Source organism: Salvia miltiorrhiza, chromosome 7, assembly GCF_028751815.1.
Source record: "Salvia miltiorrhiza cultivar Shanhuang (shh) chromosome 7, IMPLAD_Smil_shh, whole genome shotgun sequence".
In the NCBI taxonomy this organism is placed as follows: domain Eukaryota; kingdom Viridiplantae; phylum Streptophyta; class Magnoliopsida; order Lamiales; family Lamiaceae; genus Salvia; species Salvia miltiorrhiza.
In genome coordinates, this window is record NC_080393.1 from 12,607,823 (window position 1) to 12,678,555 (window position 70,733).

Consider the following 70,733-nt stretch of genomic DNA (forward strand, 5'->3'; position numbering starts at 1 on the left):
CAACATCTTCGTCGGCTACTTCGTCATCATGTACGTCGTCGTCCCCATCTCCTACTGGGGTCTCAACGTCTACAACGCCAAGACCTTCCCCCTCTACTCCGTCGACCTCTTCACCGCCGACGGCCAAGACTACGACATCAAAGCCATTGTCAACAACAACTTCAAGCTCGACAAGGCTCAGTATGCGAAGCAGGGCCGGATTCACTTGAGCATCATGTTCGCTCTCGCCTATGGGTTTGGCTTCGCCACCATCGCAGCCACTATCTCCCACGTCGCGTTGTTCTATGGAAAGGAGATCTACGAGCGGTTCAAGGCCTCTAAGAAGGGGAAGATCGACATCCACACTAGACTGATGATGAAGAACTACCAAGACATACCTTCATGGTGGTTCTACATTCTTCTTGCGGTGACACTGGTGGTGGCGCTTATGCTCTGCATCTTCATGAAAGACGAGGTGCAGATGCCTGTTTGGGCTCTTGTGCTCTCCGCTGTCCTGGCCTTCTCCTTCACGCTTCCTATCAGCATTATCACTGCAACAACAAATCAGACGCCGGGGCTCAACATAATCACGGAGTACCTCATGGGAGTTATATATCCCGGAAGGCCAATAGCGAATGTGTGCTTCAAGGTGTACGGATACATGAGCATGAGCCAAGCGGTGGCGTTTCTCAGTGATTTCAAGCTGGGACACTACATGAAGATTCCTCCTAGATCGATGTTTCTGGTGCAGTTCATCGGGACGATGGTTGCGGGCACGGTGAACATGAGCGTGGCGTGGTGGATGCTCCACTCGATCGAAGGGATATGCCACCAAGACCCGGACTCGAGCAGCCCTTGGACGTGCCCCAACGACCACGTGTTCTTCGACGCGTCGGTGATCTGGGGTCTGGTTAGTCCCATTAGGATCTTCGGCAGCCAGGGGAACTACCCGGCTCTCAACTGGTTCTTCCTTGTGGGGCTGATGGGCCCCGTGGTTGTGTGGGGGTTCCACAGGGCCTTCCCGCAGCAGTCGTGGATCCCCCTCATCAACCTCCCCGTGCTCCTGGGAGCCACGGCGAACCTGCCGCCGGCGTCTGCTCTCAACTACAATGCTTGGATCTTTGTGGGCACCGTCTTCAACTTCTTCGTGTTTAGGTATCGGAAGAAGTGGTGGCAGAGGTACAACTACATCCTGTCGGCGGCGTTGGATGCCGGGGTGGCCTTCATGGCCGTGCTGCTCTACTTCTCCACCGGCATCGAGAATAAGAGCGTCACGTGGTGGGGCAACGAGGGCGAGCATTGCGGATTGGCGATTTGCCCCACGGCCAAGGGTGTGGTGGTTGAAAACTGCCCGGTGTTTTAGTTTTCTTGCATGCATGTTTTATGAATATAGGCATCGTTATTCAAATATAGCTGCAAATTAATTGGAGAATCGTACGTGTTTTAATTTGCAGCAAAACTCTCTATTGTGCAATTTGTTTCCATAATGTGTTGATATACTCCAAATTAAGTTGTAATGATGCATGTGTTGACTCTCGCGTACATGTGAATCTATTGAGTCGATCAATTACCGGAAGAGTTTACAAATTGTTTCAGAAATATAAATGGCTTCAACCTCAAATCTTTACATTTTGGCACTACATTGAATCTATTTCTATAATAAAAGAATTATGTGTTTTATAGCATTTAATTTGCCTATTATATTCCAATTATATATAACTTAAGAGCAATAACCTGTAGCTATGCATTACTACTATGGACAAAAAGGCCCTTCTAATTTTAGGTATACCTATAACCAGGGGAGCCAAGGACACCCCCTCAATTTTGTAACTTTTGTACCAGTAATTTGATAATTTTACATATATGTTATAGAAAATAAATAAATAAATATATATATATATATATATATATATATATAAATTTTGTATTAATTTCTAATGGGATATATATAAGCACATTTTGCTTATCTTCAATCCCTAATCTCTGGGAAATTCCAAATTTTTGTTTCGATCCCTCATTTCCCTACTCATTTCAGTGTGTTAATTGTCCGTCTAATGAGTTGCTGATATTTTTGTGTTAATTGTTCCAACTGATTTGGATCGTAATTTGGTGTTAGCAGGCACGTTTCCTCTACCCATTTCAGTGTGATTTTTTATTAGGTTTTTTTTTTTTTTTTTAAGATTATCTATTTGATATATATTGAGCAGAGGGATCGGTGGTGATTGGAATTTAGAGAATGTCATGCTAATTAAGTGATGATAATTTCTCAACCTATACAACTATAAGCTTTGAGCCTTAATTCAATTTCTTCTTATTTAGAGAATGAATATACGCTTAAATATTTCAATTGCTACAAAGGAAGGAACAAGATATTGCAAAAGCAATGAAACTTATTAAAGTAGCAAAAACACACTTGCAAGCAACATGAGATAAATGTTGTTTTTTGAGTTATAATTATTTTAATAATTATTACTCCCTTCGCCCCGAAATAATTTCATAGGAGGGAGGGACACGAGTTTTAAGATGAAAATGTGAAAAAATAAGGGTAAATGGGGTATTGAGATTTGAGAGTGATGAAAATGTCAAAAATAAAAGTAAATGAGGTATTATTAGTGATAGGGTACAGTCTAAAAGTAGAATGAGAAGTTCTTTGGGAATGGAACAAAAAAAAAAGTTAAGAAGTTATTTGGGGACGGAAGAAGTATTTATTTTTAATTTAATTATTAATTTTACTACAAAAACATTGGGCTCCTCTAAGTCAAAAGTCCGACTCCGCTACAACCTATAACATCTTTATTTTAATTATTTAAGAATATATTTGTTCATTTTTTTTTAAGAATATACATAGTTTAATAACTTCGATATATATCTTTTATATATTTGATATATAAGATAGTAAAATTAAATAAAGACGAAAAGCAATATGAATGTCGAGTAAAAAAAATGGGTCGACTGATTGCTGAAGGCCCATAAGAAAGAAATCCATCAATTGAACAGGAAACAAGGTTCGAAAAAAATTTGTATGCTCTCTTCAATGGAAAATGATGGAATATATTTATTTTTATATATTTGGGTGGATAATTTTCTTTAAGTAGCATAAATTGTATTTTTGAGCTATTTTTCTTCATTTTCATTCTAATTCATGATAATATTATCATAAATAATTGTATGATATTTTCCTATATTTTTTACTCTAGAAAAAATGATATAAGAAAAAATAATGTGATAAAATTTACAGCAAAAAGGAAATACTTTTAAGAGAATTAAAGAAGTGGCTGCCTGGCTGGACAAGAAGGAAAGAAGAGTGGATTTGAGTCATTTGGCCAAAGGCGGTGTAATAATTTATTTATTGTTTGCTATAAATACTTCCAAGTTCCAAGTCTCATCTCAAGCTTACTTTTTTCCTATGTTGCATAGGTGCGAGGGGGCGGGTGCGGGAGCGATACGATTCGGGTGCGGGGATACAAATTTTTAAAAATTATAGGGTGCGATTCGTGAAGGATACGTCTGCTAAATATATATATATATATGTTATTATATATGACCATTTAAAGAATTAAAATTTGTTAAAGGCCCAAATTTTCGTAGCCCATCAAATTTCTTTTTAAATAAAACTAAGGGTCCAAGCAATTAATTAGAAGCCCAAACCCAAGCCCAAGCCCAATTTCTTTTAACCTAATACACACACACACTAAAACACACTCACTCACACACACTCAGCCACACAATCACACGCACACTCTCCTCTCAAGGGCTGCTCTCTCTTCTCTCTAACCTCTCTCTCTCTCGTTCCCTCTGTCGCACACCCACACCGCACACTCACCCTCTCAAGGCTGCTCTCTCTTCTCTCTAACCTCTCTTCTCTCTAACCGCCACCGCCGCCGTCGTTTGAAGGCCGCACTCGCCGTCGTTTGAAGGCCGAACAACGGCAGGAGGTCGCCGCCCCTACCGCCGCCGCCCTCTGAAATCCGACGACCGCAGCGGCTAACGAAGCCAACCACCGGATTCGCGAGGTTGGCGCACCCGATTCGCGAATCCAAATTTTTTTTTTTTTTTAATTTTTGGGGGGATTCGCCAGGTGGCGAATCGCGCCCGCACCCGCCCCCCGCGCGAATCGGATACTGCACGGTGTTGATTTTAGGCGAATCCGTGCATTGTAGCTTTTTTCTAAACTAGTTATTTTATGTGAGAATTCCCACAAGTAACCAAAATGAGATAGTTTGTGACTTATATAGCCACCACACATAAAAGATGACTTTAGGGGTCAAAAGGCATTGAAAAGACAAACATACCCTTATTAATCAGAGAATAAAAATAAAAGAAAAATGAAATTGACTCTCTCTTTTCTAAATGAGTTTCTCTCTCTCTTCCAAATCAGCCAACCACCCAACAACTCTTTCTCTCTCTTCTCTAATTGACTCTCTCTCTCAAACTTGCTCATTTTCGAATTGCAGCTTCTTCTCATAAATGAAGCTATCTTCCTCAACAATGAGAATTTCACATGTTAAGGATTCACCGTACAAATCAATTAATGTGATAGTAAATGCAAATACAAGGTAGGTTGGTGCTGAAAACCCACGAAAATTCTGAAAAAATTCATTCTTCATCTCTTTGTTTTTCTCTCGACGAAAACCCACGAAAATTCTGAAAAAATTAACGATTTTTTATACAAAAAAGCTTGGGTCGGACGAAATTCTTTGGGCATTCTGATTTTATTTAGGTATGTATGTTAAATTCATAGCAAATGTATCAATTGTATGTTTTATTTTCTGATTTTGGTGAGAAAATTTCAGTACACAGTAGCTTCTGCGTAAATGACACAGTTAAGACTATATTGGAATCAAAATCGAGATTTGTTGTTGCGTAATGATAAAATTTAGTTTTTTCACGTCTAAGACCACGTTGAGTGTGAAAAATATAAAATAAATGCTTGATTTTGAAGACACAGTTGGGAGATATGAAGGTGTTCTTAGCTACATAGTTGAGCTAAATTGTGCAGTGTGTTTATGTTGACTGTGTTGTATATGTAAATGACACAGTTAAGAATATATTGATATCAAAATCATGATTTATTGTTTTGTATGATAAAATTTTGTTTTTTCACGTCTAAGACCACATTGAGTGTGAAAAATATAAAATAAACATAAACACAGTTGCATCCACAACGACACAGTTGTAAAATATCAACTATAGGTCCTACGTGGCATTATTAGATAACTTTATTTCAAATCTCTACAATTCTAGAGCCTTTAGCATAAATTTGAACATGGAAATATCTTCAGAATGGAAACCTAAAACTAAACATAGAAATTTCTTTATTTATTTTTACTTTTTTCTTTTTATTCTCATTTTTATCTTGCTTGTTTCCTAAAAAAATATTTTTATTTAATAAAAATATATTCAATATACATATCAAATTAAATATCGTGGCAAGAGCTTTAATTTGATATATAATATGTAAATAATAGAAATAAATTAAGAAATTCATACAAGCTACAAGTTTTAAAATAAATTTTTTTCTCTCATCTCTCTATTTTCTTACACAATATAATTTTTATTTTATTTAAAAATATTATATACACATGAAATATTTGATCCATGGAATTCTAAGACTTCGTGAAATAAAATCAATATAACTATTCAAAAAGTATATGATTTTTAATATTATTCAAACGTCCACGATAACTGCAAAACGAGAAAGAAAGAAAGCAATCAATGGATATTTTTCCTATAGCCCTTCAGTAGGAACCTTGTTTATCTACTATCCTCAAAATAAATCTTTCAGAAAATGAAATACTTAATTGCCAGCCAGAAAACATATGCTAATGTAATGCATGTATCAGAGCTCCAAACTTTTCATCTGTTTTTGTGATTGTATTGTAGCAAAACCTCACTTAATTCTTGTAGTAAACAACACAAGCAACTCTATCTACATAGATTTTGTTCGTCCGAGAAATTCCCACACAATGAATGCACATAGAAAAGCTTCACATATATAATTGATCATTCACTTATCATTTCAGAATCAATAGAGTAACTCAGCCATAGAAAGCCATAAATCTAACCAAAAAAACAACTTTTTTTTTAGTTCAATGTTCTAAGCATTCGTTATGAATAACCACTATGAAAAAATATTCTCCACACAATCACAACCACATCCGTTTCATTTCTTTCATCCACATATCTATAGCAACAAATAAATTGTTGATCATATTCGTGGGAGACAACACTACAGCTCAGAAACACTTCGGGTGCGGCCTCTTCAACCTCGTCTTCGGGCGGCGCAACATTCAGCCACGCCGCTCCACCTCCACCGGCTCCCTCCCCTCCGCCCCCCTCAGTCGCGTCACCCGTTACCCCAGCACCCCCTCCCACAAAATCCAGAACGACGAACAAGCTGATAAAATCATCGAACGCCCCGGCAAACGCCACGCCGTTTCTCATCACCACCATAATCCCGCACCTCACAAGATCAACGCCGCCGCTCACACTAATGCAAGAAAACCATCTTGATAACCTCAAGGATTTTGCTGAACTCCATCTTGTCCACGTTCTTTACTGAGGTCAAGCACATAACAGAGCATTCTTGACACCGATGCCCGGCGAGAACGAGATAACGAGGAAGGGTCGCGTCGCCGGCTGCTGCCGCTTCTAAAAGTCGCCGCCGTTGAGGAAAGGTCGCGCCGCCGGCTGGAGTGCTCTGCGCCACAGTGGAAGGGTCGCCGATGTCGCTGCCGCTGGAGAGGAAGGTCGCCGCCGCCGGTGGAGATTTCTAGCGGACGGTCGCCGTTTCCGCAGGCCCGCAGGGAGGGGAGGTCGCCGCTGGTAGTTATGAGGAAGAAGAAGAAGCGCATAAGAATTTGAAATGGGAGGAAGAAGAAAACTGTTCCTATTCATATTCACGTTTAATTAGGGTTTTTTTCTTTTTAATTGTGAAGGAAATTTTCAGATTTTTTAATTGTCAAGTCAAATTCAGATTTTTATTTTGTTTTATTTTATATTTTGTAAGTTAAAATTTATTTTAGTTTTCTTTTATTTTTATTTAGTAATTAGTAAGGGTTGTTTTGTCTTTTCAATGGCTTTTGACCCCTAAAGTCATGGTTTAAAAGTGGTGGCTATATAAGTCCTAAACTATATCATTTTGGTTACTTGTGTCTTTCTCCCTTATTTTATCCACAAACAAGTCTAATATCATATATTAGAGCTTTTTTGAAATAACTATTTTAAAAAAAGAAACATAATATTTAGTCACTAATTATAAAAAATATAAAATTTGATCATTTATTATATGTAAAGACTATTTTACGCTTAATTAGGACGAACCGGATTCGGATCAAATTTGGGTTTGCACATGGGTTAGGTACATATGACACTATTAGTGCCATATGTGTCAACCGAAAAAAAAAATCTAAGTATATGGTACTAATAACACTAATATGACTATTAGTACAACTCGTGCAATACTACTGATAAACACTCATTTTGCATTATTTTTAGGAGTGTTTAAGTGTTCAAAGTGCTAGAATTATGCTTGGTTGTGATATCATTTGGTTTAAGTTTCATATTCTTTTGCGATATTACTTTTGGGTATGGTTTTGGTTATTTTGCTTTAGGTTTGAGTGTTTTGAAAGCTACATATGGATGTTGAAGATCCAAATATCAAGTTACAAGTGTTCCGGATGCATAAATTGACGAAACGAGCTTGAAGAGCTCGAAAAAAGGAGGAAACGTCCGTTTCCGGCGATCAGCCGGCGACCCAGGCAGAAGAGGAAAAATTGAGCAGCATCCGGCGACCCAGCCGGCGCCCGCCGCTCAGCCCGCCGAGAAATCGGCGTGGCTGGCGATCGAGCGGCGCCCGCCGGGCGCCCGCCGCGTAAAGAGGGATTTTAGTGAAAAAGCCGGCGACCGCCGCCTGCCCGCCGCGGGGTCGCCGTCAGCCCGTTATTTTGCGTTTTATTTCGTTTTTATAGTCCTTTTCGAGCTCAAACTCTGTAGTTTTACCCTGATACTATATATAGGTCTTCCTTGTACCTATTCGGGGTTCCGAGCTTTAGTTTTTCAGTTCCCAAATTTTATTTTTCAGTTTTCTAGCTTTCTAGTTTTCAAGGCTTGGATCAAGACTGAAGATTCAAGCCGCTACAATCGTTTTTCATTCGGTTTTTATACAATTTAGTTTTTATAATTGCATTCTATTTAATTATGCTTATGTTATATTTTAGCATGTCTGGCTAGTTTCCTTTAGCTGATTCTAGGGTTTGTAAATAGTTGATTGAATTTATGTGATTTATTTGTTAATACATTTGTGCCTTCCAGTTTATGATTCATAATTCCTGGTGCTTATTTTCTTGTGAATTATTTGGCCAATAGTTTGCATGTTTAGCTATTCGGTTTGAGACCTAGCGGAGATAACTGTTTAGCGGATTCAGGAATGTATGATATGATTTTAACCTTGAGACCTAGCGGAGATATGTGGATCATAGGGAGCTATTCTTAGGAGCTATTGGGAGTTAGTAGATTTTCTTGAGACCTAACGGAGATAGATAATTTACTAATCTACGATCGTTGCTGCTCTAGCGAGAGTAATTGATTAATTAAGTGATCTCTCATCATAACTGGATTAAACTGGTACATAGGATTAATAGATTTATTATGTGGATTTAGTTAATGAATTTACTACCCTAGGATCAGTTGTCTTTATTATTTGATATTTCTTACGTGTTTAGATTTATTGCGTTTTAGTTTTAGTTAATTAAATCTCCTTCAATTTCGTTTCACTTGCATACTGTGAGAGTCTGTTTAGGAAGTAGATAGAGTGATTTCGTTTTACAGTCTCTGTGGATACGATACTCTGCTTACTATTTGCGTACTACAATTGCACCGTTTAGTTGCGGTAATTTGTTGCTATAAAAATAGTGATCAACTACATAAGAGAGTATATGATACTAATGACACTAATATGACCATAAGTACTATTCGTATGACACTAATGACACTAATATGGCCATAAGTATCATTCGTGTAGGACTGAGTCGTGTAGGACTGAGTCTAACCCGCGCGTAAACTCGAATCCGACCCAAATTTTGTCCGCCCTAATTAAGGGCAAAACAGACCTAAAACGTAAAAAATTGTCATTTTTTTTTTTGTCAATTAGTGGCCAAATATTATGTTTTCTTTTTCAAAATGATCATATGAGTATATTGTTTCATCATATATTTATACTCATTTCTCAATTTCTTGGATTTGTAGAATCATAGAGCACGTTGTTTTTATCTTAAACTTATAAATATCGGTAATAGTATAAAAGTTATATTCACTCTAACAATATCTTAGTTTTTTTTAACCAATCATACTAGACGTTAAAATCAAAATCATGAGTCTCCTTGATATTTATCAAACACCCATAGATAGCTGTTAGTATTCATTTTCTTCATAATCACATTCCTAAAAGTTATATTTATATACTACAACTTTATTTGAACGTCGAGCAAAAAGGCTGAAATTATAAGTGATTTTGTTTGTCTGAAAGTCGGGCGTACGACGTGCAAATAAAAAAAATTAGAAATATAACCTTGGAATCGATTTCAAATAATTAGCAAATTAATTCGACACTCTAAAATCTCCTTTATAATAAGATTTTATCCTATGTGACATGCTTAGAATTATTTCATTTCAAAATTCTTCAATTCTCATGCATTTACAATGATTTACCATGTATAATCTTCATCATTTATTAATTAATTAACTATTACATTCCATCTAAAAATTCATTAATAATAATAATAATAATAATAATAATAATAATAATAATAATAATAATAATAATAATAATAATAATAATAACTTTACATATAATCTAAATTAATAAATTTTATTATTTATTTTATCTCGATAAAAATTAGATTTACATGTCTGACAAGAAAAAAATTACTCCTTTCGTCTCATGCCAATAGGCTCAGTTACTTTCGGCACGGAGATTAAGAAACTCACTTTTTGGTAGGTAGATGGTGTGGTCCACCAACAATTAAGGTTTTAAATACTCCCTTATTTTTCCTTAATCATATTTGCTTCCTTATCTCATTTATACCTTTTCCATTTAACTAAAAAAAAAAATCTAATCATCTTAGCCAAATTAACCATAAATCCATATATGCTCTTGCCACACAGATGCAAAAAAACGCAACAAACATCATCAAAGCATCACAGATGCAACAACAAATCACCAACCACCAAAACATCACAGATGCAACAACAAATCGCCAACCACCAAAGCATCACAGATGCAACAACAATCCACCAACCACCAGAGCATCACAAAATACAACAAACATAATCACAACATCAGAGATTAACACACAAAAAGGAAAGTCCTCACCCGTTTGATGCTGGGAAAATAGATCCCGAACATGTGATCAACAATAGCCTGGAATCGGTACGGCGGGGGCTCTTTAATTTTCGCCTCTTCCTCTTCACCTTGCACCGACCCTTCTTCTTCAGTCACTGCCGCCTCCGCCTCAGTCACTACTCGAATCGCCTTCCTTTTCACCACTCGACGAATACAAGGAGAATAGCCACCGAGATGTAGCGTATTCTGAGATCCATCGGAAAGTTGGGAATCAGAGACGTATCCACCGCTCAGATTGTTAATTTCGACCGAATCAAGAAAAATTGACTCGGCTTCTCCACAAATTGGGAGGGAGTTTGGATTATACATCACGGCGGGTTGCAGAATGGTGTGGTTGCGGTGAGGGGGTGAAGCAACGGCGGCAGATCTAGAAGAAAACCCTCTGGAGAGAAGGCTAGTTAGGGTTTCGAGCTTGAGAGAGGAAACGACGAATGAGAGAATGAAAAGGCGGAGGAGAGAGAAAAAAATGAGGCAGATTAGATTTTAGTTTAAGGGGTATATCCCCCTTTAATTAAGTATCTTTATGTACTTAGTGGAGCCCTAATTATTTCCAAATAAAGATTGGCCTATTGGAGTGGGACAATCAAAAAAGGAAACTGAGCCTATTGGCCTGGGACGGAGGGAGTACTATAATTTATATACGATAAATGATTTTAATTGAATGTTATCCGTCCCAGAAATAATGGCCCGTTTCTTTTGGGCACGGAGATTAAGAAATATTGAATTAAGGAGATAAAGTGATAGGCTATGTATTTAAAGATGTTATTAGTAACATTAATTGTTAGCTAATCTATAACAATTGAAGATGATGGCCCACCACCATTTTCCCCTCACTCTAGCGGGCAAAAATCCGGCAACGCCAGCTGTCTGACCGACCTTCTTCTTCAATACTCCGGCAAAAAATTCGGCAACTTCAGCAGTCGGACCAACCTTCTTTTTCAATATTCCGGCAAAATTAGCAAAGCAAATCAAAATCAACAAACCCAAAAATCTCATCTTCAAATCAAAATCAGCAAAGCAAAGCAGCAAACCCAAAAATCCTATTTTGCTTAAGCAAACCCAAAAATCCAATATTCAAAGCAAAATCAGCAGAGCAAAAAAGCAAACCCAAAAATCCTATCTTCAAAGCAAAATCAGCAGAGCAAAAAAGCAAACCCAAAAATCTCATCTTCAAAGCAAAATCGCAAAGCCTAGCAACAAGCAACAGAGGCACGGTCGCTCACCTCTGTTGCCTTCCCTTCCCCTGCTCCTTCTTCCTCCCCCGCTCTCCCTTCCCTTCTCCCTATAGTCGCCACCTCTGCAAACCCTAGCGAAGCCAAGGCTGCCGTCCTCATATCCCGTAACGGCGCCTCCTTCTATCGATTTCCTGTGACCGCAACAAAGGCACGACCGCTGACCTCGTTCTCCCCTCTTCTCACCTTCACCTCTTTCACCGCCTCGACTCGACGACAACAGGGAGGTCGCCACCTGAACTTCCTGTACCCAGCCCAGCAACAACCAAGTCGCCACCGGTGAGAGGGAGAGAAAAAAGATGCAGGGCAAGATGAAGCGGTGGAGAGATGGCAGATGGAGGCGGTGGAGTGAGAAAGAAATTGGAGTAGGGAGTAGATGGGGTTTTGTTGGGCATAATTAATAACTTTAATTAAGTGTTAATTTTAGCCTAAAATGGAAACAGACCATTATTTATGGGACAATGCAAAAAGGAAAACAAACCATTATTTATGGGACGGAGGAGTATTTCTCAAAAGCGTATATATTATATGTATTTATTGTAATATACTCCCTCCGTCCCACTAGACTTGACACTTTTGAGTTGGGCACGGAGATTAAGAATAAAGGGTTAAGAGTGTAAAGTAGGTAGGGTCCACTTATTTTATGTGAGTAGAGAAAGTAGGGACCACATACTATTTTAGGAAAGTGCCAATTCTAGTGGGACAAACAAAAAAGGCAAGTGTGCCAAGTCTAGTGGAACGGAGGGAGTATTATACTGTATAAATTTATGTATATACTATATATATATATATATATATATATAGTATTTATCTTCTTAATTTTCAATAAAATCAATTTTAAATAGAGTTTGAATTGAGACAAGCACGTGTATGTAAATTATAAATGGGTTCGGTCATTGATTTACATGTTTGCATAATAAGATACAAATTCTATAACCAAATTACTTTAAAACAAAATCTTATTTTACGTCTATCAAAATAATTAAAATTTTATTTTTATTTTTTATAAAATATATCCGTACATTTTATTTGTATAGGGAAGGAAGAAAAATAATAATAATAATAACTTTATTATGATAATAACAATAAAATAATCTTATTTTATTTTTTCATATCTAAAAACTTTTTTTGTTTCAATTTCGTCCATAATAATAATAATAATAAATAGATAGATAAATTATGAAATTAATAATGCATAAGTGAAGAATTTAGATAAAGAACAATAAAGGATATGATGTTAAAATATATTAGAAATCTTTCATCATGTATCAAATTTATAATAATCTCAATCAAGTGAAGAATTCATATAAATCACCTCATTTCAAATTGATTTTTTTATAAGATTTCACCAAAATAAAAACTTATACAAGAAGAAGCTCTCGCTCTCCAAATTAAAAATTTACATTTAATTGGCGAAATGATTGAGACTAATACAATTTGAATTGCTTTGTCAATTCAATTTGACCAAATTTATTTAATTAAATACATAATCTAATTAATTTAATTTTAAAAAATAAATTACATAATCCAATTCAAGCATAAGAGTTCTTTCAACAACGAATAAAATAATTCCTTTTTGTATTCAATGAAAAAAAAATACTGCATATCATATTTGATAAAATATATTGTTCTTCCAAAGTTGTATTTTTTGCTATGTTGAAACAAGTATTCTCATCATAAATGACCAAACAAAGAAAGGGCATCAACAAACAACAAGTATTCTCATCATAAATGGCCAAACAAAGAAAGGGCATCAACAAACAGCTTATATATGTGTGCTTGCAGAAAGGCATTACATCTAAAGAAATAAGCATGTGTGCTTGCAGAAAGGCATTACATCTAAAGAAATAAGCATATGTGTGCTTGCAGAAAGGCATTACCTTCTAAAGAAATAAGCATCCTTCACTTCTTGCTCTTAGATTTAGAGGGAGTTTTCCCATATGCCGAAAGCCTCCGCTGGGATATCTTGAGTTCAGCATGTTTCTCTTTTCTCTTCCTCTTTCTGGAAATAGTTTTCTTGTCCCCAATCGATTCCATGGGTTGCGACTTTTCACTTGCAACCGCATTAACCTCCTCCTCTTTCACCTTACCCTTCTCTTTCTCCTTACCTTTCTTCTTATCTTCATCAACAGCCCGAGAAGTATTTCCCTTTCGATATTTATTTTTCTTTAGCTCGAGAGTCTTATTTCTAGGCACCTTCCATTCCTTCTCCATATATGGAGCTATCTTCTTCAAAGAAACATACTGATTCAGCTCCTTGTCATCTAGCGCAAGAATCTCTTCCGCGGTCAATCCAAATCTCTTAGCCTTAACTGGTTTGTATTTGAATCTTGTTTTCAAGTCTCCTATGGTATCCTCATAATCCAACTTATAGTACTCCTCCATGAGCTCCTCCATAACCGCCTTCTCTACTTCACTCGGCTTACGCTTCCTCTTCCTCTTACTCCCCTCCCTTCCCTCATCGCCTCCATCTTCATCCACCACATCTTCCTCACCATTGGCCAACCTATCCTTCATAATTCGTTCTCTAACCGACTTGAACCCTTCACCTGACTTATCCACCTCATCCCAGCCCTTATCAAGTCCAAGCAACTCATCCTCTTTGTCAAAATCTGGTTTCTCAAACCCCTCATCATCTTCATCGTCATCACTCCCAAACTGCGGGTCCACATCCTCAGCGCCATAATACTCCTCACCAAACGCTTCCTTCATCTTCCTATCATGAGCTTCGGGATCAAAGTCCTCCTCCAAATCATCCTTATCCAGAAATATCCCTTCGGCCTCCCCCATCCCAGCTACCTCCCTAATCTTCTCCAACTTCTCATTTATCTCTTTCTTCTTTAGGTTCTTTAACCTCTTCAGCTCCTCCTTCCTCTCCAACTCTGCCTGCGCCATCCTCTCCTCTTTCCTCTCCCTCTGCGACTTCCTCGCATTGTCTTTCTTCCTCACAGACCCTTCCACTCTCCTCGAATGCCCCATCACCCTGTCCCCAGCATTCTCCTCGAACCTAAAGTTATACTCCCTCTCATAATCCTCTTGCTTCTCCAGCTCATCCTCATCCTCAGAAACGTCTACCTCCACATTGCCCCGGCCTTTACTTTTCTCATCATCAAGCCACAGCCTTTTCCTAAAATAATCCTTCAAAAATATCGTGTCATTATCCAACTTCTCATCCTCCCCGAAATACTCATCCAACTTCTCCCCAATTGCACCATCCTCCTCCTCATCCTCCTCGTCATTGCCACTACTCTTCACTCTTAAGAAATCTCCGTCATCATCATCATCATTTTCCCTCTCCTCCAATGATTTCACTATCTGCTGCCTCAGCTCCTCCTGCTCTTGCGAATAACTCTTCAACTTATTTTTCGCGCCATCATCTGCACTTTCCTCCTCCTCGTCACTAAACTCTGGACCCGCCTCAATCAATTGTTTCGAAACGACATCTTTTAAATACATCGGCTTCTCCTTCTTCCCCTTCTTCTTACTAGCAGTATTATCCTCATCGTCAGAATCGAACAATTTTGCATCTTGCTCCTTCAAAATCGGGTCTTGATTTTTCACCTTAATCAACGCATCGAAAAATGCGGCGTCGGTCTTCTTGCTCGGTTTTATCAACTCCTCCTCCCCGGACGACGATTCCTCGGAATCCGAGTCCGACGAGTCGACTAGACCCTGCTTCTTGAGAGCTTCGTACCTGTGCAGTTCCTCTCGCTTCTTGTTGTGCTCGTAGCGTTTGGCGAATTCCTGGTTGATTTCAATTTTGGACAGGTCTTCGTCTGAAGAATCTCCGTCGCTGTCGAAAAGCTTTAAACGATCCATCGGCGGAGGACTGAGACTATTTGCAAAGACCAGTATTTTTGAAATAAAATTGGGGTTTTTCTAAAGCTAGGGTTTGGTGTATAAATCTTGGACTGTGTAATTTCTAACAATGAGGCGCAGCACAAGGCCCATGTTCTCAGCTTGAAATATAAACTGGCCCTCTTATGAAATATAAAAGGCCCATGTTCTCATCTTGATCGTTATTTATATCGACGATCATTAGCTATTTAAAATTTCCATCAAAATATCCATTTATTTTTTATTTTAGGTTTCTATTAAGAAAGAAAGATTTTCTAAAACTTTTTTAGGCATATTAGCAAATAAAAGTTTTTAGAACTTTTATTCTTTGATGTATATTATACAACTCATAATTTTTTTCAAAATACTTCATTCGTTCCAATTATATAGGTTGATTGAATTATGCACAAGGATTTAAAAAATCATTAAAAAAAATTATACAAGTAACTTTCTAATATGCGTATATTTATTATTTGACAATACATTAAAGTAGGAGTTAATCAAAGAATTAAACGGATACATATTTGTAAATAATTTAAAAATGCACTACCTTTTATGAAAATTGACCCATATTTTGGGATATCTAAAAAATAAAAATGAGTATGTTTTGTAAATAATTTAAAAATACATTACCTTTCAATGGAATAAATTGAATGAGGAAAATGACATAAGATAATATAAAAATTTAAGATTTCTTGTAAGAAGGTAAATGATTTTTTTAAAATTCAATTAAGTGAAATTATTTTGAATTGACATTTTCACATTCTTGCTTTCTTTTTACATAGAAATAGATGCTTCTTGAAAAAAATTAATTATCTTCATAAGTTCAAATTGTAATGACAAATTTTATTTTATTCTAAAAATTTTAATCCTACTCTTAGTTCGTATTTTCTATTGAAAAATTATAAAATTGATAAAAAAAATATAGTAAATCACTTGTCTTGATTGAAAGCGGCTACTTTATGATATCCTCAAAATTTTAAAGGTGAAAATTTAATCTTTTTTATGTTTGTATATGTAAGTGACAAATTACTTTTAATGAACTACTTTGATTACATATAATATTGATATTATGAGTTAATTTGCTTAAACAACTATAATTTATAATATTTGGATGTTTTTGCCCTTTATATACTATTATTATATAGATATATATTAGATTAAATTAATGAACACCATAGACTATAATATCTTATCTATTATAGTTAAAATTAGGGCTGTAAAATCGGGTACCCACGGGTACCCTACCCGCAAAATGCGGGTACTCGCGGGACAAAAACGTCCCAAACTCCCACCCTCACCCGTCCCGCCTCCCACCCTCACCCGTCCCGCCTACATAGCGCGGGTACCCGCTGCGGGTACGAAGGTACCCTCACAGTCCCGCAAGTTTCCAGATAGCATTTACAAATCAAGGCATTCAACATATTCTACCAACATTCAAGTGAAAATAACCAAGCTGCGAGCTGCAAATCAGCCCACTTTTCACAAGAAAAAAAGACGCACATTAACCAATTTGTGCAAGCCATCAAATTCAAGAAAAATCATATTATTGACCGGTAGTCTGGCACTGCACCATCTTCAAAAACTAATGCTCGCATTAAGATTCATGAAGCACTCCATTAAAAACCTCCACTGATTCCCATCTCTGAATTCAATTTCAACTTGACACTTTATTGAAATTCCAAATACCATTACAACTAATTTCAAAAGGGAAACATAATTCATCTCAATTTCATAACATAAAAGAAGAAGAAGAAGAAGAAGAAGAAGAAAGGTCGGCGACGGGAAGAGGCGACCGGCGTTGGCGTTGGCGACGCGTTGTCTGAACCGTAGAGGCGAGCGTTGACGGGAGGAGGAACGACCGAAGGCGGCGCTTCTCGCCCGAATTTCAGAGGGGGCGGCGCGGCTGAGCCCTAGAACCTTATTCAGAGTGTTGACTGTTAGTGGGTGGAGTGAAATGGAGTAATATTTCCTATTTCCTTTCCTGTATTTCCTTTTCCTAAAATTAAATTAATTCATAATTATAAAAATTATTAAATTGGAAATTTCAACTGCGGGTATGCGGGGTACCCGCGGGTACCCGATACCCGCATTTTTTGAGAAACCAATACCCGCACCCGACCCTCTATGCTGATTTTGCGGGTATCGGGTACCCGATACCCGCGCGGGTATTGGGACGGGTGAGGGTATACCCGATACCCGCAACCCGATTTTACACCCCTAGTTAAAATCAATAATATATATATATATATACACATATATTGTATGGTATATATCATTTATATAACATAATATATTATTAATTGTATATAAGTAGATCTTCTTAAGTTTATTACATGTCACGATAGAAATAACATTTAGTTAAAATATTAAAATTAATTTGTTTCTCACGCGCTATGTCATTGTAACATTAATCATTAATTGTTGATTTAAAATTATCAATACATAAATATGACATGTCATTTATACATATCATTTTTAGAAACTATATATGAAACATAATTAAAAATAAAAGTTATTAATTATGACAATATGTAGTCGTTATTATATTATATATAGATATATAGATTGTAGTGACTTGATTAATTTAAAATGTTCAAAATTTATTTTATACTTGTTGACTAAATATTCATGAAAGAAAGATAAATAAATACATATGTTAAAAGTCCATATATGATCATAAAAATCTTATCTATATTAATATTTTGATAATTTTATTTATATTTACTAAATATAATATTTTATGATCTGATAAAAATATGTTATAACACATTTAATATGGTCATATAAGATAAAGTTGGGCTATAAATTCATTTTAAAATAAAAATTAAAAATCATGAAAAATGTAATAAATTATAGGGCAAATTGCATGAAAATACCTCACTTTATACCAAAATTTGGTTTTTTGACAATCTTTTCAATTGTAGCAAAAATTTGAACTACCTTTCAATTTGTTGCAATTGACTTCCGGAGTAATTTTCCGGCCAACTTAATGCTGATGTGGATTCCCGTAAAGTTAATGTGGCATGCCTCGCCGGACGACAAATTGCATGAAAATATCCCACTTTATACCAAAATCTGGTTTTTTGACAATCTTTTTAATTGTAGCAAAAAATTGAACTACCTTCCAATTTGTTGCAATTGACTTCTAGAGTAATTTTCCGGCCAACTTAATGCTGATATGGATTCCCGTAAAGTTGATGTGGCACGCCTCGCCGGCTAATCAAACGACAACGTCTCTAATTACCTTAAACGATGTCGTTTTCCACGATTTTAGGCAAATTACAATTTCTAGTTTTATATATTTGTCGATTAGGGCTTCAAATGTCCTCATTTCTTCTCCCAAATTTTCTCATCTCAGTTGAAATTCTTGTTCCATAAATTCTCATTTGCAGCAAAAATCTTTGAACTGATGGATTCTTCTTCTCAAACGGGACGACTGAGCTCATACAATTTCCCCTTACCTCCAAAATTCTGCAGATGCGAAGAACCAGAGCCGTGACAATTTCCACTTATGGCACTATTAGTGCCATAAGTACCAAGATTTTACTTTGGTTTTATTTTGGATTTCCGTTGGCACTTATGACACTATTAGTGCCATAAGTGCCAAAATAACCATTTTACTTGGTTTTATTTTGGATTTCCGTATGGCACTAATAAGTGCCATAAGTGCCAACGGAAATCCAAAATAAAACTAAGTAAAATGGTCATTTTGGCACTTATGGCACTAATAGTGCCATAAGTGCCATACGTGCAGCACAAATACAGACACAACAACTTATGAAACAGGCGGATAGGAGAATTGGCCGGATGAAAGTTCACGTCGCAGGCGAGATAGAGAGAGAGAGGATGAAAGTTGAATCATGTGTATGTGCTGCTGCATGGGTTAATCCCTAAATCTGGATCCGGGTCAAAGGAAGCTGTTGGATCTGTTGGATTAAAGGGTAGATTAGGTAGAGCACATAAAAGATGGCCAAATATTGATATTTCAAATTTTGTGGACAAAATTTAAGTTTCAATCACCAATAGGGCCATCCGGCCCTATTGTTTCTTTATTTAATTCATATGTTTTTTTTTTCTTTAGAAAATTTATGGAACAAGAATTTCAACTGAGATGAGAAAATTCGGGAGAAGAAATGAGGACATTTGAAGCCCTAATCGACAAATATATAAAACTAGAAATTGTAATTTGCTTAAAATCGTGGAAAACGACATCGTTTAAGGTAATTAGAGACGTTGTCGTTTGATTAGCCGGCAAGGCATGCCACATCAACTTTACGGGAATCCACATCAGCATTAGGTTGGCCGAAAAATTACTCCGGAAGTCAATTGCAACAAATTAAAAGATAGTTCAAATTTTTGCTACAATTGAAAAGATTGTCAAAAAACCAGATTTTGGTATAAAGTGATGTATTTTCATGCAATTTGTCGTTTGATTAGCCGGCGAGGCGTGCCACATCAACTTTACGGGAATCCACATCAGCATTAAGTTGGCCGGAAAATTACTCCGGAAGTCAATTGCAACAAATTGAAAGGTAGTTCAAATTTTTGCTGCAATTGAAAAGATTATCAAAAAACCAAATTTTGGTATAAAGTGGGGTATTTTCATGCAATTTGCCCTAAATTATATGAGAATAAAAAATTGTAATAAAATGATATTTGTATCATTTAGAGTAGACGAAATAAATAAACAAATAAAATTTAAAAATATAATTATTCTCAAAGATAGTAAGATAATTTTTGGCGGGAAAATACAACTTACTACTTTTGGAAATGATTGTGCTTTTATAGATAGATAGATAGATTGGTGTTATTAAGTAAATTATTTCTTCAATTTAATTTGATTATAAAATATTATATTTTGTATAAATTTTTGAAAATAAAATTTGGATTCAACATAGATTTTTTATGAAAATTTATCAATTAAATTACTAAATAAATAAATTAATATAATTTCAATCTCGCATCAACTTTTTTAAGCTATACACGAGATGATTTTTAGAACTTAGTTATGGTGTTTCAAACTTTAAATGAGATAATGTTCACGAGTCAATTTTATCATTTCAAATTTCAAACGGGATGATGCTCGAAACTCAATTATGATATTTCAAACTCCACATGAAATAATGCACAAAAATTTGTCAAGAATTTTCAAGCTGCGCACAAGATGATGTTTAGAAGTTAGTTATGATCTTACAAGCTCAATATGATAATGATCTGTAAAGCTACACACGAGATAATTCTTGTAACTTAATTGTGGTCATTCAAAGTTCAAATGAAATGATACTCACAAGTTAAATTTGTTCTTTCGAACTCCAAACGAGATGATTTTTGAAACTCAATTATAATATTTGAAACTAATAATGCATAAAAGTTTGTCAAGATTTTTTCAAGTTTCATACAAATTGATGTTTACAAGTTAGTTATGATGTCAGAAGCTCCAAATCATACAATCTCACAAGTCAACTTTGATTTTTAAAGCTCCAAATAGTGATGTTAAAAAAATTGATGCATAAAAATTCATTTTTTGTATTTTAAGATCTAGACGATATGATGCTCAAAAGTCTGGTGTTCAAACATTAGATGTCGTCTTCCGAACTTTAGATGATGATATGATCCTATAAGGTTCAGACGAATGATGCTCGAATGAAATAAAATCTTTAATATCGACTTTTTCCAAAATATTATTAAATAAATAAAAATTTATATAAAAAATATTTATTATTCGAACAAAAGGTTAATATTTAATTGAGGAATATGATTCAAATTAATATAATTTTAGCTATATTATCTCAAATTAAATAAGTTTAAAAATATCTTTGATGAGGAGTAATATATGCAGAGAAGAGGAATCATCCTGAATAGAGAAATTGTTCGGATCAGAGGAACCATCTACATCAGAGGAATAGACTCAGTCAGAGGAACGAGCACAATCAGAGGAATCGTCGAAGTCAGAGGAATGCTCTACCATATAAGATAGTCAACGGTAGGAATGACCGCTTCACCCGGGAAGCACCAGAGCAGAGGAATCGTCCGTTTACAGAGGAATCGCCCGTTTACAAGCGATATTACCACTATACCCCTGACCATGTGGGGAGCATGTCCTTTAGGCTGAAATTACTATTTTACCCCTAGCATGTATTCTATAAATACCCATGCACCTGTATCTTGTAAAAGCACGCTCTCTCTCAATACTACAACAGATTTCCTTTTGTTCTCAAGCAATTAAACTCTTTCTCGATTCTCACGTTCAAACACTAGGTAAAATTCGTAATCTAGATTAGATGTTGATAAGATACTTTATCAATTTTATATATAAATAATTATTGAGTAAAATTTTGAAGTAGCCAAAATGAAGCATAAAACACAATTTATGGCCACACATTGAAAAAACATAAAATTTGGCCATTTTTATTGATTTGGACTTTTTTACCCTTAATGAGGCGGATCAGGTAGGATCAGGCACGCGGGTCGCGTGCTGGGTCGGGTTAGACACTTATGGCACTAATAGTGTCATAAGTGCCAAGATTTTACTTTGGTTTTATTTTGGATTTCCGTTGGCACTTATGACATTTAGTGTGCCATAAGTGCCAACGGAAATCCAAAATAAAACCAAGTAAAATGGTCATTTTGGCACTTATGGCATTAATAGTGTCATAAGTGTCATACGTGCAACAGAAATAACAGCAATAGAATCAAGAAATCATAAATGGATAATCTAAACCCTAAATGGATAATCTAAACCCTAAATGAAACATTTAAACCCTACGGGGAAGTGTTTAAAATGGTCATTTTGGCACTTATGGCACTAATAGTGCCATAAGTGCCAACGAAAATCCAAAATAAAACCAAGTAATAAAATGATGTGTATGACGCGCAGCCCGCGAGCGCGCAACTCACTTATAAGCTTCCAGCGGCCACGCAATCATCCCAGCGGCCGAGTAGGGCAAATTAGGCATACCACCTAATTAATGGCCATATTTTGATGTTTTAAGATTAGAGGCCAAAAATTGATTTTCAATCTTTATTATGATCATTTGGCTACATTGTTTCATAATTATTTATACAAAAATAATATTATATAATTTAAATAATAATTTAAAATAATTTTTCATCAAATTTTTACACGTTTCGCACTAGTTTTGATAATATTGAGTGATGCTAATAGCCACATTGTGTGTGGCCACCCACATTCTAATTTAATAGAGAAAAATTGAATTTATTTTTTAAAATAAAAATAGAATTTAGTTATTTTATTGTATTCTCTATATTTTAATTATTTTTTTATAATTTTTTTCAACTTTTTTATTTTTATTAAAAAATATATTACAAAAAAATAACTATAATATAGAGAATATAATAAAATAACTTAATTTTATTTTTATTTTAAAAAATAAATTAAATAAATAAATTTTTTTTATTAATTTAAAATGTGGGTGATCATAATGTAGGTGTATAGATTTATTGGATAATATTAGCACGGAGTTAGTTCCGTCAATTCCAAATTCCAACGAAGAGGTGCATTATCATTTATCATAAAATAAAACAAGTTTAAAAAAGCTGGTAGGCAGCATAAGTCAAGATTGGTTCACTTAAATCGTCAAATAAAATACTCCATAAATGCTTTGTTTTTATTTGAGAATTTAAAGTTAAAAATTTAAAATTAAAGAAAGAAGCTTTTTCTTGCTTTCCATCATACCTTCCAATGCTAAAAGTCGACACCTTTGTGATTCATTTTTACTCCACAACAGAATTTGGTTGACTCCTTTTCTTTTCTTTTCTGTTCACGGTCCACGACATCTTTCAATGTTCAAACCACACTTATTTATCGAAATTGCTTCCATAGGTTTTGTTTTGCTTCCAAGCTTTGAATCCAGCTGCCATGGCGGAGAGTAGTGGCGTTGGAACACTGCATCAACCCGCTCAAGAAGATGACCAAAATCTGCACGCCATCTTTGATCAGGTCATTATCTTTTTGTTACGTTAACATCACATGATTTAAATGTATTTTCAGCCACGAATTGTTTTCCCTTATTTTTATTTTTTTGGGATTTGTGAGGTGTTGGAATTTCTGTAGCTAATATAGATAGAAATTTGTCCCCTTTCTTTTGCTTGATTTTATGAATTTCTTGTTTGGCAACTGCTTTGTACTTCGCAATGCTCTGATAAATCGAGAAATAGTTTGAATTTTCATAGGTAAGTTATTCTGAACTGAGCTTTAAATTTTGTAAGAGATGGCTTATTATTAAATTGAGTGATTCTAGAGTTTAATGAGTAGGTTTTCATCTGTGTGAGTCAGTTTGCTTGTAATTGGGCGAGGTAGCTTTTGGTAACTTACTCTATTGAGTTAGATAGAGAGCTGATTGGAATTTGGATGGCATCTCATTTTTTTGGAAATTATGAGATGTTTTATTGTACAAATGGTTATCAACCTGACCAAGAAGAGAAGACCACGCATTTCTGATATAAGCAGTCATCAGAAACGTGTGGGAAAATAAGTATGGGTAAAACCATGTTTTGGATTGTTATATGATGAATCTAAATTGCTTGATTTTGGCTTTATGTGCATTCGGTCATTGCTATTGTGTATGAGAGAGCTGCAAAAGTTGAACCAAAACTTCTTGATCTGCACTCTAAAACGTAACTATCTCTCTCTATGGAATGTTATTGCAATTCAGTTTCTATTTTTCAGGAGTCAAGTATGCAATTAGTTTAGAGTGGGATGTAGTTTATGTACTGTGTGTATTATATATTTCAGTTTTGGAAAAACTCTATGACTTGTAGAATCTGTGCCATAATCATTCCTTTTATATTTACAGAAGCATGAACGAGGGGTTTTAAGACTTTTACTAGCATCACCACTCAATAGTGGTGGACAATTTCTGAATACATGCTTGCCAACAGTTTTTATTCCTGGTTGTAAGATTATTAACATGATGAAAAGAATTATTTTGGATATGAATGATATCAGAGATATGAAAGAGAAGAAGCCACGTTAATGCCACCCAGACGCCCAAATCTCTCATCCTTGGAAATACCTGAAAGATCTTTGGAAGCTGCATTGTCTGATTTCACAAGGATAGACATCCCCAGTCCCAGTTCTACCAGAGCAGGACTGCCTCCGAGACCCAGTTCGGCGAAACTTAAATCATCTGTTAAGAACATGCTTTCTCAGAAGAGCTTCAGGGGTAAAATCCCATCTCAGGAAACTGAAAAAACAGTTCTTATTATACCAGACGTGCCCCATTCAGACAAGCCTTCAACTTCAAGATCATTTTCCTTAAACAAACTTTTGTTTTCCCCATCAACAAAATCAGTACATTCTTTACCTGTGACACCAACGACAGTGGCTGATCCTAAGCCCTCACTGGAAAATCATGCGGATCTTCAATCCAAAACTCTTGTAAGTTTGTCTCCTAATGTATGCCTAACATACCAAAGGAAAATACTTTGATTCCTCTAACTGAACTTTGTTTCTGACATTCTGTACAGCAACCTGAAGCTACGAAATTCATGAAACGCTCTTTTTCAGTTCCAGTTAATGTTAAAACCAGAAGCTTGAGGCGAACAGAATCATCTGGAGGTTTGATACGTGTGATATCAAAGCACCATCACCCTACAACAGTGGAAAATGCCTCCCCTGATATATCTCCCGAAACAGAAGATGGTATAACATTTGCTTCTCTTCATTTTATTCCTGTAAGATTTAAAATAGTTCTTGTGATTACTGATCCTAACTTCTACACGTTAGGCATTCCAGTAGTGTGAAGAGCTTGTAACCTAAGGTAATTCAAACTTTTTAAGGGGCAACTTACATATCATTTTAAGCCCCTGTAAGAAAAGATCACGAATGAAACGAACGCTAGAAACCCTTCAGAATAGGGTGATGGTCAAGGCAGACATGTATGCCTTTTTATTTAAGTTGTATTCCCTCCGTCCCATTGATAATGGCTCACTTTCCTTTTTAGTCTGTCCCATTGATAATGGCCTATTCCATAAAAGGAAACCACCTTCTCTCACAAAAAGTTGTGGGCTCCACCACTTCATATCACTTTTACCCTTAAATCACTCTTCTTCTTAATAATCGTGCCCAAAAGTAATGAGCCATTATCAATGGGACGGAGGGAGTATTATAATTCATTATATTCATTAACCCATATTTTGACTATTTACAGCCATAGAAGATGCTGGGGAAGATATTCCCGAGGAAGAGGCTGTTTGTAGAATTTGTTTAATAGAGCTTGGAGAAGGGGGTGAAACACTGAAGATGGAGTGCAGCTGCAAAGGAGAGCTTGCGCTTGCCCACCAAGAGTGTGCTGTGAAGTGGTTTAGCATCAAAGGTAATAAGACCTGTGATGTTTGTAAGCAGGATGTCCGTAACCTCCCAGTAACGTTACTGAAATTACAAAATCATCCTAATGTTGTACGAAGACCACCTGTTGCACCACAACAAAGGGAACCGACTCGTTACAGGTAAGCTAATCCATAATGTTTTACCAAGGATTGGTTAACCTTAATGTTTCATAACTAATTATGTGCTCTGGTATACTGTGAATTCAAGTCCGGCTCATTTTAGAGTATTATTTACATGTGTTATCTCAATTTGTTTTGCATTACATACACTGAGTTCACCAATCAGTTCGGACTTTGAGTCTATACGTTACTCTGGTCTAATTATTAATTCAACTGATGCTGTAGTCATATTGTCTGTCTTGATAGTTTAAGTTCATAATATTTGGATGTGTTTACGTAGTTTGTAAGTTGTTTCTTTCTAAGAGCCTTTTGGTATATAAATTGATATGCTATGGAGGAAGTTCAAGATATTTTCCTACTAAAACCGTAGAATAGAAAATTTAAGTTATTTAATGTAGCAACAAAACTCTCCTGAATTATTTTCTAGAAGTCTTTGTTCTTTATTATGTGGAACTTTTGGTTTGTGGTCAAGCTAAAGGCTAGGAATTAAAAAGTTTCCATGTTATTACTAATTAGTTTTGTAAATGGAGGATAAGAAATTGGCACTAGCTTCTAACATAACAATCCCATCCATTTTCCTACTTCATATGTTTCATTGTAATCCCCTTCATTGCCTCAGAAAATATTGTTGGCATTGCAGTAATTCATTTTATTTTATTATGGTAGATAAGTCCCCAGAATTGTTGGCATTACAGCAGCAATTGTACAATAGTATGGCAAAATCCCAAGAATTGGTGCAAGTGAAAAGATAAAACAATGGCTTCTTGATAGGAATAAGATTAATTCCTTTGGTATTTACCAAAAGAAGGGAAAGAAGATTTATCTAGTTAGTTGAATGATTAATTTATTTGCAGGATGCCAGGATCCATTAACTTATTTTAGGGATATCTTATTGCTGTTGTTTTATTATGAACAGAGTAGATGTAGTAGAGATCATTTAAAAGTTAGTGGATAATTTTGCTATATTATGGGAGACCAATTTGTGTGATGGGATGACTGATATCTCTAATACTTCATTCTAATTTATCCTCAAACAATAGGCAACCTCTGACTGCTCATGATCTATCAATTTGGTCTGATCTTCTGCTCTTTTCAATTGATTCATCATTCATGCTACTAACATGAATAGAGGTATGGTTAGATGCAGTAGAGAAGGGAATCAAATTTTCATAGGTGGAGTTTGCCTAACTGCAGCCTTGATTTTAAAATTTTGATAAGGTTGAGTAGATGTTAACTACCCTAATCTGGGAGAACAATTCATCAACCAGTGGCGGTTGACACAGATTCTTCACCTATTGTGAGCCACTTGTACACAATGGCCTCTAGTGGTGACATTCGGCTCTCCACTAAAACAGTAGTTTGCACTATACGAATGATTCCATGAAAGTAGATAACTAGAGATTACTTGGGTTGATGGAGGGCGTTGCTCTTCAGTGGGTACATTGGGTTGTGTGACATTATCCACGTATGTTGTGAAGTAGTTAGCTTAAGAATTGGTGTACCAGTACTAGTAGTACAGGTGCAACCCATGGTGAACGCCTTTGACTTGAGTGCTGGGTCATAACCAAGCAAGTTGGCAAGTTTGACGAGTACATGAATGCCTTTGTGGCCCGTCAGTTGCACGTTTATAGTCTCTCTAATTCCTTCTGCTTGGGGATATTTCTCAACAGCTTGTGAAAAGACATTCATGTGCAATATATTGTTGTTGGAGAGCATGAAGATGAACTGGATCTCGTAGATTACAACCTTGAGGACAAGGCTGTGGCCATCTAGTTGATTAGAAGCAATTGTTTACCAGAGAACAATCACGATCTGAAATATATCCTAACATGTTATATAACTGAAAGCAATTACAAGCTGTCCATCTTTGGGTTTTTTTTCAAATCCACACATTCATCAGTTCAGGGGTTATTAGTAGATTTATTTGATACCAAACTATCTGAAAAATAATTATTCATATGTAAATGCTTCTTCTCAGTTTTTTGTCCCCTATTTTGTCATCATGTGGTTGATAGTAGCGACTTACTAAAGCATGACTTCTTCTTTGAAGTAGGTAACTCTTCGGTTCAATAATTTTGGCTTCTCGATTCCAATTGGAAGCAGTTGTAAAACTTTTAATTTGATGTTAGATTTATAAATCTCTAAGCATTGCTTGATCTGTAATTACTTCAATTCTCAACAGGGTCTGGCAGGATGTGCCTGTTCTCGTCATGGTCAGCATGCTTGCATATTTCTGCTTTCTGGAGCAGCTTCTGGTAGTACTCTTTTGTATTTTATATTTACATCCCTCCTGTATCTCGTGGGAAATGTCAACTGATGCAAAACATTTGTTTTCTTGTTCAAGTACATTATGGTGTAGATCAGACTCATCGAAAGTTATGAGATGTTCATATAGTTCTCTACAAGTTCAAACTTAAGGAACTAGTTATAGACTTATTATAAATAAAGTAAAATCCCTCATAATTGCACAACTCTATTGCTATTAGATGATATGTTATTTTTTTGTATTCTTATTTATATAACTATACTAGTTAAAAGATTTGGAAGTTGAATACTAGGCAATAGCAGGGGAGCTTTCATTAGGGTGGAGGTATATTTCTTATTTAATCATGTGAAGTAGCTAGTGATGTGGCTGGGACTTCTATTTCAGGTTATTGACATATGGAGATAGTTTTTGTTGTGTTATACGTAAGTAGATTAAACTACCTTACATAGTTGATCCTCCTTTCAGATTTCATCACTTGCTATTTTTAACATCTCCATAACAGGTAGCTGACATGGGACCTCGAGCACTCGCCATTTCTTTGCCTTTCTCTTGTGTTTTAGGTCTCCTATCATCCATGATAGCATCTACAATGGGTAAATCCACAAGCTTCTGTCTATTCACTTGTATTGTCACAAATTAATGAATTATGGAGCTTTGGTTTAATTATCAAGCTACCAGATCCACCTCCAAATTTCTTCGAATTCATTGCTTGGCTTAAGAAATGAAAAAATATTGAAAGAGTGCAGTTTTAACTGCACAGATAAATAATCTGGGATCATGACATTTTCTTTTTTCTTCCTGAAATGACTATCTTTTAATTACAGCCACTGAAGTGTAGTTCAATAAAGTAGCAGATGATCTTTCATTACCTCTTGTTATTAATCTACATGAGCATCTCCTGCTCTGTTCAGTTTTTGCATATCTGTGCAACTGATTTGATAAGAAAAATGTCAAGTCCATGCAAGTTTCTGTTAATTAGACTGTTTTTTTGTTTTATAGAATGCTTTCATGTGATGATTTGCAGTGAGCAAGAGTTACATATGGGCTTATGCTTCTTTCCAGTTTGCAATAGTGATCCTATTTGCTCATATTTTTTATGCCGTGGTAAGAGATGCTTCCTCTACTGTCTTCGAATTCATCTTGTTCTTCTAATTTGTAAAATTTAGACTATAACTGCATCTTGCTTGCTTAAAATCACATGCAGCTCAATGTCAATCCTATTCTTTCCGTGTTGCTTTCCTCTTTCACTGGGTTTGGGATTGCGATCAGTACCAATTCACTTCTCGTGGAATACTTAAGATGGAGAGAAAGCCGTCATCCCCAGTCCTTACCACAACAAATAAGCAGTGGTGTACAGTCCCATCGACATGAACAAAGACACCACCAAAACAGGCAGCATCATCATCATTATCGGGCCCAACATAGTGATCCAAGTAATCAAGCACTGCAAACTCCAGTGACACTCACAACACCCGCGGGGTCATCAGAAAACACATGAGAAGCAGGGAATGCAGCTGAACATTTTAGGCAAAGATTGAAAGCTTGAAGAAGGCATTTTGAACTGAGATGTATCTATTTTACACGAAACTGAAGGGTTCAGATGCTCGGCTGGGCAGCTATTGTAAATTAGCAATGTTCTTCATGGATCTTAGTTGGAAGAGCTATTATATATATAGTCTGCAATCAGGATATTGTAATTTTGTTAACCAGCCAAATATAAAATTCAATGAGGTTGGAAGTTAAGTAGATATGTCATTATTTTGCAAGGCTATTTTGTTTCATGCATGTACTAGCCGATCAAGATCCGATTTTGCGGGTTTCTAGCATTGAAATTACATTGATTCCGATGTTGAATTATTTCATGTGCTTGGGATTTTCCAAGAGTAATGCGGTGGAGATGTCCGTCGCTTTTGGTGTGTTACTATATATTGCTGGCTTTTCTTTAATTAAGGATATGTCGTTGGCACTAAACACACTATAAATCCATCATATACAAAAATATGAAAACTGAGTTCCTATTGGAAAGGTATGGATCTCATACTCTGCCTTATGTTTGTCGATAAGGAATTATTCAAAATTTGGATGGTGGTTTTTATTCAAGAACAAGCTGTGAGTTGCCATCGACGAATTTTAGTGAGACGTTTCCCTTCCAATCAATAGATCGAGATTCCAGTCGCCTAATGTGCATGAGTATGGGTGTGCATAACTCTAAATAATTGTCTTATAAATTTAAGTGATGGATGTGTATATATAGCTCTAAGGGTGTGTTTGCTTTGAGGTATAAAAAAGGAATACGTTACGTTTATCACCTTAGAGCATCTCCAACGCATGGTGTCTTAGAGGGTGGCTTAGATGGTAGTCCCCACCTAAGACACACTCATCTCCAATGCATTGGTGCTTAGAGGGTGTCTTAGATCTCCATTTCCACAAAATTCATATTTCTACACTTTTATTTTTAAATTCCAAATTTCATTAAAAATAAAATTAAACATTACAATAATTAAAATAAAATTAAAAACATAATTAAAATAAGATAATAAAATAAAAAATAACAATAATTTTCTAATTTAAATAAGCCCTCGACGCTTGAGCACTTCTTGAACCAGGTGGTTGTGCAAGGACAATTGTGCCTCCGTCATACCTGTCGTATCCTTGTTTAAGAGCTTCATATCCATCTCCTCCCGTTTCATCTTGGCTTGCATTTTTTTGACCTCGGCGATTTCCCCCGTTTTGTTGAACGTTGGCGTTGGCGTTCGCCGCCGGCGTGGGAAGATTTCCCGTAGCCAAGACATTGGAGGCTTGCGAAAATGGAGCAAATCCCATCATTGGAAGCCTCGAACCGCCTTATTGCTCGAGGTATTCATCGAATTCACGATCCATTACAAGCAAAATGTAGAAGAGAGAATTGTTGTTGGGATTAAAAAAAATTTAAAGAGAGAATTGTAGTTGAGAAAGTGGTGAATTTGATATTGTGGAAGAATGATATTTATAGAAGGGAAAAAAGGAAAAAAAAAACAAAAACAAAAAATAGCCGTTTACAGCAACGGTCGAATTAAAAAAAAAAAAAAAATTGCAACGGCTATTTTAAATTTAAAAAATGAATTTTGATTTTTTTTTTAAATGGGGACACGCCAACCATTTCCTCCCTTCGTCCCGTGTCTTAGCTAAGACACTGCCTCGCATCAGGGCGGGTCTCCAACGCTGGCAGCCTCCCAGCGACCCGGATCGACACTCCACTCGCACCGGCGAGTGGAGATACTCTTATACTTTGTTTGCTTTGATGTATAAAAAAATTCGGACATGTTGTATAATTTTTCAGGCAACTCCTTATCGCTTCGGAAAGGGATAATCTATATCTATATAATATATAAAAGATGAGTTTTTTTCCCTCTCTTCTTCCACCAATTTTTTCACTATTTTTTTCTTTTTATTTTTATATTTTAATTCTTTTGTAAATATTGTCAAATTTGATTCATGAAAAAATATTATATATACATCGTAAATTTAATTTAGTATAAAAAAGGGATATTTGCCGTAAAATACACGAACTTTCAACAAATTCTGGTTTTTCTCATAACCTTTAAAATTTGAAAAAAAATACACAACCTTTCGATTTTTTCTGATTTTTCCCCTGGGCATAAAACACTCTCAAATAGAAATTGATTTTTGGACTTTTGACTTAGATTTTTTGATACCTAAACGTGTATGTCGGCTTTATTATGACACCTTTATTATCCCCCACGCTTATGTATCAAAAAATATAAGTCAAAAGTCCTAAAATCAACTTCTATTTGAGAGTGTTTTATGCCCGTGGGAAAAATCAGAAAAAATCGAAAGGTTGTGTATTTTTTTTTTCAAATTTTAAAGATTATGGGAAAAATCAGAATTTGTTGAAAGTTCGTGTATTTTACGGCAAATATCCCTATAAAAATATCAAAAATCAATAATTTATTAATATTTTATTTTCTCTTTTTTCATTAAAACTTTACAACTTCTTATTTATATTTGTATATGAAAATATTTATTTATTTATTTATTTATTATGATGCGTAATACTCTATAATAATAATGCGTAATGCTAATTTTCATTATCAAATAATTTTTAAACCTTTTTAATAGAAATAATTATCATTACGCTTTATACAAAGTTGAAAATTTATATTTTAATTTTGTTTAATATTTATATTTATTTATTTACTTAAATATATACTCCCTCCGTCCCAATAAAAGTGGCCACTTTTATTTGGGCACGGAGATTAAGAAACTTATTGTTATGAGTTAATTAAGTGTGGTCCACCAAATTTAATGAGATAATTACTTTCCTCCATTGACTTCTTCTCCACAAACCACCAAATTTATTGGGACGGAGGAAGTAATTTAATTTCAATGTTCGTCGTGCATCGCACGAATGGTCATACTAGTTTTATACCTAAGAGAAAGTTGTATAATTTTATACCACGTGATAAGGAGTGGATAAATATATTATCCTTAGGGCCTGTTTGATATGAGTTTATAGGTAGGATAAATTAAATTAATACAGGTTAGTGTGATGTTTGATATCATGTTCTATTAATGTGGTCAACTCCTACTTAATCCCACTTCTCCATGCTATTTTGTGGGAATAACCCATACTAATAATCCGGCCCCTCCCCCTCGGATAACTTTAATACTGCGAAGTTGGATAAAAATTATGTTACCCTTCCTCACGCATATCGATGCAAATGCCCAAGTAATGGTGGACAGACATGATATTTTTAAAATTATATGAGGATAGTTTTGGTATTAGATAATATAATCCAATATAATCCTATGGATATCAAACACAATATAGGATTAAGTAGCCATGATATCAAACACCCATGAAATAATATAAATCCACACTAATTTCTCAAGATAATTTTAATCCTAATCAATCCTAAACTGCAAATCAAACGGCCCCTTAATAAGATATAAAAAATTTGATTCCCATTTAAAGTGATAAATTTATACCTCATTATATTATCTCTCCGTTTAGATGAATAAAAAGCAAATACACCCAAAGTGTGTTGTGGGTGTGGGTGAGTATAACTCTAAAAAGAGTATAAAAAAATCACGGCGGGTGCGTGTGTATAACTCTTAACAAACAGCGTCTAAAAAAGTCACAAAATATTCGATAAGCCGATATAAGTTTGGCCCTAGAAAGCATCTGCCAATAGGATTGCCATTACACTGATTTGCCGACAGACAAAAAAAGGGCTGAAAACATCATCAATGTGCACTGCACTTCACTCCCCACGCACTCACCTATTATTATTATTATTATTATTATTATTATTATTATTATTATTATTATTATGGAAAATCCATAATCCAAGTTGATTCTACAAGTAGGCATTTATCCTAGTATAATAGCAGACTTCACAAATAGAAAATCCACATGCCTGTTTTACCCTAACCACAAATGATTTTTCTTTAAAAAGGAAATGTCAAAAACTACAATTTAGCTTCTTCAACACTAAATATTTGCAAGATAAAAGCATAAATAAACTAGAAACATTTCCAGGAGAGATACAACAACAATATCAAAACTTTTAGGCAAAGAGGGAGCAGCTGAGACACCATGGTGTGTAAATTAGTGAATTAGGAACTCTCGATATATGTGCTGATCATTGAGAAGCATACCGGCTGCATTATGAAAGCCCTTGCGCATATGTAGTTGTCAACTTGAAATCATCGTACAATACTTCTAGAATTTGGTTTTGTCAAAGCTTCGACCACCCTGTACATCCATCGATCTAGCATTCCTGCAACATCAGCTCTAAACTTACAGATTCCAATGGAAAGTAAATTGTATCCTAATTTGCTACCATAACAGCCAGGGCTGTAGGAAGGAAAAATCTTTGGTGGGGGCTGAATTTTCTAACTTTCGAGTTCAAGATTTCGATAAGCAAATTTTCCTGCAATTCAATTTGGGGGTGCGAGCTTTTCCACAACAACCCGCACAAATTTGCAGATGATTTGACGATCTTATAAGAATGAAAAAGTAAAAAATAATTGGTGGGGCTTAAGCCCCCCTCACCCTTATTTGGCCCCACCCCTGAAAACGGTTATTTCAAAGGTAATTTCCAATTCTAAAATTACAGCAGGTCACCAAAATAACATCTAGACAAATTTCAACTCAAATACTATGACAGCTATCTGATAATTGATAAATACTACTCATCCCTCCATCCCATTTGACTTGGCCAGTATTCTTTTTCGGGCTGTCCCACTTGACTTGGCATGTTTTCTTTTTGAGTAATCACTTTACATTACATTAAATATGGGCCCACACACATTTACACTACAATCTCACTCTCCTAAATAATCGCGCCGAAAAGAAATAGGCCAAGTCGGCTGGGATGGAGTCAACATTTTATTCAGATAAATATCTTATTTAACCCAGGAAATGAGTTTACTTCAAAATCAGAAGTCTTTTTTAAGACTACAGCAAGTAATTAACATTGATTCCAAGAGTACTAGCATGAAATAGAGATGCAGTCTCAAAAAAATTAAAGTAATGCCACAATTTACATACAACCACATAACCACCAAATTAAGTTACTAGACATACATGTACATGCACTGCTAAAGAAAACAACCAGGGGAAACAAGTGGAACCGACCTGTTAAGGCAAATGTACCACCCAGTACTGCACAAAGACGTGTAATGAAGTGGAGAAAACTACGTCGTTCTTCCCTAATGGTCACCGTAATTGGTGACAAGTCATATAGGAAGTAAACGGCTGCACCAAACAATGCAACATTAACCTCGCCACAGTTTGGACAGAAAGAACGAAGGATTCAGAAGTGTAGAAAACATTCTTCACATTGAGGACAACTTACCAGGCCATGCCCTATCATGCTCATTAATTGGAGAAAAGTACTCGGTGACAGAGAATTGATTTGTGGGTAAGACTTCCTTTGAAATATACTTGTATTCAGTCGGGACAATCTACATCATCAGAAAAGAAATAATTTCAGGACTGTTAAGTGTTAAGTAATTTCAAGTTGATGAAACATATGGCGTATATCCCCCCACAACATAACATACGCCCACAGGGCCAAAAAAGGAGATGATAAGCCTAAATCAGTTCAAGCCAAGCAAAATAGTATCAGAAAACTATTATGTCTAAATTCAGTCTACATCAGTCTGTAGCTAGCAGATGTGTCTTCCAGGAATCAGACCATTGAAGATCATCGCATCACTAACATTGACGAAAGGAGAAGACCTTCCCAATGCATGTCACTATGTCCAAAGGAGGTTCACACCAATACATTATTTTCTCAGTAAAAGCATCAGATGGATGAATTGCATCATAATATCATATACGGAGAGGAGATGCCCCCTGAAACTCTAATTCAGACACTCCATTTGCAAACAGAGAGTCAAAGCTGATTATATGTTTAGGTTAAAGGGGGAAGTAGGTGGCCCGTGGCCTACGTACCTAACAAGGATTCTCAGAACAACATTACCAAGCTATGCTAAGTTGCTAACAGTAGTTTATTGTCATATAGAAGTTATCTCTTGATGCCAAATTAAGTTGCCACGTCATTTTAGGATTCTGCCGCATATTAACCCATCTAAAAACCATTTTACCATTGAATATAGACAAGTTCTCATAGCTGTATACAGTAGGACAAGATTTATGCATATGATATAAATGCACTCAGGTCTTTTCTGCATTTTGTACTGATGCTTGTTTATATTTTTAATTCATTATTTTGTTTCTTGTCAAAATAAAAAATACATTATAGTTTCATTAAAATTGAAAGAAAACGAACCTTTATGTAATACTTGAATGTTCCGCTTGCTCCACGCAAAATTCTGGACGTGCCATCAAGTGGATTCTCTATACCAGGATATTTGGGCCCAAAGGACAAGTCATGAATTATATGACTCACATTGACATGAGAAGAACCTTCAAAAATCTGCAGGAAAGAAAATGATGCCATATAATTTATATGTATTGCAGAAAGTTCAGAAATGAAGTTCCACAGTTATCAAACTAACAAACATGAAGGACAATGATTCCCAAAAAATTTAGCAGTCCAAGGAAAAATCCTATAAATAAAAGCTAAACGTTGTGATTGGTTAATGCCATAACTGCTTTACTAAGCCTAGCATAGACCTTGATAAGCTGGACACCAAGATAAGCAATTGCAACATTGGAGCCATTTTGGGGCGGATCTGCTAAATCGCTAATAATCGGTGAACCATAAATAATGATTTAGTTAGTGTGCATTTAGTAGATTATGGAAACTATAAAAATAACAAACAATATAGACTTAAAGATATCCACCATGAATTATTTGGCTGCTGAAGCCCGAGTTCAGATCTAGACAAACCAAACAAAAGACAGCTGAGCACATGATTAGATTAGACATTCCATGTGTTGTGTACAATGATATTAGATGGAGAAGATTAAGAAAATGTACAGTAACAACAAATGAACTGAAGTACCTAAATATTTGCACCATTCTTTCACATCTGTTTATTCTTTTGGCAATATTTTCAAACAACAGCATGCTTGATTTTATCACTTTTTGTTTTTGGTAAATAAGATAAAATTATCGAACTCAAATTCTATCAATGTCCAATTGAAACACTCTTGTGGTCAATCTCGATACATTATTTAGGTGTCGTCAAGAGTCTTTATCAAGTGAAGATGGTGTCAGAAAATCTACCACTTTAACTTAGTGCAGCAAGACCCGTTATTTGTGATATTAAAGAAAAATGGATTTTCATGGATTAAAACCGGCAAAACAAAATACATTTAAATGGTTCAATTTCAAGAAGAAGGTGATAATGTTCGGAATTTCAGACTTAACATGTGAAATCAAAGCTGGAATCAGAATGCCAACACAATAATGATACTGTAAAATTCACAGATTTATTGCAGGGAGTTTCATCAAACAATGCAAATATTAATATGCTAAATTTGATACAGATGATAAAATTTATAAACACGGAATTCAATCCCGGTTGGTAGGAAGGATCAATATAATTCTCTGAAAATCACTACTATTTATCTGGCATCAAAAGGGAGGGGAAAATGAAAAAAATAATAAAATAAAAAGGGGGAGAGAGAGAGACAGAGAATTGTTTCAGATAATAACCTTAAATTCAATCATAATATTTTTGTAAGGAACTCTAACTGCCGCAGACATTTAAGCTTATATATCCCATAACAACCTTAGAGGACATCACTACCATATTTGTTCGTATAAGAAAACCAATCAAATAAATACTTTGAGAAGTAACACTTCAGGCACCTGACTGGGTCTTTATTATGAAACTAAAAATGTCATCACATGGAGAAGATAAATAAATAAATATATAAAAGGAAATGCAGGAGCTGACCATCTGTGCAACAAAAATGTTCAATCCATGGACTGAGATATGGAAGTTCCCAGCAACTCGTTGCACATCTAGAACACCGTACACCTGCAACAAACCAGGAACTAAGGACAAAAGTGGCAAACAACGAGCAGGAGCCATAAATTAGAAACCTACCCACCCCCCCTTCTTCATTACTATATTCATTGGTGTAATTAATAACAAATTAGGTTCTCGCCCATGGCTGTTTACTCATGCACACATGGTGGATTTTGCTGAAGGAAACATAATAAAGATCGCATAAAGTTTAAATATGACAAAAGCATACCCGGCAACCTTCCGCATTAGCCAATGCATGCTTCACCTTCTTAATCATATCTTCAGCTTCTTCATCAAGATTGTGGAGTTTGACTTTATGGTCAGACTCCTCATGGTGATCCTTGTGGTCATCTGATCACGATGATCATAACAAAAGATCATCAGTTTGAGCAAAAAGTTCTATAGAGTAACAAGATTCAAGTTCTACATTAAGATATTTGTACTAGCTATAAGAATCCGAATAACATCTAAAAACTAAACACAACCTGTCGCAGCACAACAATAAGGTCAGACCTATCGCTGTAGCTTTTTAAGACAATGGTTCAATGAATTTAAATAGACTGGTGACATCATAATAACTCAAGCACAAACTTAGGAGAGACAAAAGGCTGGGGGAAAAGTGACAAAACATTTTCCAAGAAACATTATAAGCAAAAGCATTTAGGAGAGAAAAGAACCAGATAATGGTTGTAAAAAATGAAATAAATTTAAGATAAACTAACCATGGCCATGAGCAACATGCCCCTTCTCAACAAGGTCGTTTAAATACTCTGTGCCAATAATCACGCCATCATGATTCAAGCGAAGCTGCAGGAACAATTAATGTCAGAAAACTGATGAATAAGTTTACCAACTTTTACAACATCCCCTTTGCTGCTGACATAACATGGCCTCATAACTTGTTAACAAGTAAATGAAATAAAAAATCGACCAACCTTCCATATATTTGTGTCAAGATCAACTTCATGCTTCCCTGACATATCGATTGCATCTACACTAAGCACTGAAAAATCCCATGAAGTGAAAGACCAGGTAGAAAATGTGAATGCACTTACAAAGAAGAGTCTTCATTAGACAAAAGTTATACTTAAGGTCAGTTGAGGATAATATATTAAAAACAGAGATCCAAAAGACTAACCATCGCATGGCAAAGATGGGAATGTCATATTTATATGGATCGGAAGTGTTTCTCCACGTTTTAAGTCTACTGACATCTGCCAGGGTCCAAAATGTCACATATAATCAATAAAGTTAACTATGTTAGGTGAAGCTATACTCAATTCAGAGAATGTAGAAACAGAACCAAAGAACACTAAACAATTTATGGGGATGTAAGCTGACCTGGTGTACGGTATATGTTGAGAGATAATAAGTCAATTCATGCACGAACAAAGTTGCCATGATTACCAGCCCAACAATAGAGACTAATGAGAAATGTGAAAAGGTCTGCAGTTAGTGGCAAACCCATCATCCCATTCTAAAGGAATTAACTCAACAATCATTACATTGTACAGTGATATTATTTTTCAACTGCATAGAGACTAGTTGCAATGTTACTTAAACACTAAACGAACAAATTTATTAATTTAAAACCATGCAATGAGTGAACCAATTTATGGCTCTCATTATAAGAGACTATAACAAATTACACATATCCATTGCTAATACATAATTCACCCTTATCAAAACTAATTAACCTAATAAGAACATAAGAAAATAATATGAGATTCCTTTCTAGAGCCAGAACCACCACTAACTATGATCTGAAATCTATTGCATGGCATATTATACCAAGCTGCAGCAAATGAAAATTCCCAGAATAAGATTGGTCCATTGCTCCAACCACTTATATTCCTTCTCCCATGTGTTACCACTCTATGTCAAAATGCAGTACAAATCCAATCAGTCAAACTTAAAAATCTTCTAACAAACCCCGATTTCAAAGCCTTAATTGACATGACTAACACAAATTCTCTTACGGTTCATACCCAGGGATGTAGATTCCACAGCAAGACAACTCTTATTGTTCAATGCTTGCATTTTACAGTAGGAAAACATGAAGCAATCTCACAAGTCGAAAGTTGATAAAAACGAATCGAAAAATAAAAACAGCAAAGCGAAATTTTAAATTTTGGGGGAGAAAAGATGGAAAATCATACCAAAGGCCCCGGATTTTGTCTTTTGCAGCAGATGGTCTTCAGCTCTCGGGAACGCATCGATGTTTCTTAGCGCCTGCTTGAAATTACCCATCTTTTTTTGTCTTTCCTCAATATCTTATCAACCCTAATATCCCTCCAGAATCAAGCAATGATTGAATCCCCTATCTACAACACAACAGAAAATTGAAAAAAAGGAAAAAGAAACGGAGGAATTCAACATAATACGATTCCGATAATCAATGAATTGTAAATGTATCGTTGAGATTCATTATGCCACTAGAAGAGAGGGGGAGGGAGTTCACCTTGAGAAATTCGAGGAAACTGAGAAATTTGCGCCTGCAATGAGCGAAAAAATATGAAACGGAGATTGACAAATATATGTTACGGGTCAAGATAGGAGGACCGACGAAAAACCTTAGTCCAAATGTCTTCAACATAATAATAACTAGTACATTGTGATGCACGGCGAGTATCGAAATTAAACTACATGCTAATTAAATATAAATATTGAACATAAATAAAATATAGGTAAATGCAAATTATTCTTTTTATGAAATATAAAATAATCCACATCAATTACTCAATAAGAACCTAAATTTTAAAATACATAAATTTTCAATTTTATATAAATTACAATGATAATGATAATTATTAACTAATTTAAATATTTTATATATAATATTAAAATAAATTCAAATTAAATAATTAACTATAAAAAAAGTGGAGTAGTATTTAGATATTGTATTTATATATTCTTTATTTATACGACTTCAAATCTTTTAGTTTTTTCAGTAAATGTACTATAAAGATTTTCATAGTGCATATTTATAGTTTTATATCCCGTGCGATGCACAATATCCAAATACGTGTATATATATATATAATCTAATTATAAATATAAAGTGCAATATCTTAATATACCTAATAGAATGTAGATAAAAGTGACCCTAATACGATGGGACAAAATCGAATATTTATCCCTATTATTATAATATTTATAAATACGATGGGTATCAATCAATTTTATATAGGGTAAATATCACTTTAAACTTCAAACTATTTTCGCACTATCAATTATATCCCGAACTATCGAAAATAAAATTTTAAACTTTGAACTATCAATTGCACCATTCGTATATATTTTTTTGTTCCAAAAATCTGACGTGGCTCGCCGAATGCTACGATGTGCTTAGAATTATTCTTTTTTTGGACCTACATTTGGTAAAATGACGTGATTATATGCCTTATTAATTAAAATTTCAAGGGAAAAAGTGCAGATAAGCCCTCCTAGGTGTAGCCCTTGTAGCGTATACCTTCCCATTCTTACTGTGCGTGCAACTAAACTCCCCAACTCAAGAAAAAGGGTGCAAATACCCCCTCGCCCTAACCTCCGTTTTCTCACCGTTAGTCAGCATTTTTTTTTCTGTGGGGCCCACCTTCTTGAATACAGCCAACTCAAGAAAAAGGGCGAATAACAGCTGCGGCGCCGAAACTCAAAACAATCTCCCTATTGCCCTCCATCAACACCACAATCACTCCCAAAACCACCCCTACCCTACTCCTGATGCCCCCCTCCCCCTTACCCCACCCTAGGATCCACCCTTCGTTTATCCCATTATTTTCTCTTCGATCAGTCTTCGAATTCATCAATTTCACAACTTTTCACACTCAAACAATTCTCTTATTCGTTTATTGTGTTTTTTTTTTTGCTATGCTTAATTTGTAAACGAGAGTAATTGCGAGGAATGGATGAGAGGAAATCGAAGAGACCGAACGGTTTCAACAGCCGGAGCTGCTGAGTCAGCAGCAGCATCGGAAGTAGCAGTGGCGAGTATGACACCGTATGAGAGTGCGTGACCCCGTACGTGCAAGACCCGCGCGATCAGGACGCGATGTCGCTGGTGTGCAAGCACAGTGAGAATAAGGAGGTATACGCTATAAGGGCTACACCTAGGAGGGCTTATCTGCACCTTTTCCCAAAATTTCAAATAGACGAAGGTTACAATTGATACAAAATTGATAGTTTAAGGTTTAAAAAATTATTTTCAATAGTTCATGATATAATTGATAGTGCCAAAATAATTTGAGATTTAAAGTGATATTTATCATTTTATATAAATATGAAATATAAAAATATTTTTTTTGATAAATTTACAACATTAAATAAAGAAATTAAAAGGTTGCACCACAATTCGAATCGCTGACCTTTGATCTTAAACATTAACCCCTTACCGCTCGGTCAACTCATGCACACTATAAAAACGTTTTTTTCGTGCACTGTGTGATTGCATTCAGTATATACTAAAAATGAAAAATGAGAATGTATTTTTTAAATGAATCAAAAATAAAATATGAGAAAGAATTTCGAAGATTGAAGGAGCATTTCACCGTTTGGCCGGTCAAAATTTCAGTCGTCAAAACCTCATTCTTATCCCGCTGGGTTTAACAGAACAACATCTGTTGCCGTGTCGTGGAGACGGGCATGTTCACGCTGTCCCACGCGCCGCCGCGTTTTTCTTTCCCTGGAATTTTCCAGAAGAGTGGAGGGCTTGCAGCAGCGGGATCCAAATCGTCGTCCCGCCTCTTTCGCAGCCTTCCCGTCAGCTCGCCGCCTCTCAAGGTACTGTTTTATTTTTGCGGAGTTGTTCGTTGCAGCCGTAGCTCGGTGGTCGAACCTCATTTTTTTATTTGAAGACATTGTTTTCGATTAAGTATTTCTACTGCGACAGAAGCTGAATTCGTATGAGATGTTCAAATTGCGGTTGATGCATAGGAAAAGTGAAATGGGGGTGTGGCAAAGTTGATGACAGTATATATTTTGCTGAAAGGATCTTGTCAAAGCTTCCACTCAGTCCGCGTTTACATTTTGTGATTGATAATATACATGATTGGGTTTTTTTTATCTTCATTATTAGGATGTCTGCAATCCTATCCCTTCAATGAGATATGAATCAAATTATAGAAATTATCACGAGCCTTGTGATATCCTAAAGTTCTAATCTATTTTAGTAAACAATGGATTAGCCTACACTGTTTTTATCCATCTAGGATATCACCCATAGTGTAAACCATCCCCGTGAAAGTTTTGTAGTTTTAGAGTCGATTGGATAAGAAGAACTTCCTGTTTTTTGCCTGTAGAAAAGTTTCTTTTGAACTTTATGGAAGAGGTGAACATTTATGTAGGCAACAACATAAGCTGACAATTAATACTCTGATGATATATGCATGTTCGTTGAAACTAGAGTTTTGGCTCACTAGAAAGTTGCCGCTTGTGTTTTGAATTAATAACAGAATTTGAGAAATTTGTCTGAGTCCAGAAAAGCAGCTTTCTTAGCTGTATTTGTGGCATAATGGTGTTGGTTTCAATCAATAGAGTCATCCCAGATTTACTGACGCTCAATCATCATCGACTGAAATAAGTAGAGCAGACCAGTTCTACCACTTTGAAACTTAAGTTACTAATCGCATGAGCTATGCAGCCCTGGTTGGCTGCCTTTGGACTCCCACCAGTCTACCCTGTGAAAAATGCAGCACCTTCTCTTCTTTTTTCCATCTGAGAATATTCTTTATTTCTTAAGATGTAAAGTTCTTGCTCAGTAAGCTATTATTACATTTACAATTATGTATCTGCTTTTATGATAAACAGGAGCTGAGTGATGAAAGGCAGGATGGTGGAATGCTCCCTTCTCTTGGATATAAGTGGTCCTTGATAATCTCTTATGATGGCACCCGTTTTTCAGGTTACTCCTACTTTGTATGTATTTTTCTTCTTTAACCTTTCTTTTCTGGTTTTCTCGGTTTCTGCCACTGTAAGAATAATTTGATTTGTGATTTTAAGTTTTTAACCTGAAGCTGGGCACGAGCTTAATGTTCTAGTTGTCAAATTTTGTGGTAAAGTGTTCCTCTGTTTGTTAATTACAAGCTTCCTAGTCACAATCATGAGGTCTATTTGTTAGTGCATCTTATATGCTCGTGACTTAGGCTTAGGGGATGCATTCATTGCGATAGAAGACTTCTTGCTAGATTCTACAACTCACTAAAGCATTGCATTATGGACTTTTAATGCTTCCACAACCCTTCCACTCTGACCAAAAAGAAACAAGCTGACAGAGTACATAAATGAATAAATAAGTATTGTCATTTCCGATCTTCTTTAGTTTCATAAATGTTGTTTTTTATGAACTTTTGTCCTTGTTTAATGTAGGATGGCAATATCAAACGTCAACGCCAACTGTACAATGTTTACTGGAAGAGGCACTGATCCAGATTACAAAATTAGGACGTGATCATCTCTGTCTTGTTGGTGCTGGCCGAACAGATGCAGGAGTTCATGCCTGGGGTCAGGTCTCTTTTCTTTTATGCAGATCTCACGAATGCAAAATCACTGTTTGAGAAAAAATTGACTTCGAATAATTTTTCCTACAGGTGGCACACTTCACCACACCTTTCAATTATGACTGCTTGGCCGGCATTCACAAAGCATTAAATGGTCTTCTTCCCCCGGATATCAGAATTAGAGAAATTAGATCTGTGCCATCTGAATTTCATGCTCGCTTTTCTGTTACAAGCAAGATTTATCATTACAAAATTTACAACGACACCATAATGGATCCATTCCAAAGGCTCCATGTTTACCACAGTACTTATAAACTCAATCCTGCTGCCATGAGGGATGCTGCCAAGCATTTTGTAGGGAAGCATGACTTCTCTGCTTTCGCTAATACTTCACGCAATGATAGGACACCAAATCCGGTTAAGAATATCTTCCGCTTTGATGTGATTGAAACGGTACTGCTCAATCCCATTAGTTTTGTCTCCTTGTTTTCTTTTCTGGAACAGGCATAGCCGCATAAAGTATAGCTGACCCTGTTTCTATAGCAGGCCTCATTAAACAGATAAAATCTGTATTCATCGAGCTAGTGAGGAAACTCATCCCAGCATCTTTTGCTTTTCAATTTCAAGCACCAAATTGTTAAAACAAACACAAGATGAGACTACTTGAACGCAAAGTTAATTATGCCTATAACTTTCAAAATGTCAAAATCTAGAGCATTAATTCTTCAGAATAACTTCAGTGGAACTAGGTGAGGTTTAACCAACCTCTGTTTTGCAGGGTCCCGTGTTGCACCTTGAAGTTGAAGGATCAGGTTTTCTATATAGACAAGTTCGGAATATGGTACTCTATGTTTATAATTTCTACGCGACTTTTATCCATTGGCAGCAACTGGTGTTATCTCTTCTGTTACAAATGAGCCCATCTCAACAATCATTGTTGCTTCTCATCGTATTGCAGGTTGCTTTGTTGCTTCAAGTCGGGAGAGAAGCGGTTCCACCTGACATCGTCTCCAAGATTTTGGCATCTCGTGATAGGAAGGAGTTGGCCAAGTATACGTTGTCAGTTCCTCCCCATGGTTTGTGCCTTTATGCCGTCAACTACAATGAGGATCATCTTCAACTTCCCTCAGGTCGACCTGCAACGAGCTGGGGTAGGCACCATACTATAAGCAAATGTAAACTCCCATACTATTGATCATCACATTCCTGAATTGAGGTATGTGTCATACACTGTTGAAAATGTGTACATACACGACGGCTTCAATAGTGAGGTGTGAGATATTTTGTCAATTTATCATGCAAATTACGATCCATCGTCTATATTTCGATATTATTAATACTCGAATTCATAAGATCAAATCATTGATTTACACAAAGAGTTTCTTTGTCAAAGTTAGGTCAATGATAATTTGAATCTTTTATGCAATCTCTTAAATATTTGGGACCAAGATTAATACTACTAATATATATATTTTTTTTTACCAAAAGTTAATTTGCACGCTAGTTCTTTTATTTCAATTTTCTCATGTTTTATAAGATGAACTGCAAATGAAAACAGAAAACAATTGCACCTTTCGAGCGTTGCCGATTCCTTTTAGTAAAATTCGATTTTTTATTTGGACAAATACCACCAGAAAACCTAAATTATTTGCGTTTTTCTGAAAATAATTCATATTATCGATATTCCTCCAATAACACTCAAACTTTCAAAATTTTGTTCCAATTTGACATTTGAGGTGTGTTTACTCAGTATTTACTTTAAGTGATAAGATAGATTAATAAAACGCAAAAACTTGCATGCGGACGCTCTCATCCAATGCGGCCGGGTCCGCCCGGCCCGTTAACAAACCCAGCCCGATCCGAATTCAAAAATATAAATAAGTTTTTCTAATTTCTTTTCATTTTTTCACAACTCTTTTTCTCTCTATCGTTCTACAACTCTCTCCTTCTCTCGTCTCCCGTCTCCCTCTCTCTCTCTCTCTCTCAAATTTCACCGGACGTCTCTTCACCGAAGGATTTCTCTCAAGGATTCATGTTCGCCAGCCTGATTTCTCTCAAGGATTTGTCATTTCGTTGTCTTCAAGGTATTAGGGTTTTCTAGTTAACTTCGAATTTTGAATCTCCTTCAAGTTTTTAGGGCTTTTAAGTTCTCTGTTTTTAGTTTGTTGTAATTTTGTTTCCTTTTATCTGTCATACTTGATTTTTTTGAACTTAGGGCTTTTCCTGCTTTTTTGGCTTTAGTTATGTCTTTGTTTACTTGATTTGTGATTATATCCGTTGATTCATGATTATATCTGCTTAGATGCTCTTGTGTTTTGTTATTTTAATGAATTTTCGGAAGTATTCATTTCTTTCAATAAATATATAGTTTAATGAAACATGAAAGTAAGCATTATTTGTACAACATGTAATATTTATATGCCATGGAATTGCATTTGATATGTAATGATTATGTTTAGTAAAAGTAAACAATTCTTCTAGAAAATGTATTACTTATATTCGTAGAAATTAAATACTTATGTTACCATAAGTATACATTTGTGCTGCAAATGTATACATTGTGCTATACATTTATGCTTTTTGGTAATACTTATGTGTTTGGTGAAACATGAGGGGGTGGGTATCTATCTAATCGGTGAATTGTGAATGGATCGTGAGTTATACCTAGTTGCGATTGATCGGAGAAGATAAAGGAAGTAGTCGGAATGCTAGAACAAGAGAAAAGCTGTTGTTGTATTGAGTATGAAAGATAACGTATCTACAAATGAGCACGCATGCCGTTATTTATAGATTACATATGGAGGGTAAAATAGTAAAATCAGCACCGGAGCATGCGTCTTGCGTGGTCAGGGGCATAATGGTAAAATCGCCTTTACGCGGGAGATTTCCCTGCGTCTCGGTGATTCCGCTGGTGAAAACCATTCCTCTGGCGAGAGCAACTTCTCTAGCGAAGGTGGTTCCTCTGATAAAGGTGATTCCTCTGGCGAGTGTGATTCCTCTGGCGAGTGTGATTCATCTGGCGAGAGCCATCTCGCTGCTCCCCGTGATTCCCCTGGTAACGTCACTTCTCTGCTCTGCACATATTACTCCTCATCAACCACTCCCCCTGGTCTGACTAGTTTACTCTAGAACAAAGTAACCTAGTCAGAGTGTTCATCCGCGTGGCTGACGTCACCCGCATTAAATGCCCGACCCTTTTACAGTGTCCTTTTCCATTTTTCGAGGTTACTTTTTAACCTTTGCGTCCTTTCGTCTCTCCATAGGAATTCTCAGCCGTTGATTACTTTCCGGGTGCCACGTGTCGCTCATCCCGCATGTTGGTAGTTGCCCGCGTACCCTTTACTTAGTCGATTCGAATTTTTACTTTCCACTATTCATCTTCTTCAGTTTTTCCGAATTCCTTCATCTGCGATTTCCGGCGATCCTCTCCCTGTTCCGACATATTTCCTGCGACCCTTCTGTTCCAGTCTTTACCGTTGATCTTTCTTTGACTTAGGTAACTCGCGTATCCTCCTCTCTCGATATTTGTGTTTAGTGTAAAGTGGTGTTAAGATTTGTTGGTGCTCTGATTGAGCGTGAAAACCCTAGGATTTTTTAGATTTTTTCGATAATGGCTTCCTCCTCCGCCCCTAGTGCCCAGCCTGACTTTTTCCCCTCCCCTTCTCCCTCTCCCGTACCCTCCCCGGTTGATTCTCCCCCTCCTTCGAACCCTAGTTCTCCCCGGACTTCTCCATCGGCTTCTCGATCCTCTCTCCCCACTTCCGCAACCCCTAAAACTTCCAAGGGCAAGAAGAAAGTCCCTAAATCACCCAAATCTATACCTGAATCCCGATTGAGCATGGTGAGCATGCACAAGATGTTTGACCTCTGTAGGCGACCTACGGGTTTAAAATTCGAACCCCAATCCAAGGCTCTGATGCCCGCTTTTGACAAATTGAACATGAATATGGTAGTTATCTGGCGAGCCCAGATAGATGCCGGTCTGAGGCTTCCCCCTCCTCCGCTTATAATATACGTAGCCAACCACTTCAACATCCCCTTCTATCAAATAGCCTCCTCCGCCATTCGGAGGTTATACTGTTTTCATATCCTTTGCACCGCCCATGGTGTTGTAGATACTTTCAAATTGTTTGCCCAGACCCAATCCCTAAGATTGCAGGGGGGGCCCTGTATAGTTTTGCCGCGCGTAAGAAATATCCCGCCCTTTTCCTGAGTCCCCTGAATTCCTATGATAAAGATTTTCTCCACTCCTACTGTTATGTGAAGACCACTTCCGGTACTTGGCACCAGTATGGCGCCCAAGAGCTGCGATGGCATACCTCCCGCACCAAACACCAGCCAGCCTCCCAAGGAATCCCCTCTGATCACGACCTGGGAGTGCTGAGCAACCTTAATGCCCTCCACAACCAAGAGCCATTCCCCTGCAAAGATTTCACTGAAAATCCCTCGTCTTTGGCAGCCAATGGCCTGTTTCCCCTGTACCCTCCTGGATCCATAGGTAAAATAGGTCTTAGTATTGTATGTGAAAATTGTTTGTTACCTTACCTTTGTTGATAAGGCTGTGTTTGTTTGCAGGGATGTCGTGGAGGAGCAAATGTAGGTCCGAGCTTTCCGCCGACCGTCCCTCGGGCGAAGAGGGCCAGGGCTCTGGGCAGCCCGTGGATGATGGGGTGGATATCTCCAAGCTGGTTCCTGTGGTCCCAGAGGAGACTGTTCCGGCACAACACTTTCCCCCTGGCAAGGGGAAGAACATGGATGTACTTCTTTCATTCAGCCCAGACAACCAAAAGACAAAGGGCTCTGGTTCGGGCCAGAGTGGAGGGCAACCCATCATTCCTGTGGTGGATGTTGAGGATGCCGAGGACGTCGAGGATGATGTGCCCCTTGTCCGATCACTCCGCAATATTCCTACTCCCGGGTCCCGAGTGGTCCCAAGGAAAAGGAAGTCTGCCGCGGAAGACCTTGCGGATAGGCGTCGCAAGGCGCGCCTCGAAAAAGGCAGCAAGCTCGCGGACCCAGAGGTTGGGTCGGCGGGTGAAGTGGAGGCTGCCTCCGTGGCTGCTAAAAGAGGTAAGACAGTAGCCTCACCTGAAGAGGAATCGGAGGGCCCTGATTCCAGGCCAGTTTTGTCCCTAAAGGGGCGTGACTTCGTCAATACCCTCCTCTCCCGAATCCATCCCTGGGATAGGGAGGCCACGCAGAAGATGGCGAAAGCTGCGTTGGCGAATTCCCTTAGCCGCCTAGTGCTTCAGGTACCCTGCATCAATTAACATGTTTGCATTTTTATGTTGCTGACCTTTTAAGTTCCCTGTTTTAACTATTTTCTTTCAATTCCCTGCAGCTGGAATCCCAAGTCAGGGCGGTGGTCCATTGCATCGACGATTATGGTGCCTTGGAGAAGGATTTGGAGGCGGAGAAGAAAAGGACGGAGGAACGCGACGAGCAAGTTGCTGGTACTGTGGAGCAGTTCAGCAAGGCAGAGGCGGAAGTGGCTGAGCTGCGGGCCAAGCTTGCACAGGCAGAAGTGGAGAAGGCCTCCTTGGCCTCTGAACTGGCGAGGGTGACGAAGGAGAGTCATGAGAGCCTTGCCAGATTCAAGGCGAGGTATGATGATGACTACAAGGAGGCCAGGCATGGCTGGAGGAAAACCTATGTGGAGGCTCAGAACCGTGGTTATGTCATGGGGGCACGAGACCAGCGTCTGGAGACTTCTTGTCTCCGCAGGGCCAACACTTCCTGGAGATAATGCTGGAGGACACCTTGGCGGCCTTCAAGCAAACCCCTGACTATCTGGAGGGCTTCGGGTCCATCTTTGCTTATGTGATAAAACAGACCGCCACAAAGGCGTTGGAGATGGCGGGGGTGGCCCTGGAGCAGATTGCTGCCCTAGACCTGCCGGCCTTGATGGATAACATCAAGGATGAGGATTTGAACCGGTTGCTGGGGATCACTGAGGATTCCCCGAAGAAGCCGGAGTGGTGGTATCCGGTTTTGGAGAAGGCCGTTCCCTACTTTACTTTTGGGGTTGGCTCTGACTCATTGCCTGCTGCTCCGGTGTACAGACCTGCCTTTTGTGATTCCCTGATGAACTTCGTGAACCGGCTGCGAGGTCCAGCTGCTAGCAGCACTCGGGGATTTTCTCAGTACAGCCTGGAGCCTCTCCTACCTTCTGGTTTCAAGGCCTCAGCCTTCGAAGATTCTGCTTCCTCCTCCTCCGCGGTGGATCAGCTTTTTGTCCTATACAGAGATGAAGCATTATATGTGAAAGATGCTGCGAAACTGCTGGATGTGGAAGCCCGTCTCCCTAGAGTGAAAGATACTGGCCCGTTGCCGGCGCTTACAGAGGGAGCCTCTTCTGGCCAGGTCTCTGCAGCTATCGTCTCTGCCCCGGTTTCTTCTGCTCATGCTCCAGCCTCATCTGCTCCAGGATCTGAATCTGCTGCCCCTATTCCTCCTTCCTGAATGCTCTATTGTCCCCTCTGACTTGATCTAGATTTTGTAACTTTCAACTTGTAATTTTTTTGTACATATTTTGGTTCTGATGTTCAATTCTGCCGTTCTGGCCCTATTAATGAAATTTCTTCACCGCTTGTTTCACCTTTAGATTTCTGTGCTGGTCCTGCTTTCTTTCGTGCTTTATGTCATTTTGTTGTTTGTTGATGTTGAGCTTGCATTCCCGGATCTCCCATTATGATGTATGTTTTTGTAAAGTATGGTATGATTTTCTGTTTTTGTTGAAGTCTTTGTGATTCCTCTGCTGGGCACGTCTTTGGTTTGGCCCGCTGTGCTTATTCCAAGCGTTTCTCTGATCTTCCTCTCTGGGATTTTTCTGACTCCTGTTTTGAGGATTTCGCTGACTCTTTGGGCGAGGATTTCGCTGAATCCTCTGGCGAGGACTTCGCTGCTGCTTCCCATCCGAGCATTCCTTTGCTGCTTCCCATCCAAGCTTGAACACTCTGCGCGGAGCATGGAGGACCCGGGGGGGTGCAACCAACTTTCGCGGCTTACGATTAGAAAGTAACCCTCTGCGCGGAGCATGGAGGACCCGGGGGGTGCAACCAACTTTTGCGGCTTACGATTAAATAGTAACCCTCTGCGCGGAGCATGGAGGACCCGGGGGGTGCAACCAACTTTTGCGGCTTACGATTAAATAGTAACCCTCTGCGCGGAGCATGGAGGACCCGGGGGGGTGCAACCAACTTTCGCGGCTTACGATTAAATAGTAACCCTCTGCGCGGAGCATGGAAGACCCGGGGGGTGCAACCAACTTTCGCGGCTTACGATTAAATAGTAACCCTCTGCGTGGAGCATGGAGGACCCGGGGGGTGCAACCAACTTTCGCGGCTTACGATTAAATAGTAACCCTCTGCGCGGAGCATGGAGGACCCGGAGGGTGCGACCAACTTTCGCGGCTTACGATAGCAATGATTCCTCTGCTTTTCCCTTGACTTGCTGAGAAGCAATTCCGCGTTCCATTTCTCTGCGCGGAGCATGGAAGACCCTGGGGGTGCAACCAACTTTCGCGGCTTACGATAGCAATGATTCCTCTGCTTTTTCCTTGACTTGCTGAGAAGCAATTTTGAATTTGTAAATTGGGGACTACGGGTATACACCCTACTCCCCCCTCTGGTGACATGTGCAATGCCTCTGCACGAACATGTTAAGTGAAATATGCAATTTGAAAAAACGATAATAAAAAATAAACTAGACAACACCAGGAAATTTCCTAGAACCACGTATCCAATTTTATTGATATCATGGCCCCAAACCTCGTTAAAACCCCTGTGGGGAAAAAGAGTATTCGGTCTACAATTTCATCATTCCTGCTGAGTAGCAGTTATACATAGAACTTTTTGAGAGTGTTGATATTCCATGGCCTGGGGAGAGCTCTGCCGTCTGGATCCGACAATGTGTACGCTCCGCCACCCAAGACCTCTGTGATGATGAACGGGCCTTCCCAATTGGCTTCGAACTTGCCCACTGCTTTTAATGCATCAGCTCGTTTAAGGACCAGGTCGCCTTTGGATAATTTCCTCGCTCTGACCCTCTTGTCATATCCTGCCTTGATGATGCTTTTGTACTTTGCCGCTCTGACCCGGGCCTCATCCCTTTGTGCTTCCACCAAATCCAGCTCTGCTCGGCGGAGTTCGGTATTGTGCTCAGTGTTGTAGGTTGTAATCCGATATGACTCCAACCTTGCCTCCGCTGGTATCACCGCGTTAGATCCATACACCAGAGTGAATGGTGCTTCGCCAGTGGCTGTCTTTGGGCTAGTGCGGTGAGCCCAAAGTACAGTGTCCAACTCCTCGACCCACTTGCCTCTGCTTTGATTCAGCCTCTTCTTAATCCCTTCGCATATTGTCCTGTTAGCCAACTCCACTTGACCGTTCGCTTGTGGATGAGCCACCGAGACGAATCGTTGGGTGATGTCCATCCGGTCACAGAAATCCGCAATCCGCTGCCCAGTAAACTGGGTTCCATTGTCCGACACGATGACCCTGGGAACGCCAAATCTGCAGCATATATTCCGCCAAATAAATTGTTCCACTGTCACCTCGTCGATCTTCCCCACAGCCTCGGCCTCGACCCATTTAGAGAAATAATCTACTGCCACTATGAGGAAACATTTGCCCCCTGGTGCCGTGGGCAACTTCCCAACAATATCTATGCCCCACTTGTCGAAGGGGCATGCGGCATACATAACGCCCATGGTTTCCCCCGGGACGTTGATTCTCCCGTCATGTCTTTGGCAAGCTTCACATTTGCGGACGAACTCTCTGGCGTCATTGTTGATGTTAGGCCAATAGAACCCTGCCCGAATGATTTTGCGTACGAGATCCCGGAATCCCGTGTGACCACCACAGCAACCTGCATGAATTTCTTTCAAAGCAAAATTAGCCTCTTCTGGAGATAAGCATTTTAATAAAGGTTGGGTGAAAGATCATTTGTAGAGTTGATCGTTGATTAAACAGTAATTCTCGTAGCGAGCCCTCTGATTGGATTCCCTGTTTAACCGCTCCCATGTCTTAAGAAAGTGTATAATTGGGGCCCGCCAGTCGTCCCTGATTTCCACTGAGAAAACCTGTGAAGTCCCCATTTCTCTGGTATCACAGAGTAAAATAATCTCGTCATTCCATGTTTGTTCCACTGCACTGGCCATGCGCGCCAGTAAGTCCGCATTTGTGTTCTCTTCCCGGGAAATCTGCTCGATTTTAAACTCCATGAACTTTTGTTTCATTTCGTTGATTTTGCAGTGGTATGCCTTCATTCACTGATCTTTGACATGATAGGCCCCCGACAGTTGTTGGGCTACTAACTGTGAATCCGTCCTGATGATAACACATTCAGCCTTGAGCTCCGACAGAATATGCGCCCCTCTGACCACAGCCTCATACTCAGCCTCATTGTTAGACATTCGACAGGTGAATTTAATAGCGAATTGATATATCCCATAACCTGGTGAGATGATGTACACCCCGATTCCGCATCCCTCCTTTGTTACTGACCCATCCACAAAAGCAACCCAAAACTCTGGCATAGGACGGCGAGTTGTTTCTTGTATGAAATCTGCTAGAGCTTGTGCTTTGATTGCCGTTCTCGACTCATACTCCACGTCATACTCTCCCAACTCCACGGTCCACTTGACGATTCTTCCCGACAAATCCGGTCGCCCCAACACTTGTCTAAAAGGTAGAGCAGTGCGCACCACTACCCGATGTGATAAAAAATAAGGCCTCAACTTTCTTGCCGTGACCATGACCGCCAGAGCAGCCTTCTCTATTTCTGTGTAGTTCAGCTCGGGACCCTGGATGATTCTGCTGACTAAGTAAATTGGCCTCTGGTGACTTTCCTCTTCTCTGATAAGCACAGAGCTGACTGATTCCTCCCCCACTGCTATGTACAGATACAATATCTCTCCCGGGACGGGCTTGGTTAGAGTTAGTAGCTTCGCCAGATATACTTTGAGATCCTCAAATGCCGCTCGACATTCCGCTGTCCACAAGAATTTAGTTCCCTTCCTCAAGATTTTGAAGAAAGGCATGCTGCGCTCTGCCGACCGTGAGATAAACCTGCTCAGGGCAGTGATACGCCCATTCAGAGTCTGCACTTCTTTGATCCCTCTGGGTGGTGTCATTTCCATAATAGCCTTGACTTTTTCTGTGTTGACTTCAATCCCTGCGGGAGTAACTTTGTAGCCCAAGAATTTCCCTGTGGTGACCCCAAAGGTGCATTTCGTTGGATTCAGCATGAGCCGATGTTTTCGGATCACCGTGAAGATCTCCTCCAGATCAGAGACATGGTCCTCCACCCTAACACTCCGCACGAGCATGTCGTCCACGTAAACTGATATGTTCTTAGAGAGCTGTTCCTTGAAGATTTTTTCCATCATTCGCTGGTATGTGGCCCCCGCATTTTTCAAGCCAAATGGCATACTCCTCCAGCCATAGACCCCACAACAGACGGCGAAGGCCGTTTTGGCAATATCCCCTCTGTTCATTTTCACTTGGTGATATCCCTGATATGCGTCCATCATAGACAATAAAGCGCACCCCGAAGTGGAATCCACCAACTGGTCAATCCTCGGCAGAGGATAATGGTCCTTCGGGCAGGCGGCGTTCAAATCTCTGAAGTCCATACACATCCGCCAAGTATTTGTTTTCTTTGCTACCATCACGGCATTCGAAATCCATTCTGGGTATTGAACCTCCTCGATGTGCCCTGCCTCCAACAGCCCTTGCACTTGCTCCCTGATTGCAGCGTCCTTCTCAGCCCCAAAATTTCTCGTTCTCTGCTTCACTGGCTTAACCTTAGGATCCACGTTAAGGCAGTGCTCTTCCAGCCCTCTGTCTATTCCCTTTAAATCAGCGGTGCTAAATGCAAACACATCCGCGTTTTTCCGCAGGCAGCTAATGAGCTCTTTTCTGACTTGATCGTTCATAGAAGACCCAATTTTGGTCTGGAAACCCTCCTTCCCTGGAAATAACTCAATCATGTTGCAAACATCACTGGTGGAAACCAGAGCGGTCTTCTCCGTGTTGTCCCTGTCTTTCAATAGGCCCGCCAATTCCTGTCGTTCCTCTGCCGGGGCATGTACTTCGCCTACTTTCCCCTTCTTCCGCGTATCCGGTCCCTCTGTTATTCTTTCCCTCTTCTGCCTAGACGAGTGTGATAGCATTTTGACATGGCATTCCTTTGACACCCTCTGATCTCCCCATACTTCTCCCACTCTCCCGTCCCCGAGGGGGAATTTCATTTTGAGGTGAAACATGGATATAACCGCTCTGAAGGCCGTCAAAGCAGGGCGTCCCAGTATTACATTGTAGGAAGGGCTGGGCATATCCACTACCAGGAACCGTGTCATCCTGTTCTTGCAAGTGTCCGCTCTGCCCAGTGTGACTGGCAACTCCACAAAGCCCAGAGGCATGACAATTTCCCCACCAAACCCAAACAGAGGAGAATTCGTTGGCTCGATATTAGCTTCAATTCCCATTTTCTGGAGGCATTCGAGATACAAGATGTTCACTGCACTCCCTGAATCCACGAACACGCGATGGACCCTGCACATCGCTATATCCGCCGTAAAAACCAGGGCATCGTCATGTGGATACATGAGGGTTCTAAGATCCTCGGCCCCGAAACTGATCGCTGGCTCCTTCGCCGCACTTGTAATTCCCATTACTTGGTTAGGGTAGTACCCTAATTTCACAGCGCGCACAACTTGCTTTTTGGCTCTATTGGACGTTGGCGTCCCATTCTCCCCGAAGATCATGTGTACCTCCCTCGGGTGTGGGAAAGGAGGTTCCCGTCCCTGCGCTGGCTCCCTCATGTTGTCACGGTTATCCTCCTACCGTTGGTCCCGATTATTTCTTTGATCCCTCTGATCCCGATGATCCCTCTGATCCCTGTGATCCCTCTGATCATTTCCCTGGTTCCGCCTCTGGCCCTCGTTTCCTCTGGCGATGAATTGATCGAGGTTTCCCTGACGTACTAGTAGTTCCAATTGGTGCTTAAGATGTCCACAAAATTTGGTATGATGTCCGTAGGTGTTGTGATACTCGCATAGCTTGTTGTTGGGCCCCTCCTGGGGCGGCCCATCCCGGTAAGTTCCTGGTGCCCGAAAAAACGGTTGGCTCTTTATCAAGTGGAAAATCTCCTCCTGTGGTTTGTTCAGGGGCGTGTACTCAGTTAATCGTGTGACTTCATTCACCGTACGCTGTTGTCGGGGTGGCGTTTCTCCCTGGGGTGGCAGTACCCTTGGAGGCAACCCTCTGAATGGTGCCCTATCCTGATGCCGCTGTCTCTCTGGTGCTTCCTCAGCTCTTTTGGTTTTGTGCTTATCATTTTCCGCTTTCCGGGCCATCCTGGCATCCTCCAACTGTAAGTACCCCGGTAGTCGAGACATGATGTCGTCGAAGTCCTTAGCCGACCTAATTTGTAGTTCGTCGAAGAATAGGCCCGGCTTTAGTCCTCTGACATAAGCGCAATTCTTAATTTGAGATTCTGCCTCTGGCACCTCCAGAGCGGCTAAGTTGAATCTGGCAGTATATTCCCGCAGCGTTTCATTCTGGTCCTGTTTGATATCCATCAGGGACAGAGCTGACTTCTCTACTCTTCGCGAGCTCGCGAACTGCCGTAGAAAACGCACTTGTAACTCCTCAAAAGAGTGGATGGAATTTGGGGCGATCGTCCCAAACCACAACTGGGCGGGGCCAGTCAGCGTGGTGGAGAAAATCCGGCACTTGATGCCCTCAGTATACATGTGCAAGGTAACCAATCCCTCAAACCGGTTGAGATGTACTTCCGGGTCAGTGGTACCGTCATAGTCCAGAGAAATGGGTTTATAGCTTCGCGGCAGGGTATCCGCTAGGATGTCATCGGAGAACGGACTGTGATTGTTGATGGGGTGGAACCTTGACGTTTTAGCCCTCTTGTCCTCCTTATCTCTCCCATGTTCCCGTCTTTCCCTCGGGGAGTCGTGAGCGTGGGGGCGCTTGTGACCCTTGCGCCCTGGTCTGCCAGAGGAATACTCCAGCTCCCGTTCCTCTGACCTCTCTGTATGATGTGATTTCTCTGAACGACGGGATCTCTCTGACCGATACGATTTCTCTGCCCTATGAGATTTTGCTGACCTCTGGGCTCTGTCGTCCCTCTGGGACTTCTCCCTTAGTGAATTCTCCAGATCCTGAAGCTGGTGTTTCAGTTGCGACACTTGGTTTTTCAATCGTGCATTCTCCCTCGGCCTTTCCTCCTCGAACACGAGCGAGACGGATTGACTATCAGACTCATCAACCCCCTCCCGTCTAACAACACTATTAAGCCTGATTCGACTTCCCTCTAGCCTTTTCTCCAATTCCTTGTCAGCAGGGACCCTTTGTATCTCCCTAGGCAGTGGGGCCTGTGCATCAGTGAGTTGGTTGTTCATCTCCTGAACAGTGGGAGGCGGGGCTTCAGTACCCTGTGGAATGAGCGCTCCTGTCAGCGGAGCCGTGGGGGGAACAGCGGACAACAGCGGGGTCCCCAGTGCCTGACGCACGGTAACATAGTTGAGTAGAGCCAGCATCTGCTCTGTCAGCCCGAAGTTCAGCGGTCCACCACCAGACGTGGGGACCAAGCTTGGTGCATCAGTACCCGGCGTCATCAGAGCAAATCTCTATACACCCACATTTTGCCCTGTCGGCGGAGTGGCTGAGACAGCGTGAAAACCCGACGGCGAAGTGAAGATGGTGCTGGTGGGCAGCCCATTAAACAGCGAGGTGGGCACCTCAGTTGTGTGGGCAGCAGAGCCAGACCCCACGTTGTCGAACTCCTTCTCCAGAATACGGCGAGTTTCAGAGGAACCCATAGTACATGCACATAAACAATGTGAGAAAAATCCAGATAACAAATGAATCGATCCTCCCTTAATGATTGAAATTCCCGAGATAAGAAATCCAGAACACCGGTGCGGAGACCGTTAAAAAATTCCCTCTCAAGATATCCCTATACGCTGGGAAATAAACCCAGGGCATAGATCGAAATAACAGAGTACGAATGACAGAGGTTTTCCCTTTGAACTCGTATTAGGATCCAGCAGAAAAAATGAATTATCAGGCGAGCTAAGTAGAGAAACCCCAGGACAGATGTAATCAGATCAACAACCAAGAAAATCATTAGCGGAATACGTTAGGCATGATAGGAAATGAGGATTATGCGAGAAAACACGAAAGTCATAACCCATAAATATCACGAACGTGAATTGAAATAACCATGTACCCCAAAAAACAACAGAATCAACACATCAGCCGATCAGATTGTTAGTGAAAACATGTTTAGACATGCTGCAAAGCGAAGATTATACGAGGAATCATGAAAATCACCCCTAATTGTCACGCTTATACGTAAAACGCCCGTAAATTAACAGCGAAAGACCCAGGACAACAAAAACAGAGTGTTAATCAACATGTCACCGGTGCAAAACGTTAGATCCGTAATGAAAACAGGCATTAAGCGAAAATCGGCATAGCCACACACAATTATCGAACTGATTCGTAAGATAATAAAAAATAATCACAGATCTCCCAATTTACGGCCTCCACCACCTTTCCCCATGCACAAAAAAATACAATTAAACACAGATTTCCCGAATCGGCAAGTAGATCGGCGTAAAAACATGAAAATTGATCTAGAATGGCTTGGGCACTCCGAACAACGATGCAATCGGGACTTGCGCATGCAAATCCAGCGGCGATTCCAGATCTGCATGCGCGAGGGTGGAATTCTCACATCTTAGCTCATGTTTCCCACAGACGGCGCCAGATGGTGAAACATGAGGGGGTGGGTATCTATCTAATCGGTTAATTGTGAATGGATCGTGAGTTATACCTAGTTGCGATTGATCGGAGAAGATAAAGGAAGTAGTCGGAATGCTAGAACAAGAGAAAATGTGCTGTTGTATTGAGTATGAAAGATAGCGTATCTACAAATGAGCACGCATGCCGTTATTTATAGATTACATATGGAGGGTAAAATAGTAAAATCAGCACCGGAGCATGCGTCTTGCGTGGTCGGGGGCATAATGGTAAAATCGCCTTTACGCGGGAGATTTCCCTGCGTCTCGGTGATTCCGCTGGTGAAAACCATTCCTCTGGCGAGAGCGATTTCTCTGGCGAAGGTGGTTCCTCTGATAAAGGTGATTCCTCTGGCGAGTGTGATTCCTCTGGCGAGAGCCATCTCGCTGCTCCCCGTGATTCCCCTGGTAACGTCATTTCTCTGCTCTGCACATTTTACTCCTCATCAATGTTTGAAATGTAAAGTTTATGTTCACATAAAGTAAATTTTTCTGCCCATAAATGTATTACTTGTGAATAGTACATATATTAGTTAACATTTGTACCTAGAAAATGTATTACTTTGTATCTATCGAAGTAAATATTATCCTTATGATAACAAACCATTGTGTCTGTTATTTTTAATTTGATTTTTAGTATGAGGCAGAAGAAAGGGGTTACAAAAGGAAAAGGAAAGACAAGTGAGCCTGAAGGGTGTTATTTATACTCATTAATAATATATACTTATATTATTGATGTTAGTTGCACCAAATGTTTATTCTATTTTAAAGTACTAATTATTTTTAGTGCTAATTTGATTTTTAGCATGGAGAAGAATAGACCTTCTAAAAGAGAAGCAGAAAGAAGCGAGTCTGAAACTGAAAGGTAATATTTATAATGTATAGTTTATTTTCTTATTTTTGTTTTAAAGTAATGATTTCAAAAGTTAAGAAATATATATTTTGTTTGGTTTGTTATGTAGAGTTGTGAAGCAGAGAAAAATTAGAAAGGACCTAGCAGATGCATCTGCAAGTCATCCTTTAAGGTATTTAATTTTATATTTCAATTAGTATGTTACGTATTAATTTTATTGATTGGCTTATATTAACTAATGTTTTCTTATGGTATATTGTATGTAGTGAAACTGTGAAAGACAGTAAGAAACTGGAAGATGTTTTAATAAAATCCAAAAAAGAAGTTCAGGTAGTTGTCAAGCGAGAAAGGTAAGTTTTATTTGTAATCTATAGTGCTGTATTTTGAAAGTATACATTTGTGCCATAGAATGTAATTGTTACAGTGTATACATGTAAACATTATTAGTAAATTTGTCTAGAAAATGATTATGATTTTAGAACTTTTACAATATTTAATATAAAAGTATACTTTCTATTTGAATAATGTACATATGTCTACTCATAAATGTATTACTTGTGATTGAATTAATTGAAATGGTATATCGGCAAATGTATTACTTGTGATTGAATTAATTGAAATGGTATATCGGCTGTAAACTTTCCTCGTGCCCGATAGATCACCAAATTGTTGAGCTGGGTCTGGGATGTGTAACAACGCCACGTACCTTTGAATGCTTAATTTTTCAATTTTCAATGTTTACTTGTGAATAAATTAAAGTATACTTTTCGTTTTCATTAAAGTATACTTTTTATTTGAATAATGTACGTGTGTCTGCACATAAATATATTACTTGTGATTGAATTCATTGAAATGGTATATCGGCTGGAAACTTTCCTCGTGCCCGATAGATCACCAAATTGGTGAGTTGGGTCTGGGATGTGTAACAACGCCACGTACCTTTGAATGCTTAAATTTTCAATTTTCAATTTTTCAACATTCAAATGGCAAGTATACTTTCTTTTTGAATAAAGTAATTGTTTCATCCATAAATGTATTTCTAAAATGTAATATAAAATATAAACATAGTAATCTTTGTTTTTATGTAGGTATAAAGTTGTGTGTAAACCCGTAAAGCTGTGGGATTTTGATTTCAATATTAAATGAAACTAAAAAAAAAGTATTAAGAATGTGGGGTTTGGGGGTTTATTGTCATTCACTGATTGGAAATATGTTTCTTGGAGTAATGTCTTTTGGTTTATAGAAAATTTCAATCCTTATTCGCGGGTTTTAGCTTTTGAGAATGGGCGGAACATAGTTCTCACAACTGCATATATAGAAGACTTATTTTTATTGCCTAGAGGTACAGGTGAAGGGTCTTCTGTTCTGTATTATGAGAGAAAAGATGTGTTAGGTTCTGAATAGATTCAAAATTATAAGGAACGGTTGGGTTTAGGTGATACACCTACCCTAAAATCTGTGTTTGATCTGTTAGCTAACAGTAGTGATGCTCGGTTTAACAATGGCGGTGATGATTTTGTCGTTATCTTTATTGTCTATGCAATGTGTACTTTTCTGGCTCTTACCGCTAACACAACAATTGAGCTCAGTCTCCTTAGAACTCTTCTGGATGTAAGAAATATTGGTAAACGTGATTGGTGCTCGTTTGTTGCGTAGGGCGTTAGAATCATTCAAAGAAAAGAATTATAGGGTGATTAATGGATGTCCGCCAGTTTTACCTCTTCTCTACTGCCACTGTTTCAAGTGGCAGGGTATTTGTAAGCCATATACCCTGCCACTTATTCAGCATTGGACATCTAAAAAGTTCAATGATTGGTTTAAGCTAGAGATTGAGGGGGATTTTGTGTTTGGCCGTGGTGACTGGGTGGAAGGTGTGTTCCGTATTAGTGAACACAAAAATGAAAAAGTGACTGCAGACATGGATGGAAAGAAGGAAAACAAAGATGCAGAGGAACCAAAGCAATGTCCACGTGATGAAGCTTTTCTAACAAGCTCTAAATTTATCACGTACAAGCTGCCTGAAGGCGAAAAAATGTGCATTAGTGCCATATCCAAAAATGTAAGTTTATATATTTTTGGCGTGCTCTTTTTCAACTCTTCAACACGATCCATGTGATTGGACACAATCACATTGAAGTCTCTCTTCAGAATTAGAAATGACTTTTGCAAATCCTATAGAAATATAATAAATTTCGATATAGGAACGAAAATAACAAAATAAAATATGATAATTGTTAACAAAATATATAAACTTACATTTTTGGATATGACACTAATGCACATTTTTTCGCCTTCAGGCAGCTTGTACGTGATAAATTCAGAGCTTGTTAGAAAAGCTTCATCACGTGGACATTGCTTTGGTTCCTCTGCATCTTTGTTTCCCTTCTTTCCATCCATGTCTGCAGTCACTTTTTCATTTTTGTGTTCACTAATACGGAACACACCTTCCACCCAGTCACCACGGCCAAATACAGAATCCCCCTCAATCTCTTGCTTAAACCGATCATTGAACTTTTCAGATGTTCAATGCTAAATAAGTGGCAGGGTATATGGCTTACAAATACCTTGCCACTTGAAACGGTGGCAGTAGAGAAGAGGTAAAACTGGCATACATCCATTAATCACCTTATAATTCTTTTCTTTGAGGGATTCTAACGCCTTACACAACGAACGAGCACCAATCACATTTACCAATATTTCTTACATCCAGAAGAGTTCTAAGGAGACTGAGCTTGTGTTAGCGGTAGGAGCCAGAAAAGTACACATTGCATAGAGAATAAAGAGAACGACAAAATCATCACCACCATTGTTAAACCGAGCATCACTACTAATAGTGCCATAAGTGCCAAAATGACTATTTTACTTGGTTTTATTTTGGATTTCCGTTGGCACTTATGGCACTAATAGTGCCATAAGTGCCATACGTGCAGCACAAATACAGAAACAACATCATTTAAACTCTAAATGGAACATCTAAACCCTAAATGGATAATCTAGACGCTAGATGGAATATCTAAACCCCAAATGGATAATCTAAACCCTAAATAGAATATCTAAACCCTAGGAGGAAGTGTGCAATTATGGCACTTATGGCACTAATAGTGCCATACGTGCAGCACAGATCGGATCGGATCAGATTTGTCGATAGCTGAAATCGAAGGAGGAGGCGGCGCAACGATCAGATCAAATCCACCGCCGCTGCCTCATCAGATCAGATCCACCGCCGGAGAAGCGATTTTTGCTGAGGTCAATTCGGTGAGCGAGGCGAGGTCTCTGAACAACGGCAGTACGCTGCCGCTGAAGCGGTTGCTGTTGTTTTGACCAGCGTGCCTTGCAAATTGGCGTGATTGAGAACTATCGCCGCCACCACTTGGCCGACGGAATTGCCCATGAAATCGACGAAATCGGAGCAGAAGACGCTTTTGAAGGAGCAGAGTCGTCTGAAATGGCGGTTTTCCAGGCCTGGAGGGCGACGAAGGCGACGCTGAACTGAGGCAGCGGAGGATGAGGAGGAGGTCGGAGGGTTCCGCCGCCAATCCACACACCTCCGCCGCCGCCGTTAAACTCTAATTGGAGAGAGTTTTTTCAGAATCAAGTGGGCTAGGTCACGCAAGTAAAAATGGTATAATAGGCATACCGCATAATTAATAGCCAAAATTTAATGTTTTAAGATTAGGGGCCAAAAATTGATTTTCATTCCTCATTATGGCCATCTGGGTGGATTGTTTCTAATTATAACTTATATCAATTCGATTATTCAAAATTTAATAGAATTACAATAAAAAGATGGAGTTCTATTGTTGCTTTGCAAAAAAATAAAATAAAAAAATCCTTGTTTTATTCTACTTATTTATTTATAACAATTATATATGAAGGGCTTGTTTGGTTTGAACGATTAGATATGATTAATTTTAGGGTAAATATCATATTAAACCCTGAACTATTCTCGCTTTATCAAAAATACCCTGGAAGTTTTGAAATGCTCTCTAAACCCTCAAAGTATTAAAGTTTTATCAAATATATCCTGCATTTATTTTCCGGTCACCAGAAATATGACGTGGCTCGCCGGATGACACTGTGTAATTTAAATTTTATTTTTTTTAATCCATGTCATTTTATATTCTATTTTTTAAGCCATGTCATCCTGCTCTCTGTCTCTCTCTGCATTCTCTCCCCCTCTCTCTACCGTCCTCTCTCTACCGTCTCTCCCTGTCCAAAGCTCTCTCTTCTTACCTTCAAAATTCCACCGCAATCAAACACATCCAATCAAAGATCCAACTGAAAATCACAAAATCAGAAGCCACCATTTTTCCCAACTCATGCTCATCCCCTTTTCCTCATCCAAACTACACTCAATTTCACTTCTTCCCCAAAACGAAATTCAAAATTCTCACTCTAAACCCTAACTGACATGGTGAAATCACCTAAAAAGCAGCAGCAACCTTCATTCTCAGCCACCGCTGCCGCTTTCGAGGTTGTTCGAGAAGCTTCATCTTCCTCCTTCTGCAAATACAAGGGCGTGCGCAAGCGTAAGTGGGGGAAATACGTCTCCGAGATCAGGCTCCCTAACTGCAGGGAGAGGATCTGGCTCGGATCCTACAACACGGCGAAAAAGGTGGCGCGTGCCTTCGACGCCGCCCTCTACTGCCGAGATCCAGGTCGCCGCCGCCGATTGACCATGGCGGAGAAGGCGGCGCGTGCCTTCGGCGGAGATCTGGGCAACGCCAAGTTCAATTTCCCCGATAATCCGCCCAAGATCGAGATCCAGGTCGCCGCCGCTCGCTTTGCCCATGCGTCCACCGGCGCCTAGACCTCGGGTCAGGTCGACGATCTCGACTCCCAGTCGAACTCGCTCTCCTCGTCGGAGGCGCTGCAGCACGCTGAGTCGCCGTGCCCGTCGGTCTCCGGAAGGTTGCAGACGACGGCGGGGGTTCGCTGCTGCTCGCCGGAAGTCAAAGGAAGTAGAATCGAGGGAGAGAATCGTGGCCACAATTTGGGGCCTAGGGTTTCAGGTGGCGCTGCTGCTTGATATACAAGCGGCGACGACTGAAATTATGGGCTCGCCTGCCACTGCAGTCGCCGAGAATTGAGGGCGAGGCAACAGCGGCGGCCAGCCGCTGCTGTCAGCTGGACGTTTGAGAAGGCGGTGGCTGTGCGTATGTAGGGTGAAAAAGGGAAGATGGAGATAGATAGAGGGTGAGAGGTGAGAGTCGTGGGTGGCCGGAGAGGCGGCAACCTTCACCGGGGAGTGAGGAGGCGCCGCCGCCAGTCTGTGTCGGCAAGTGTGTGTGTATGTTGTTGTGTTTGACTGTGTGTGTATGTGTGTGTTTGTGGAAGAAGGATATTACTAAGAACAAAGAGAGAGAGAGACGGTAGAGAGGAGGAGAGGAAACGCAGAGAGAGACTAAGTGGATGACACGGATTAAAAAAAATGACATGGATTAAAAAAAATAAAATTTAAATTACACGGTGCCATCCGGCGAGTCACGTCATATTTCTGGTGACCGGAAAATAAATGCGGGATATATTTGATAAAACTTTAATACTTTGAGGGTTTAGAGAGCATTTTAAAACTTTCAGGATATTTTTGATAACATGGAAATAGTTCAAGGTTTAATATGATATTTACCCTTAATTTTATGATATTTTGTTCGGTTGAATGAATATGACACGTGATTCAATCTCGAGTAATTTTGGATTAATTCAATCTCGACAATTGAAATCCCCCAGAAGGACACCATTCAATGTGATGCGGCCTTTAAAAATTGTATTTATTTGATAAATATATATCCAAGGATACCACTGGGATCAGAGCATGATTAGGAGATCTAGAGATGTATTTAAATTTGTTACCGAAATAGGAACTTTTTTTATAGAGGTACCGCAATAGGAAGTTAAGCTCATACTGATTCAACCTAATTAGCCCAAATCGATAGCATGAAGAACGTGAAAAAATAAAGAACGATTTGGGCAGCTCTAGTTGGCGGGACACTATCTTGATTTTCACTACTTTCAAAATTTAGTTTAAAAGCAAAAGTATTTTCTAAACCACAATTCAGAAATATAATTAAACAGTATCCCATTCCCGGTTAAATTGAACAATTGTTGACAGGTGTATACCAGAAATAAGCATAAAGGCCAACTTCGTTAGCACGCAAACACAAAATCCCAATTTAGAAATAAAATGAATACATTCTTCGTTAATCACACGCCTAAAGACAGCTGTTGGCAATCAGTCTTCGCTCTCTGAATTTCTTTCCGCGAATCGGAGCGCCGCCTCCTCGCCGCCGTGTCCCAACTCGAACATCTGAAAACCAGCTGCAGCCAATAATTTTAGAGCGAATAAAAGGTGTTAATAAAATACTAGAATAAAAATCATTTTCCAATCAACTCCATTTTTTCAACTCTCCTCATCCCATTGCTCTGTTATTTCTCTTTCCACTTTACCAAACCTAATCCTCTCTCACAAACCTACTTTCAAAATCCATTCTCATTTGTTTTCTTTTATGCATTTTTAAATAATTTCTTTCCTGAACCGTTCTCGAAGTAGTCGCGTTGCTGTCCCCTCACACCCAAAAGAATTGATTGTTATTTCTAACTTTTGGAAAATTGAAAAAGCCATATACAACAAAGCAGCTGGTGTTCTTGAACAAGCACATGTGGGTTTTGTCTTGAGCTGTGGATGAATGGTGATAAAATAGTGATCGGGAAAATAAGCAGCGAAAATGGTGGTGCGGAAGGTCGGCAAGTACGAGGTGGGGCGGACGATTGGCGAAGGGACATTTGCGAAGGTGAAGTTCGCGCAAAACACGGAGACTGGGGAAAGCGTCGCCATGAAAGTCCTCGATCGCTCCACCATAATCAAGCACAAGATGATTGATCAGGTTGCTGTCTGAATATGTGCTTTGTTTTCTCATTGTTGTGCATTGAGGAGATTTGAACTTCCTTGAGTATTTTGTCGCTGAAATTGTTAGAGAAATGTACGAATTTGTGCTTTCATAGTTTTTTAAAATGTTTTATTGGGTTGAATTTGAGGTTGGGAAGGGAGGATTTGGTCGAGCTAGTAAAATTGAAAGAGGTTCTGATTGGTAGAGCTGAACGATGATTCTCTTTCTGGTCTTGATGATCATTTTGTTATTGCTTTGTTGAGTACGAATTTTTTTTTCTCTGAAATTTTAAGTTTTAGTTAATCGTGAAGTATTATATGTTGAAAGCATAAATGTGTTTTCTCTAAGGATCCTAACCTGTTTATTGCTTTTCGGAGATCTTGTGAAAATTGCCTGTTTGTTTACAGGTTCAGGGCAATTTACCTTGCAGTTAAAGCCATTTACTAATCACATTTCTTGATAAATTTGTTCTTGTGATTTTCATTTTACAGATAAAGCGGGAGATATCTATTATGAAGCGTGTTAGACATCCGTATGTTGTTCGCTTACATGAGGTGAGGCTTAAAACCAACATTGTTAGCTTTGTCGAGAGAGAAGTTTAATTGTGTATTGTTTTGGCATGAATATCAATTACTGGAATCTCGCTATTAGGTTATTGCAAGCCGTACAAAGATATATATCATATTGGAGTTCATCACGGGTGGTGAATTGTTCGACAAAATAGTGAGTCCCTGTACCTAGATATATTGTTTTGTTTGGTGTAGTCACTTGGCCACTATTGCTGACGTTAACATGGAAATGTCTCTTGCAGGTTCACCATGGAAGACTTAGTGAATCTGAAGCTCGAAGATACTTCCAGCAGCTAATTGACGGTGTTGATTTTTGTCACAGTAAGGGAGTCTATCACAGAGACTTAAAGGTATTACTTGTGCACAGTAGAAAATGAAATCTAACAATCATTTTCTAAAACTAAAATTCTGACTTCCTTTTACTTGTTTGCAGCCTGAAAATCTGTTGCTTGATTCCCAAGGGAATCTAAGGATCTCGGATTTTGGGCTTAGTGCCTTGCCTGCAGAAGTAAGATTTTGCTTAAGTTTCTGTATTTCATACCATGTTAGGTTGCTACTGTTCTAATGCTATTTTTTGTCTGTAGGGAGTCACCCTTCTCCGCACAACTTGTGGTACTCCTAATTATGTTGCACCAGAGGTAAGTTGTATGGAGCTTTATCTTTGAAATGTAATATGCGCTAAGAAGAAAATATGACTGATATTTGTGTGGTGTGAGTTGTAGGTTCTTAGTCATAAAGGCTACCATGGTGCTTTAGCTGATATCTGGTCGTGCGGGGTCATCCTCTATGTTCTGATGGCTGGGTATTTGCCATTTGATGAGCTTGACTTGACGACATTATATGGAAAGGTATTCAACCATTATCTTCTCACAACTTCTTTACCCATGATTGAGCTATCACTTTGTAATTTGCAAGATTATGTATGCGTGGATGCACGGTAATAATAATAATTGTATTGTCGTTTGTATAAGAGAATTTTTAGGGAAAAAACACAAACATAATTTTTTCTAACCTTTTCAAATTTCTTTTTCAGATCGATAATGCAGAATTTTCTTGTCCCTCATGGTTCCCTGTTGGAGCAAAATCCTTGATCCATCGGATTTTAGACCCGAACCCTGAAACCGTTAAGTTTTTTCTGCAATGAGAGTAGTTTACATCCTTACTGGAACTGATATACTGTTATCGCTACTAATATTACACAAATGATTTCCTGCAGCGCATTCGAATTGACGAGATCAGAAATGATGAGTGGTTTAAGAAGAATTATAATCCTGTCGGACTTTCAGAAACTGAAGACATTGATATGGATGATATTAATGCTGCTTTTGATGATCCAGAGGTCAGTGAGGCTGTTCTTGGATTTTAGACAGAAATGGAATAAAGCAAACATCATCTTTCCTTTTTCTTTAAAGAAACACATGTAGAATTTTATTATGAATATTGTTTCAGTATAGTCACTATCCTCAGACTTGTCAAAAACTTTATACCTGTTTGTGCCAAAGAGGAGAATGATGGTATTTGATTATAGAAGAATCAATTCCTTCTTTTGCCCTTTCAGCATATGCCCTAAACCAATATCTGCTGCTGATGTTGAACATCATTTCTTGGATGTTGTGCAAAATTGCAAATGCTATCTCTTTAAAGGTTAATATAGGAGTTCAGACGTGCTAAGGTTAATATAGGAGTTCAGACGTGCTAGATTGCTTGCTCCTAACAAGTTGTGTAGCTCTTCCCCTCCCATACATAGATGCATCACTTTACATATATCAAGATTAGTTTTTCAGCACTGGATAAAATAGCATCTTTAGTATGGAAATCATATGCTAGCCCTCGTACCAATGTCATGGCTGATATCATCTCAATGCTAATGTTGAGTTCAGGTATGGGATTGGATTGAACCGATCCCCGTGAGACTTCCTTTTTATTTATTGCATTCTTCTCTTGAGACTTCCAACCAGTTGTAAAAGTAATAGCATTGGAGTATTGGGGTAGTATCTTTAACTGGTGCATCGGAAACCAGTTGGACAGTGTCTATGGGATAACTCTACTAATTCGGGTGCATAAGCTAGATTTTAAACTTTGATCTTTTAACCTCTTCATGGTTGATGATGCTGATGGTTTGAGGTCCCTATGCAAGACTTTGTACCTCTTAGTTGTGACACAGGCTAATTTCACCTTCTAATTTTCCTTCCCATACTATTTGTGGAGCCATTATTATCTAATTGGGTTAGCTAAAAGGATCGATTAGAGAAATCACATCTGTTCAGTTTTCCCATTGGTAATAATTTTATTTAGAAGTTGTAAAAGGTACAATATCTACACCTCTATCATAATTAGTTTTGCATGAAACATTTTTGAAATAATTTGTCATGTCTTTACTCTCTCCTACTTTCTCCACTTGAGAGTACACAGCTGCAAGAATAAGGGCTAAGAAATTGATATTCTTACATGTAAACTATGGCTGTGAGTGCCTGAAATTTTGTAGCTTTTCATGACAAGAATAAGCTCAAAATTGATATTCTTACATATAAATTATGGCTGTGACAGCCTGAATTTTGTAGCTTTTCGTGGCTACCCAAGCTAATGCTCCTTCTAAATATGTTTTCTGTTGTAGGAAGAATTGCCTAATGAGCAATGTGCAAATAATGATGATATGGGGCCGCTAAATCTTAATGCATTTGACTTGATTATTCTTTCTCAAGGGTTAAATCTTTCAGCCTTGTTTGATCGCAGGGAGGTAATGTGACTACTATCTTGTACTTTAACATGTGCTGTACCCTTTACCGTATTTTAATTTATCAATGATATTAAAAGCTCTGAAATTCGTAGTATCATTCTTTATGTTTCACTTTTTACCACATTGGTGCTGCTAGTTTGTCATTTCAGTAATTTCACCAATTTTAATGTCTGACCTGCGTCAACAGGATTCCCTGAAACATCAAACACGATTTGTTTCTCAAAAACCGGCAAAGGTTGTCCTGTCAAGTATGGAAGTTGTTGCACAGTCGATGGGCTTCAAGACGCACATTCGTAATTACAAGGTAAACCCAATAGTAGTAAAAGCTCGATTAGTTTCTTTATTTTTCAAACTTCCGTTTTCGTTGCTTTGATACCTACTTCATAAATGCATCAAACCATCGTTCTGACTTGATTTTTTTTTCGTTCCTGGATCACCACTGTATTATGTAGATGAGAGTCGAAGGTCTTTCTGCTAATAGGACTTCACATTTCTCTGTGATAATGGAGGTAGAGCTGCTCTGCTCCTCCCCCCTCTTCTCATCCTAATGTCATTTCTCGACCATCCCCGACATTTCAACTCTTTCTTAACAGATTTTTCAAGTTGCACCACCATTCATCATGGTTGACATCCAGAAAGCAGCTGGAGACGCAGAGGAGTATCTGAAGGTTTTTCTCTTCCCCCTATATTTTTTTATTTTATTTTCAATTTTCGACACCCA

At 38.6% G+C, this 70,733-nt stretch overlaps 7 protein-coding genes across 11 annotated transcripts in view; 5 read left to right on the forward strand and 2 right to left on the reverse strand.

Annotated features, from left to right (window-relative positions):
* The window catches only part of LOC130992560 (oligopeptide transporter 4-like), a 6,803-nt gene extending 5,306 nt beyond the window's left edge, over positions 1-1,497 (forward strand). The window contains exon 3 of the mRNA XM_057917238.1: positions 1-1,497. This exon is cut by the window's left edge and continues 294 nt beyond it. Coding sequence (XP_057773221.1) covers positions 1-1,342 — 1,342 coding nt within the window. The 3' untranslated portion in view covers positions 1,343-1,497.
* An 11,772-nt stretch (positions 1,498-13,269) lies between these two features.
* On the reverse strand, positions 13,270-15,549 carry LOC130992569 (uncharacterized). Its single transcript, XM_057917253.1, has one exon. It carries the CDS (start codon positions 15,430-15,432, stop codon positions 13,516-13,518), a length of 1,917 nt encoding a protein of 638 aa, XP_057773236.1. The 5' UTR covers positions 15,433-15,549; the 3' UTR covers positions 13,270-13,515.
* Positions 15,550-23,040: 7,491 nt separating this feature from the next.
* Positions 23,041-29,932, forward strand: LOC130992592 (uncharacterized). 3 transcript variants are annotated; one of them, XM_057917286.1, is made up of 8 exons: positions 23,041-23,413; positions 24,422-24,853; positions 24,943-25,117; positions 25,626-25,923; positions 28,106-28,178; positions 28,692-28,782; positions 29,214-29,293; positions 29,394-29,932. In XM_057917286.1, the coding sequence occupies exons 1-8, from the start codon at positions 23,333-23,335 to the stop codon at positions 29,685-29,687; spliced, it is 1,524 nt and encodes a 507-aa protein (XP_057773269.1). In that variant the 5' UTR covers positions 23,041-23,332; the 3' UTR covers positions 29,688-29,932. The 3 variants fall into 3 exon arrangements, with proteins under 3 accessions (XP_057773269.1, XP_057773272.1, XP_057773270.1); XM_057917287.1 differs by lacking the exon at positions 23,041-23,413 and adding an exon at positions 23,502-23,646; XM_057917289.1 differs by lacking the exons at positions 29,214-29,293; positions 29,394-29,932 and adding an exon at positions 28,574-28,611 and having other exon boundaries at positions 23,049-23,413.
* A 3,680-nt stretch (positions 29,933-33,612) lies between these two features.
* Positions 33,613-40,230, reverse strand: LOC130992635 (uncharacterized). 2 transcript variants are annotated; one of them, XM_057917355.1, is made up of 12 exons: positions 40,107-40,230; positions 39,805-39,969; positions 38,987-39,069; positions 38,784-38,859; positions 38,581-38,648; positions 38,368-38,452; positions 37,875-37,996; positions 37,571-37,654; positions 35,992-36,138; positions 35,053-35,161; positions 34,833-34,952; positions 33,613-33,972 (listed from the first exon to the last, which is right to left on the reverse strand). In XM_057917355.1, exons 2-12 carry the CDS (start codon positions 39,893-39,895, stop codon positions 33,899-33,901), a joined length of 1,059 nt encoding a protein of 352 aa, XP_057773338.1. In that variant the 5' UTR covers positions 39,896-39,969; positions 40,107-40,230; the 3' UTR covers positions 33,613-33,898. The 2 variants fall into 2 exon arrangements, with proteins under 2 accessions (XP_057773338.1, XP_057773337.1); XM_057917354.1 differs by having other exon boundaries at positions 33,613-34,952.
* A 1,911-nt stretch (positions 40,231-42,141) lies between these two features.
* LOC130992639 (uncharacterized) lies at positions 42,142-45,450 on the forward strand. The gene is made up of 6 exons (XM_057917360.1): positions 42,142-42,424; positions 43,451-43,544; positions 44,009-44,148; positions 44,230-44,592; positions 44,918-44,980; positions 45,098-45,450. The coding sequence occupies exons 1-6, from the start codon at positions 42,287-42,289 to the stop codon at positions 45,332-45,334; spliced, it is 1,035 nt and encodes a 344-aa protein (XP_057773343.1). The 5' UTR covers positions 42,142-42,286; the 3' UTR covers positions 45,335-45,450.
* An 18,288-nt stretch (positions 45,451-63,738) lies between these two features.
* LOC130992693 (ethylene-responsive transcription factor ERF017-like) lies at positions 63,739-65,210 on the forward strand. The gene has a single exon (XM_057917446.1). It carries the CDS (start codon positions 64,231-64,233, stop codon positions 64,627-64,629), a length of 399 nt encoding a protein of 132 aa, XP_057773429.1. The 5' UTR covers positions 63,739-64,230; the 3' UTR covers positions 64,630-65,210.
* Positions 65,211-65,943: 733 nt separating this feature from the next.
* Positions 65,944-70,733, forward strand: part of LOC130992610 (CBL-interacting serine/threonine-protein kinase 8-like) — a 5,318-nt gene continuing 528 nt past the window's right edge. The window contains exons 1-13 of one of the 2 annotated variants that reach the window (XM_057917315.1): positions 65,944-66,703; positions 67,198-67,260; positions 67,358-67,429; positions 67,518-67,625; positions 67,709-67,783; positions 67,860-67,913; positions 67,998-68,123; positions 68,309-68,398; positions 68,492-68,614; positions 69,890-70,012; positions 70,200-70,316; positions 70,465-70,521; positions 70,606-70,733. The exon at positions 70,606-70,733 is cut by the window's right edge and continues 528 nt beyond it. In XM_057917315.1, the coding sequence (XP_057773298.1) occupies positions 66,545-66,703; positions 67,198-67,260; positions 67,358-67,429; positions 67,518-67,625; positions 67,709-67,783; positions 67,860-67,913; positions 67,998-68,123; positions 68,309-68,398; positions 68,492-68,614; positions 69,890-70,012; positions 70,200-70,316; positions 70,465-70,521; positions 70,606-70,733 (1,295 nt within the window). In that variant the 5' untranslated portion in view covers positions 65,944-66,544. The remainder of the gene's footprint in view (positions 66,704-67,197; positions 67,261-67,357; positions 67,430-67,517; positions 67,626-67,708; positions 67,784-67,859; positions 67,914-67,997; positions 68,124-68,308; positions 68,399-68,491; positions 68,615-69,889; positions 70,013-70,199; positions 70,317-70,464; positions 70,522-70,605) is intronic. The other variant, XM_057917316.1, reaches the window with a different exon arrangement.

Coding starts and splice junctions, on each gene's coding strand:
- LOC130992569 (XM_057917253.1), bottom strand. CDS start 15,432: ATGGATCGTTTAAAGCTTTTCGACAGCGACGGAGATTCTTCAGACGAA.
- LOC130992592 (XM_057917286.1), top strand. CDS start 23,333: ATGGCGGAGAGTAGTGGCGTTGGAACACTGCATCAACCCGCTCAAGAA. Junction 25,924..28,105: donor AGGGAACCGACTCGTTACAG/GTAAGCTAATCC, acceptor AATTCTCAACAG/GGTCTGGCAGGATGTGCCTG. Junction 28,179..28,691: donor GCTTTCTGGAGCAGCTTCTG/GTAGTACTCTTT, acceptor TCTCCATAACAG/GTAGCTGACATGGGACCTCG.
- LOC130992635 (XM_057917354.1), bottom strand. CDS start 39,895: ATGGGTAATTTCAAGCAGGCGCTAAGAAACATCGATGCGTTCCCGAGA. Junction 39,070..39,804: donor GACAAAATCCGGGGCCTTTG/GTATGATTTTCC, acceptor ATTTCTCATTAG/TCTCTATTGTTGGGCTGGTA. Junction 38,649..38,783: donor CCCATCTTTGCCATGCGATG/GTTAGTCTTTTG, acceptor GGGATTTTTCAG/TGCTTAGTGTAGATGCAATC.
- LOC130992639 (XM_057917360.1), top strand. CDS start 42,287: ATGTTCACGCTGTCCCACGCGCCGCCGCGTTTTTCTTTCCCTGGAATT. Junction 42,425..43,450: donor TCAGCTCGCCGCCTCTCAAG/GTACTGTTTTAT, acceptor TATGATAAACAG/GAGCTGAGTGATGAAAGGCA. Junction 44,149..44,229: donor GAGTTCATGCCTGGGGTCAG/GTCTCTTTTCTT, acceptor TTTTTCCTACAG/GTGGCACACTTCACCACACC.
- LOC130992693 (XM_057917446.1), top strand. CDS start 64,231: ATGGTGAAATCACCTAAAAAGCAGCAGCAACCTTCATTCTCAGCCACC.